Here is a 72,089-nt window from a genome sequence, read left to right on the forward strand (position 1 = left end):
TGGTCTTCCTGTCCCCATTCTCCCTATTAAAACTCTCTTCCCCTGTCCCCAGACTTCAGTGATGTTGCAGTACTTAGTGCTGCTGAGCGCCTTTCCCTCCTGGTGCGCTCAGGGCTGGTTAACACCAATTGAACTCAGTACCAACCAAGCAAAGCCCCCCACATTTTCCTTTATGTAGATATTGTCACAGTAACCCGTTTAACCGATGGAGGCATCAAGGCACAGTGAAGGTACTAACAGCCCAAGAACACACCGCCAAGGAGGGCGGATCAAGTTCAAATCACTTTTAAGGCCACACACACACTAGGCTATTTGCCACTCTTCTCTTCTGCCTCCAGTTCCCTGAAGGATCCAGGCTGGGTCTTGGGCTCCTCTTTCCTCCTCAACAGCTCTCCCTCTTTCCCTAATTCATTTATTTGTGTATTTATTTCCCAAATCTCAGTGCCCAACCTGCTTCCCACGTATGGGAAGTTTCCAAAGGCCTCCAGCCACCTCCTGCTGCCTCATCTCAGAATACAATAAGAACCTGTGGTTCCCGGGGCTCTGAGCTCCTGAGTTGGCAGCTCGGAGAGAGAATTCCTCTCAGCCCTCCCTGCAGGGTAGCTTCTTGCCTGTGCCCTGTCTTGGATCACGAGTGTCTTCTTAGTGACCCTTTCTGCTACATGCACAATAAATGAAGATGAAACTCTGTCCCAGATCATATGCCTCCCTACAAGGCTACTTCTGCTCAGGAAACTATTAGGCATTCTGCCCTTGCCTCATTTTTTCTTCTTCTTTTTTTTTTTTTTTTTGGTACTGGGGATTGAACCCAGGGGTGCTTAACCGCTGAGTCACATCCCCAGCCCTATAATTGATTTAGAGATAGGGTCTCACTAATTTGCTTAGGGCCTTGCTAAGTTGCGGAGGCTGGCTCTGATCTCATGATCCTCCAGCCTCAGCCTCCCGAGCCTCTGGTTTTACAGGCGTGCACTATCACGGTGCCCAGCACCCTTGCCTCATTCGTGATCTCTGTCCCCCACAGCCCACCTCTCTGGGTAGGACAGCTTCCAACTGTCTCAGATTCTTCCCAGCTTCCTCATTCCAACTGCCCAACTGCCCAACTGCCCAACTGCCATCCCAGCCTTGACCTTTCTCTACCTGACCAACCACATCGGGGCTCTGCCTCTCTCCTCCTGATTTTTAAATGTTGATTCTAATAACATGAAGTCATTCAGAAAAATCCCCAAACACACGTACCCTGAATACAGCTGAGGGTCACCCATTCACTCCCTGTGGGCTAGAGACTAATAACTGGACCTGGGAAGGGGCGTCTTGATGGAAGGGTACTGTTGGGTTCTGCTCTCGATGGTCCCAGCGATCGCTCCCTCCTAGTTTTCATGCCTTTGTGTGGCTTCAAGGTCAGTCTGTGTGACCATGGAATATGGCAGAAGTGAAGATATGTCATTTCTGAGGATCGTTTATAAGAGCTATTGGACCTAGTGGCCCATCCCCACCCCAAAAAAAGCTCACTGGGAGGGAAGGGCGCTGCTATGCTGCAGGGACACTCAGATGGTCCGTGAGGTGGGGCCTTCTGTGAAAAGCCATGTCACGTGGGTGACCCACCTTGGTGGCAGATCCTTCAGAAGACTGCAGCCCAAACCACCCACCCAGGCAGGCTGCTCTCGGCTTCTCGGCCTTCAAAAGCTATGGGATAATAAGTGTCTGTTACTTGATCTGAGGGTGATCTGTTATCTGGCAATAGATGACTATTATAGAAAATGGGATCCGTTCCCATTCATGCCAGCACTGAATGTATCTCTTTTGAGCTACAACGGGTCAGGTGCCTCCTGGGAAGGCAACAGTAAACAAATTCTTTGCCATCCTGCACCTTTTCACCCTGGCTGGAGGAGGCAGATCATTACGAGAAAGAATGAGATGCCAGGTGGTCCTGCTCACGACCTGCGTGGGGAGCGAGTAGGTAACCCTGGGAGGTGTAGGCCGGGTGAAATAAAGACTAGGAATAATATTAAGAAATAAGCACAAAAGGCGAGAATTATATATATTAAAAGCTTGATGGGTAGAAGAGATCTAACAAGGAGAAAAGCCCACGAGTGCTTTATTTATAGTGGAACACACCAAAGGGACTCAGTAGGGAGTTTTTCAGGAAAACAGGATAAGAGTGGGGAAAACAGGTTGTTTGGTGGTTGGCAGGTCACGCCCATCTCCGGGCGGCTGCCTTTGAACCTAGGGCTGTGAGCTAAGTGAGGCAGGGCACCAGCATGCTCTCGGGCTTCCTGCCTTATAATGGATTAAACAAATCCATAGCTCCTATACGGCTTCCAACAAGGTGGCATTAAGTGCTATGGAGAAAACTCAATGCGAGGGAGAAACCAAGTCATGTATCACATGGGAAAGAGATGCTGCTGCTCCATGCAGGCTGGTGGGGAGAGCCTTCTCTGTCAAAGTGCTGTTTGAGCAGAGACCTGAAGAAGATGGACAGGCACACACAGAGAAGAGCACAGAAGGCCAAGTAACTGCGGACACAACTTGTGGCGTGGCATATACTTGCTCTGAGGATAGGTTGTTTCATGTCTGGTGGAGACTGCTGTCACAGCCTCCTCTCTTCCTGCCAGTGTCTTGCCTATTAGAACTTTCAATCTTTATTTCTACCGAAACCTCACAAGGATTCTTTGTTTCATACAGAATAAAAACTGAAATTCTTCTTCTTTTTTTTTTTTTTTTTGGTACTGGGGATTGAACCTAGGAATGCTTAATCACCGAACCACATCCCTAGCCCTTCTTATATTTTATTTAGAGGCAAGGTCTCTCTAAGTTGCTTAGGGCCTCTCTAAGTTGCTTAGGGCCTCACTAAGTTGCTGAGGCTGGCTTTGAACTCACGATCCTCCCGCCTCAGCCTCCCAAGCTGCTGGGATTATAAGTGTGTGCCCAGCTGAAATTCTTCTCTTGACCTGTTACATAAGCCCTAGAAAAACTGGCTCTCAGTTACTTCCTTGATCCTTTCAGCCCGTCATATTAACTCTCTCACTTGCTCTACCCCAGTTACGTGGGTCTCCTTACTCCTACAACTTGCCAGCAAACTCCTGCCAGGGACCTTTGCTCTAGCTGTGCTTTCTGCCTGGAATAGTTTTTCCTCCTTATTTTCTGAATGTCTTTTGTTTGAATCTCATCGTCTCAATGAGGCCTACCTTGACCACACTATTGAATTCTAAAATCTGCCTCCCACTCTGGGTCCAAGCTCATTATGCTTGATCTATTTTTCCTTTTCTCCATAGCACTAACCTCTCCCAATTCTAAACAACTTATTATATTTTTAATGTGTATTTCCACCCATTAGAATGTATGTGCAAAAACTGAGAATATCCTTTTTTAATTTCCTGGTGTTTCCCAAGTACCTGTGCTCCAGGCACACAGTGGACACTCTATCCGTATTGGTTAAATAAGAGAATTAGAGAATGATTGAATGTGTGTTCCCATTTTCCCATTGATTGATTTGTTACATGGAGCAAGAAACTTCTCTAGTCTTGTTTCTTCAGAAGAGTATGAGAGTGGTACATGTACACAATGGAATATTACTCAGCCATATAGAAGAATGAAATTATGGTATTTGCCGGTAAATGCATAGAATTGGAGACTATCACGCTAAGTGAAATAAGCCAAATCCCCAAAAAACAAAGTCCAAATGTTCTCTCCGATAAGCAAATGCTGACTTACAATAGCTAAAGGGGTAGGGGGCTGGGGGGGAGGGAAGGGAGGGGGAATGGGAATGGGAAAGATAGTAGAATGAATTGGGCATAAGTTTCCTATGTTGATATATGAATATGTGATCAGTGTAACTCCACATCACGTACAACCCACAAGAACGGGAAGTTTTACCCCATGTATGTACGATATGTCGGATACTTTCTACTGTCATGTATAACTAAAAAGAAAAAACAAATTTAAAAAATTCTTACTTTATTAAAAAAAAATTGGTATACCTCCACCAACACATACACCTAGAGCCTGGTTTTTCAATTTCCATTGTCATCTAAATCCATGTCTTTGGTATTCTAAGTGGTCACTCTGCTTTCAGAGAGCAATTCTCCAATCCATTATCTTTAGCATAAAGAATTATGGGCTGGGGTTGTGGCTCAGTGGTAGAGTGCTTGCATAGCATGCTTAGGCACTGGCTTCAAACCCCAGCACCACATTAAAAAAACAAACAAACAAGCAAAAAACTAAATAAACAAAATAAAAGTACTGTGTCCATCTACAACTAAAAATATTTTTTAAAAAATAATTATTGTGTAACTGTCTTGCTGACAACTTCGATTTGTTTTCTATTGTACTCTCAAAAACACTATAATCTCCTCCTCATGGGTTACAAGAACTTGCATGACTTAAACCTTTGCACACTCTTCCTTGCTCACCACACACCAGATACACTGGCTTTCTCTCAGATCTTTAAACCTTTCAAGATCTCCTGCGACATCTCAGGACTTTGGACATGTGCTTCCCTCACCTACACCTCCCTCAGTTACAGGATTCTGCTTCTTTATAGAGAAGTCTTCTCAGCCTCTATACTACTATTGTTTTTTCTGTTGTTGCTGTTAAAATATCTCATAGCCCTTTCTAACTTTAATCCACTGCAATGACTGAAAGTTATAAACACACATTCATTCGTATGATTATTGCCTTTAAATATGTATCCCCCAGTGATCTTGAAGCTTCAAAAAAGCAGAATCTGTGCTTTGTTTGTGTCTGTATAGTTTTGGGGATATAATCAGAAGTCAATTATTTGTTGAATAAACAAATGAATAGATGAATTAAAAGGAAATAAAATGACGATGTCTTTACTTGTGATATTACAGTGCCTAGCAAATAAATATAGCCAAATTATATTGTTATATTATATATTGTGTAACAATGAATGCCGTCAGTATCATCAGTATGTACAATTACAATGCACCAATAAAAATGTTGGAAAGGAGAGAGAGAGAGAGAGAGAGAGAGAGAGAGAGAGGGAATGAGCTTGCTCCCTTCAAGTTGTTCTGGGTAACAGCATCCTGCAAAATCCACCCGGATGATGGACAAAAGATATGGACAATGAGATCTCAACCCCAGGATTTTGACCATTCGTCCCTTCATATTGCACTAGGGGGACAAAACTCACAGACAAACATCTCTTGCTGTAGGAACAGTCAATTGACTTGGTCGTGTACTACACCCCTCCATAATGCCCCACTGTGTAAAGCTTGGGGTGCGGATATACAGACCAGCAAAGGAACTGGGGACTCATTAAGAAGCACCTTTGAAGGATGTGGATAGTCCAATGACAACTGTGAAAATCAAACACAGAAAGCCATAATGATATTCTTCTATTGGTTGTATATCCACATAGAAAAGTATACTATATGTGAGAACCAATCACAAATTCCATTAAAGTGGCTAACTCTGGGGTTAATGGTGTCAGGCAGGGGTGCTTGAAGTTGTAGGCCATCGTTGTATCTGCAATGTTTATTTCCCAGGGAAAGAGAGTTCTGAAACAAATATTTCAAAATATCTGTCAACGTTGTTAAATCCAATGGACAGCCTTCTGGTTTTATGCCTGCTCTCTATTTGACATGATTTAAACTTGAAAGAGCTATTTTTAAGTGCCTACCACAGAAAGGTCCACCCTAGCACCTGCTCAGATCATAGCTGAGGCAGGTGGTCTCCATCACGTGGGAAACCCGGGATCAGGTCAGAATTGTGATCACTAGAAAACAAAGGTGGTGCTCTGGTTGCTGCATCCCAGTCTTTGTTTTCCCCTCCTGGCCTGCTTTGTTTGGGAGAACAGGACATTGAGGTGAATCTCTGAGATCTGTACCTGTCCATCCCAGTTAATAAAAAATGGCCATAAAACCCAGAATTTGAAAAAATCTCTGATTTTACTAACTCACAAATATTGACTTCTTTGGGTGCTGAGGTAGATAACTAGTGAGAGCCTTAATGCCCTCCAACCGCATGGCATTGTCCAGCAGCTTCTTTTTATTGAGCAGTTACTATGGGGGCCAAGCTCTGGGTTAAGCACTTTATAAACACTAATTTCTGTACTGCAAATTGTACCTTAAAATATACTTACATGAGTGGCTGGGGTTGTGGCTCAGTGGTAGAGCACTTGCCTAGCATGTGTGAAGCATTGGGTTCAATTCTCAGGACCATACATAAATATATAAATAAAATAAAGGTCCCATCAACGTCTAAAAAGTTTTGAAAACATATATACTTACATGATTTATTCTAGGACTTTGAAAGTTTTCTTTTAAAAAAAAATATTGTCACAGCCAGGCACAGTTGTACACTCCTGTAACCCCAGGAGCTTGGGAGGCTGAGGCAGGAGAATGGTGAGATCAAAGCCAGCCTCTGCAACTTAGAGAGGCCCCAAGCAACTTAGAGAAATCCTGTGTCAAAATAAAAAGACCTGGGAATGTGGCTTAGTGGTTAAGCACCCCTGGGTTCAATCCCTGGTATGCCCCTCTCCCCCAAAAGAGTCATCTTTCATCATGATTATAAAACACACACACACACACACACACACACACACACTTTTTATTGGTATATCACAATGATTGAAGAACCCCACTGTGCAGAGCTCAGCTCCTATTGTCTCACTTGGGGAGACAGCAGGATGGAGCAGAAATAACCAGGCACTCAGAAGTTCCCAATCAGACCATCTAAGAGAGTGTTGCTTTTTATTAAAAAAAAAAAAAAAAACTTATAAGATGAGGGTGGCTCCAATCAGAACTGAGCAGCTTTTTTTATTTTTTATTTTTTTATGCCCCAGGTTGAGACCTGAATATTTCTTCCCCTTCATCCTCTGCACTGGACGTTGGGTACAGCCTCTGTCACCATGCAAGTCCTTCTTTTTAAACCTACCTCTCCACTGCACCCCCACTTTCCCTTTGACCTTTCTCCTCTACCCTGCTGCCTCCCCGGTTCCAGCGATCCTCCTGCCTCGGCCTTCCTAGAGGCAGGGACTATGGGTGTGGGCTACCCAGCCTGGCTATCTAATAACTATTATTCATCCTCCTCTTGATCATCATCATCCAACCAAGTCGATACTTCAAACTGCACATACAGGTGTCAAAACCTGAACCCTGGACAGTTCGCTGCATTTTCCATTACCTTTCTATTAAATACTAAACCACACTGATATTTGTTTTCTTTTTGGTGCTGGGGATTGAACCCATGGCCTCTGACATAAACTCTACCACTAAGACACCCCCTCAGCCCCCATCCCCGTAAATGCAGCCAATAAAACATTGTCCTCAGCTTGTGTGAGCAACACTGTCATTTCAAGGTATTAGATCCATTATCTCCGACTCCTTGCAGAGACCAGGTCTCTGCGTTCCATCTGGAAGCGCGACTCTCCTGCTGCTCTGGGGGCGCCCTGGAGCAGCCACAGAGCGAGACCTGGTCCCTGGGACCTGGAGAGGCGCCTCAAAAGCGAACCTGGAGCCGGAGCCCTGCTCGGGCTTGAATCCTGGCTCCCGGTCACCGCCACCCTTCTCCCTGGGTCCCTCCCAAATATCAAGTCGGGCCCCCTTGTCTCTGCCTACTCCTGTGCCCTCCTGTTCCTCACCTTAGCCTAGGGCGAAGAGTGACCCCCGATGCCCCGAAGGTGGAGCAGCGCCACGGGGCGTGGGGGCCTCGGGGCTACCCCTCTGCGCTGGGCACTTGGAGCTCCGCGGCCGCGGGCAGGAGCCACCACGCCATGCAAAGAGCCCGCGCGGAAAATCGCCGGGGCTTGTCCACGCAGGCGAGGTCACCCTCTCGTTCCCTCCGAAAAGCGACCCTAGGAGGAAATACAGAGGCCGGGAGTTGCTCAAGGCAGGGGTACCGGGGGTCGTCATCTTGGCCTCTGAGCTGGGAGAGAGGTCCCACCCCACGCCCGCCGCGCACACGTGGGCGGAAAGCCAAGCGCAGGGAGGAAACTGTTCCCTGGAAATCAGATTACTAGGACCCAGGTTTTCTTTGGATGCTAAGATCATTGAAGTTGCAAGGTTCCGTCCTTATTTAGCGACGCAGCGGGGTTAACCGGAGCTTCAAGGACTGGGACATTGCCAGAGAGGGAGCACACCCTGGTGGTCAGTGCGAAGGTGGCAGCAGTTATCAACCTGAACTTCACAGGAAGGGGCGAGACCAGACTCCAGCCACTCCAGACACCCTTTGGCTGTCAGGGACACTCCCCCATCCAGACCCCACCCCTCTTTCTACCCCCAGCTCCATCTGGCACTAGGAGGGGACTCCAGAGCATATACATGGACACGTTGGCCTCCACGTTAAAACTCTGTCCACACCGTCCTCAGAGCCTAGGATGGCGCATCTGAGGGTCCCTTTAATCTTGGGATAATGTGATTAAAAGAGGGTAGCTCCTGGCAGTGGAGTTCCTGCCATGTGGACGGGGAATCCGAGTCCTAATTGGCCAGTAGAAGGGTGTCACAGGCCGAGGGAGGACAGCCCTTTGCATCCATGATGGTGGGGTCTCTCGGTGGGGACTGAGGACAGCGTTGTCTCTTTTCATATTTCTGCCTCTGTCATCTGCACTCAATCCCACCTACTGGTGAGACTGAGGCAGGAAGATCCCAAGTTCCAGGCCAGCCTGGGCAATGTAAGGACACCCTGTCTTAAAAACTAAAAAGGGCTGGGGATGTGCGAGGCCCTGGGTTCCATCCCCCCACCTCCCTAGGGGTGGGGGAAATAAAAAAAGAAGAATCCACTGCCTCTCCACCCACTTCTTGTGATCCAGGTCACCAGGTCTAGTGGCCCCTGCCAGGACTGAGCTTCCTTGCTGGACATGTTACCTCTCCTGTCTCGGGTGCCTGCTGGATGCTCCTGTCTTGCTCAGCCCTTGTCTCTAACCAGGTGCCTTTCCTCTAGGTCTTTGCCTGCTAACCTCCTGCCTCCTGGACAGGACTGGATTCAATTAGCCCCTGGGGGGAAGCCTTCCCCAGGCCCCATTCCTACCTCCTCGGAGTTCACACAGTGCTTTTAGGACAACATGACTAGTGAGCTGGCTGCAGCTTGGGCAGCTGGGACTTGGTAGGCCCTGGAGTAGCCATCAGTAATATTAAATTTCACCATTTGGGAGTCGAGAAACAGACTCACTTGATATTTACTTCAAGGGCCTGAGGTTGTGTGATGGGGAGTTTGCATCGCCCTGCCATTTAAGATTCTCCTACTTGTGGAATTAGAAAATATATCCACGGATCTTGTTTCTAAGCAAGGTAGGGCCAAGGCCACTCACCCTTTTCTTTGTGAGTTTGTGAGTTTGCACTGAAGCTTTACAACTAAGATGCTCAAAGCTCTCTCACCCCTCCCCTTGCTTTAAGTTCCTTTGTTTAGGAAGCCTGCTGGCTCCACTCCCTGGTTTTAGGGAGAATTTTTTCCCTTTTGAGAGTTTGCCTGGGCTCTCCCCTGACCCCTCTTTCACTTCCTGCAGGGTCAGTGGATTCAGCCCTGGGGAGATTCCAATTACAGCTCTGCCCTCTGTCCTGGGGCAAGTGATGAAAGTCTTGAGCTCCCAGTCTGACTTGCTAGAGTGGGTGGCCCTCTTTAGAATTGTTTGCTATGTTTCCCCTCCCCTGTTTTCCACCCACAGTGTGACTGAACATAATCAGATTCGGCTGCATGAATGTTCTTACAGTTATAAATTTCCTCCTTAGGCAGAAGATTGAAAGCAGTGCAAGTTAACTAGAGATAGAGATGGGATGGGGGCAGCCAAGTATGGTTGTCTAGGTTGGGCAACATACAAGTGCTCTTTGTCTAAGAGGGCACAATTCACCTTTATCTGAGTATTTTATACAATTATTATGTTTACAGAAAAGATGGATTTTTTTTTTAACAACTGGCAGATGGCAGTGAAGTGTCTTGTTTTAAGAGGCTTAGTGTTTTTTTTTTTTATTTTGCTTCTGCTCACAAAGGAAAATCAAGTCAATAATCAAAATCAACAACAGATCTAAAATAAATTCTACCTCTAAACAGGAAACTACTTTTTGTAAATCATCTGTTGATAGATAAGTACATATTACAAATTAAAAAAAAAATCACTGTTGTTATTAATGTACTGGCTAATTTAGCATTCCATACAATTGTATTCCATTTCACATCATTTCACTGTTTGCTGTACCCAAAAAGTATTGCTGAATTCTCACTTGAATACGAATTACCATCAAATTACATATGCTTAAATAATCTGCAAACTAAATCTTGTGACCATAAATCAGAGATTACCACTTAATGATCTGATAATTAGGTAATAGAAATTGCTTGTTGTGGATATCCTGTTAAAACTATTGATACCATTTAGAAATATACATGAGAGAAGATTATTCAGGAAAATAGCACAGTGATAGAAAGTGTCTTCCTTTGGCAAAAGCTTATATAATGGCACATTGACATCAAACAACACTGCACTTTAAAAAATTTTTTTAGTTGTTGATGGACCTTTATTTTATCCATTTATTTATATGAGGTGCTGAGACTCGAACCCAGTGACTCACACATGCGAGACAAGCCCTCTACCACTGAGCCACAACCCCAGCCCCAACACTGCACTTTTTTAAAAGAATGAAACACAAAACCCAATAGTTGGAACTGCAGCAGAGGCAATGAATGAATAAATATTGAGCAAAGGTTAGAGATGCTGCATATTACTCTCGATTGTTTTAGACACAACCCCTGATAAAGCCACAGAGAACAGATAAAGCTGTGAGGACTGCGGCTCTCTAAAGAGAAAACAGCACCACATACCAAAAAAAAAAAAAAAAAAAAAAAAAAACTCCTGAATAAAGAGAAAACATTTCACTTGTGGATGTTTGGGTCCCTTAGAGGAGAAGACAAAAGAAAGCATGGAAACTGTCGCGGGCCAACCACGGGGGCTGTGTGTGTGAGCTGTGAGCATTTTGAGCGCATGGGAGGACTGGGCTGGTGTCACTGCACTATCTGGGCTGTGCCTTGTACCTGTTCTTTTTGCTGGCTCCGCCTTTTGATCCCACACAGCACCTGAAATGGGTGTGAACTTCCAAGACGTCAGTCAATCTGCTGATCACAAGACCTCAGGAAGCTAGACTCGGACCCCCTGAAACCTGACCCCTTGCCTCATGTGGGTAGCACCTTCTGAAGGGTCTTCCCCTCAATCAAAAGGGATTCAGACCATGCTCCTGGCTCTCTTTTGTCTGCTCCCCTTGTGGGAGCTGTGGCTGAGGAGCCGACACCGAACCCAAAGAACAAGGTATTTTCTGTGTCTGTGTTTTAAGTCAGCCCAAATTCACCTGGAGTGACCCTGGGTTCAAACCCCAGCACCAATAAATAAGTAATCAAATCTAAAGGAGAGTCACGTACAGGAATGCCACCAGAAAACACAAGATATCTCAACAGAAGAGCCTAAAGAATATTCTAGGGCATTGTGTACGTTTTGTTTTGCATTTTTACATTTGGTATTGGATGATGCAGCACAAAATCTAGTTTGACAAGACTGAATTTTTTATTATCATCCAAGAAATTATATAACTATCCCTTTTGCCTCAACCAAACATTGGCATACATTGAAAAGGCATTTACGGAACATAAAATTTGAAATCATTGTTGAATATGGGATGAGAAAATTGAGTAGAGGCCATCTTACTGCTAAAACTTAATTAGAGGGAGGATGAGATGCGTGTTGATGATGGGAACAAAAACGTGGATTCTAAAATACAAGTATGTACACTTCTGCAAATATCTTCTTTAGAATGCATTGCTATGGGAGGCAATGGTGCACACCTGTAAACCCAGTGACTCAGGAGGCTGAGGCAGAAGGATCACGAGTTCAAACCCAGCATCAGCAACTTAGGCTCTAAGCAACTCAGTGAGACCCTGCCTCAAAATAAGAATAAAAAGGGTTTGGGATGTGTAGCTCAGTGATAAAGTGGCCTGAATTCAATCCCTAGTACCAAAAAAGAAAAAAAAAGAAAAAGTATTGTTCAGTATTGATTAGGATGGATTACAAAATTGTTATGAGCAAAATAGATAGGAACATAACGTCAATGTGTATCATTCCATTGAATGTATATGGTGAGTTTAGAAACTCAAGAAAAATTATATTTACAAAAAGATATTATTGCTGCTAAACAAATTGCAGAGTTTGTTGACACTGATCCCAACTTCTCCAATATAAAAACACCAGAAGGAGAAAAAAGATTCATTTAAAATGTTATTTCCACAATCATTCCACCTATGATCCAAAGTCTGTACCTGTTTATTTTTTTTTCTATTTTGTCAATACTATTTATTTATTTACAGATACTAATGAATGAACCCAGGGCCTTGTGCATACTAGGAAAGCTCTGCACCACTGAGCTACATCACCAGCCAATCATATTATCTTTAAAGGGAATGTTTATTTATTGATTGAGATGGGGTCTCACGATGTTGCCCAGGCTGATCTCCAGCTCCTGCAAATCAGGTGAGCCTCCAGCCTCAGTCTCCTGGGTAGCTGCAACTATCATCTTGGGCCACATCACCGGTTTTAAAGGAAACGTTTCTGTTGCTGAAAAAACACCATGACCTTTCCAGGGTCTTATATCAGTACTTCTCAAATGTCTAAATGCCTATAGAGCACGGAGGATCTTATTAAAATGCAAAATCTGATTCAGTAATCTGCATGGGGACTCAAGATTCTGCAATCTAACAAGTTCTTGGTGATGTTCTGATGCTGGGACCAGGATCTGGATAGCTCATGGTTTTGAAGAATTGCTGTGGATATGAAATCAAAGTCCAGATAAAAATGTACCATTGAGGAGCTTGGGTGGTAGCTCCCTGGTAGAATACTTGCCTAACAAAGCATGCTCCAGGCCCTGAAATCTATCCCTAGAACTGCAAAAAAGGGAAAATAAATACAAGTCCAGTTGAAATTGGCTGATAAGTAGGCTAAAGTGTATCATTTGTCAATGTATGTTGTTTAAAAAGCTGTCTTTTTAATATCAGGGGCTGGAGATATAGCTCAGTAATAGAGCACTTGCCTAGTATGTGTGAGGTACTGGGTTTGATCTTTAGCACCACGATAAAAAAAATTAATAAATAAAGGTATTGTGTACATCTACAACTAAAAAATATTTTTAAAAATCTAATATCCTCATACAAAATATCACAATGTTTTTGTGGTAATTATTTACCATATCCATTTGCAAATAACATCGTGTCTTTCAAGCGGCAACTAATTTTGCCCATGATCTATCAGTGGAGAGTGTGGCTTATCAAAATTAAATGCAGTAGCTCTCTCTGTTCCCTGGTTACTATGAAATGAGCAGCTTCCCTCCACCATGCCCTTCAACCGTGATGTTCTGCCTCACCTGAGGCCCAGTGCAGTGGAATCAGCCACCCATGGATTGAGACCTCTGAAATTGTAGGGAAATCAAGACTCAAATATTCAAATAGCCAAGCTACCCAATTCAAAGGCAGATTGGAGGTAGACCTGAAGATTTCAGAGAAGACTCAGAGATCCCTAATTTAGTCATTATTCCGGAACAGAGAGCAAGATGTGGAAGAACAAGACCCAACAAACATCACGCTCTGCCAATCAGGGAGGAGAGATGTGCTGGACCAGTCTCCAGTTATTCCCAGGGCTCAGCAAGTCTCAGTGCATGGTGGATGCTTGGCAGCATGTACTGAATAGAATGTGGATGTGTTAATGTGGAGATCAACATTACATTTTTTTTTTAACATTCTAAGCAGGCCTTACCTATTGATATCCATAAGGACATTTAACTACAAAAATAAAGACTTCACTGGGTGCAGTGGTGCACACCTGTAATTCTAGCAGCTCAGGAGGCTGAGACAGGAGGATTGCGAGTTCAAAGCTAGCCTCAGCAATGGCGAGGCGCTAAGCAATTTAGTGAGACCCTGTCTCTAATAAAATACAAAATAGGGCTGGGGATGTTCAATTCCCCCCACCAAAAAAAAAAAAAAAAATTTAAATGTAGACTTCAAAAAAAAAAAAACAAAACAAAACTTAATAGCTTTCTGCCATTCCTCAATGTGCCTCCTTTTTAAAGGACTGAGAACTTAGATGCAGAAATGTTTCAGGTGGATGCTATGATGCACCCACACTACGCAGAGCAAATGAGACATTTTCTGTTATTCGTCCCAGTTATATTTTATTTATTTGGTTTGTACTTTGCCTCTTCCTAAAGGGATTTGATATTCCATATGAAATTATGTGGGAGACCAACCTCGCACATGACTGAGTTAACTCCCCTGCTGGGCGATGTGGCGTCAGGCACCCATGTTGCTAGACTGCCCCGCTCTTCTAGGGTTCCAGGGACTGTGTCTTGCTACAGCCCCATGGTGGAGCTATGCTCACTGTTCCTTTGTAATATAACCCCTTGCCCTGTTTAGGATAGAATCTTCCATGGAAGTGCCTTGTGTGTGTGTCTTCCTCTCTTACTGTGCCCTTGGGTGTGGCCTACCCAGGTGTCAGTCAACCTGCTGACAGTGGACATCATGAAGATAGACTCAGCCCCCTGAAACCTGACCCCTTGCCTCATTTGAATAGCTTCTCCTCAATAAAAGGGGTCAGCGCATGCTCTCTCTCTCTCTCTTCCTGTGGACCCTTAAGGTCAGAGGAGCCGTCACAGCGACCCCAAAGAAAAAGGTATTGTGTCTCTCGTGTGGTTATTTCGTGCAGCCCAGTTAGCCCAGTTTAACTGGAGTGACCCCTGAGGCTTTTAGTTGTGAACAGAAACCCGGCAAAAATTACGTTGATATAAAAGTTACAATTAAAAAAGAATAAAACAGCAATCACTTAAAAGGGAGCGAGGAGGACAGGCTTCCTGCTGCCCAAAGGAACCCTTTGCTATAGCACGGTCGCGGATTTTGCCTCCACTCTGTTTCCTAATAGTCAAGGCAAAGGTCAAAGAGGGTGGATATAATTTTTGTTGTTGGTTTAAAAAAAAAAAAAAAAGTCACATTCATGTGGAGTGAAAACTTTTCCAAGAACCAAAATCTAAAAGGAATTTTCATATAGATTCTCGTGTAATTGGTTTCAGAGCAGATGATGGTTTCAGAGGAATGTCCCGGAGTATCCAACCACACCCTGCCCCTCTTCTTTGCTTCCCATGGGGGAGGAAGGCATTGAACCAAGAACCTGGGAGAGGTTGATTGCCAGGGAGCTAGTTGTGTCCTTTAAAAGTGTCTATGCATTTTTTTTTTAATTATAAAGGAACTCATTTGGATAAATTAAGAAACAAAATATAATAAAATAAAACTCATTTGTAACTTTGTCATCACAGTTAATAGTTTGATATATTGCCCACAATGAATAAATACATGAGTCCAAGCATACTAATTTAAATTTATATGATACTCAGATGTGTGAATGTACAAATATGAACACATATAGTGTTTATAAGCCTTTAGAATTGATTTATTTACATAGATATAGTTTCTATTTGTCTTTCCCTTAGTAATAAATCATGACCATTTCCCCATGAAAATTATTTTAATGGCTAATAAGTCTTCATGTGAATAAGCCATAATTCAACTGTTTCTTGGTTGCTGGGAAATTTATAGAGTATTTTATTTTATTAAAGATATTACTTTGATATTTATGGCAAATATTTTCATAGTCTATGATTTGCCTTTTAGCTTATTTTTTCAGTGTTGGAAGCAGTAGTCTGTCTTTAGTCTTCTGCATCGTGATTTTGCTCTTTGCTTTTTGCCTATAATGTCTTTCTCCTTAGATTCAGTTATTTGTTCAGGTTCAAAAAGCTGAAACTTGGATGTTCATTGTTCTTACTAAAGCACAGACTTCAGCAAGTAATTATTTTTAATTAGAAAAAGATAATAGTCACAGCCAGAGGATATAAATTAAAATAGTGAGGAGGAAAAAATATGACCAAAAGGACAAAGTACCAAGTCTTCCTAAGAAGACTGTTCCCATTATGTTCTCTTCCTTGCTCACACCCTTGGAAATACCCACCCTCGACACAATTCTGAGTGTGCAGCTACCTTTCCTTCTAGTCCTTTCATACTCTCTTCTCTTACATCTCCTTATATCCACTAAGATTATTTAATCTGGTATCTTGAGATCTATTTGGTTTCAAATTAGTCTGACTCTTAATACTATTTATCAACAGTTTGACTTTCCTACCGATTGGAAATGATATTTGCTAATGTTCTATTACTACACTCAGTTTGTTACAATTCTCTCCCTCCCTCCCTCCCAGTATTTATTACCAAAATTGTTCGTAGCTTTCTCTTTACCTCTTACATTTTGTCAAAAATTCGACATTGCCAATATACTGATTTTATTAAACGTTTTAAAAACAGTATTACAGATGGGCCCCCTGGTGCACGCCTGTAATTCCAGAGACTCAGGAGGTTCACGCAAGAGGATGGCAAGTTCAAGGTCAGTCTCAGTAACTTAAGGAGACCCTGTCTCAAACAAACAAAGAAAACAAAAAGATCTGGGGATATAACTCAGTGGTAAAGCACCTGGGTTCAATCCCCAGTGCCCCCTAAAAATAGCATTACACACTTATTAATACTCTCAGTGTTCATAGAACATGAAGAGTATCTTTGTTCCTTGACACTTGAAGAATGTCACTTATGCAAGTTGTATCCCAGAGCCTGCCTTGTAGGCCGTTCCTCAGATTTAAAAATTAACAACTATAGCTAGGGGCCTAGGGGCCTATTAAGATATTTCACTTCTATTGAGTCTAGCTTGATTATATTTTCTAACAAAACTAACCATTACAGACAATATTTATAATTTTATATTTTAAAATATTTGCATAAAAATTTATGTGTATTCTCTTATATCAAATATTCTCTTATAATTAAAAGATCCTGTGTCTGTGTCTTGGTTATATGTGCATTCTCATTAGTTTAAAAAAATAAATACATCAAGGGCTGGGATTGTAGCTCAGTGGTAGAACACTTAACTAGCATGTGTGAAGCACTGGGTTCGACCCTCAGCACCACATAAAAACAAATAAAATAAAAATACTGTGTCCAACTACAACTTAAAATATTTTAAAATAAATAATACCTCAAAATCACGGTAAGCCCACAATCAATTAAAATTAGACATCTTAAATATGTTTAAACCAATGGGAAGTCCATAAACAACTAGAAAAGTTTGCCCATCTGATGATCATGTCTATAAAACATGAGCTATCAAACAAATAAGCTTTAAAACCATCAAAAAGAATCTTACTTTCTTGAAGACAGAAGTCTGTTTTACGCCAAATTATTATATCTGAGTGACTGTAAGCTTCTAATAATGAATCATTTTTAATTTTCCATTGTTTTATAATGAGTCATTTATATAACTTATGTAGAACAAGTGTCTAATAATTGCTATTGAGGAATCTAACTTTTTTAACGTGAGGAAGGGTTTGCTAGTCAGTCACCTTTCTGTGGCTATGACAAAAATACCTGAGGAAAACGACTTGAGGAAAGATTTATTTTGGCTCACGGTTTCAGTCCTTGGCCTAAAGTTGCCACTACATCCCAAGAGAACCACCAGCTGGGGACCAAGTTCTCAACACATGAACCTTTGGGAGGCATTCCAGGTCCAAACTATGGCAAAGAGGTAGCTCTACCAAATGTGAACCAAAGCCCATGTGGGCTGCTGGTAGCTCTGGTTTCGGTGGTATATTTAATAAAGAATCAAATGACCCAAGAAACCCATTTGCTTATCTCAGGCTCCTGGCATCCTGAAAAATCCTGATTCCTGTATTTGATGAAAAGGAACAAAATATAGTCTGATCCAGGAGGAGACTTTCCTGAGCCTGGTAAGGATACGTATAGGGTACTAAGGAAAACAGGAATCTTGGCTGTGGGTCTATCTCCTGCAAATCCAGGAAAACGGACCCCGTACACCTCCCAGAAAAAGAGGAGCTGTGGCCCTGCCTGGCCCAGAACCCTAGAATTGGAAGCTTGCCTTGAACCTGCGGCAGGCCAGCTCTGAAGTGTCTAGATCTCCAGTCACTCAAGTGCTCCTTCCCCTGCTCCTCCCTGCCTCTTCCCCTTCTCCTCTGTCTCTACACCTGTTCTCTGGGTGGCTCAATTCATGGGAGAGAATCCACTAGGCTAACAAGGCCGCTCTTGCTCCTGCTGTACAAATCTCTCTTCACTGGGACCCCAGGCGTCCTTCTGCTTAGAAGGGGCAGCCGGCAGGAGTGAGCCAGGGGCTGACCAGGTAGCGAGCCTTTTGAAAAATAGTCCTTTCCTTCAAAAGCACTCTGGAAAGAAGTCATCTTTACAAAGAGCATTTATTTTGCTGACTGTAAAAGTAACGCCTGTTGGTTTTTGAAAATACAGAAAAAGGTAAAGAAGACACATAAAATAATCACTGTTCACTTGGGGGTATATTTTCTTCTGCTTAATTATGTATAGGTGTGGATTGTCTCTGTGCATATTTAAAAACACATAAATTTGGGATTATATTATGTATTCCTCTTTCAACTATGTTGTGAAATTTTCCCTCTGTCTTAAAATGATTCTTCAAAACCACCCCTGCTTAATGAGCTCCCTCCTATTCCAACAAGAGACGGGCTATTGTCAGCCGAATCACGAGGATAGGACAGATGTCGATTTGAACCAGATTCCATCTATATGAATTTTCAAGTACAGGAGGGGCGGCTGTGGGGACAGCTCGGTTCGTTGGTGCTTTGGGGTTTTACCCCCAGGCCTGATTGCAAAAATAACTGGCTTCTGTGCCCAGGTCTCCTCTGGCAGCGGGGACGCCGTCCACCAACAAAGGGGGAAGGCCTGGCACGGGGAAGGGGCTGGTGGCAAAGGGTTACAGGATTAGAGAGCTAAGCTGCAGGGCCGCACCTGGAGACAGCCCCACGAGCTGAATTTACAACAGGGGCCTGGGAGTCGTATAAATGACTGATGCTTCCTGATGCTCTTTTCCAAGCGAGCTGCAAAAATTGGCAGGGGCCCTTCAGTGTGCTGTCGATGTGTCTGGAATTCAAATAATTTGATTCCGAGATACAATGACAACGGGAAGCAAGGCGTTACCTTGAGAGAATGATGCAGAGACGGCTGCAACCCATATTCATGGAAGAGAAGCACTCGGGGCTCTTTGCCATTCGTGGTCCACTTGGAAATCTCCATCATGCCTCGCTGCCGATGCCCTTACTCAAGGGCATTAAATTAAAAAGTAATTCTTTTTTTTTTTTTCCTTTTTCCCTCACCCAGTCAGTGAAGAATGGGGAAAATAAAATAAAAACCTTGACTGAAACTGATATGTCTCTTTAAAAAAATGATGCTGACATTAGACACAGCTCAGGAGAGTACAATTTGAATACCGGCTTGGCATGGCAGCAAGCCGCAGCCCTCGCTTTCTCCTCTTTTAGATTTGTCTTTGTTGGCTGCGCACGTTAATATTTTTCCAAGGTGTAATAGCTGGGAGGATTCCATCAGTAATAACAGGAGATCTGGTGAGCTGCTTCTGTTATCCTTGGAATCACAGGGCATTCTGCTTGGGCTGGTTGTCATTTCCATTAGAGGAACTGATAAGCAGATTCTGACTTTATTATTTGCCCAAATGGAGTGCTCTTGTTTGTAGAATGCTCAGTTTTTCTGAATCACTTTAGTTTTAAAGCCTTTTCTTTTCTTTTTTTTAATGGCATTGCATTCTGAAGAAAAACCCTGGACAGGGACCATTATTATCTATTTGTTAGGATTTCAGGCTTCCCAGCGTGGCTTTCTCTGTCCATCTAGAAAAGGAAAGTGCTGGTCTTTCCCCAACTTGCTGATTCTGTTATCTCATGTGACCATTTATCACCCATGGAGGCCTTGGCAAGTTCCCAGGTAGGTTGACTCCATCTTTCCCACAAAAATCACAAGTCATTTATTGATCAAATTATGCTATGTGCATGTATGAATATATCACAATGAATTTCGCTATTATATACAATCATAAAGTACCAATAAAAATTTTTAAAGGTGAATTTAGCAAATTTAACCTTGGAGGTTTTTTTTTTTTTTCTTAACCTAATGATTCTCAGAATATGAACACCTAAAAATCATTTCAACCAATTAATCAAGTCTCAGTATCTGTGGGGATGGTGGCTCCAGGATCCTTCTTAGACACCCAAGTCCTTGGATGCTCAAGTCCCTTATATAAAATGGCACAGTATGCAAGGCATGGTAGCACATTCCAGTAATCCCAGCAACTCAGGAGGCTGAGGTGGAAAGATCGCAAGTTCAAGGCCAGCCTTGACCACTTTGAGGTCTCACCTCAAAATAAATAATAGAAAGGGATGAAGATGTATCTCAGTGGGAAAGCCCCCCTAGGTTCATTCCCCAGTATCACAAAAGCAAAACAAACAACAACAAAAAAACCCACATATGTATTTGCATATAACTAATGCACATCCCACATGTTTAAAATTATCTCTAGATTACTTATCATACCTGATTCAATGTAATAACATATCAATAGTTCTTATACTATATTAGGGAGAAAAACAGGAAAGTTTGTACATGTTCAGTACAGACCCAGAGTTTTTTGCTTTGTTTTTGGTTTGGGTACTGGGGATTGAACTCAGGGGCACTCCACCACTGAGCCACATCCCAGCCCTATTTTGTATTTTATTTAGAGACAGGGTCTCACTGAGTTGATTAGCATCTTGATTTTGCTGAGGCTGGCTTTGAACTCATGATTCTCCTGCCTCAGCCTCCCAAGCCACTGGGATTACAGGGGTGCGCCACCGCTCCCTGTAGGTTTTTAAGAAATATTTTCGATTAGTTGGTTGAATTTGTGCATGCAGAACCCAGGACAGAGGCACAAAAATACCCAGCATTCACTGGGCAGCAGATATGGTTCCAATTCTTCATCTCTCTCACAACCACACTGTGAGGTACGTGGGTGTGTAGGGATTGTTATTCTAATTTTATAATTGTGAGAAATAATTTATACAATGCCTTGTTTCTGCTACAGAGGTACCTTGACAGACTGTCAAAAAGGGATGAATAGATAAAAATTCATCAACAACATACTCCCAGATCCAGTCTTTCTACTTTCATGAATTTAGGGAATTTAGAGAACTTATGACATCAGGTTAATGCTCAAGATAAATTCAGCAATAGAATTCATTCAATCTCATAAAACTTGCCCAGGAATTTGGTCAGAGATCCATACTGAGATGTTCTAATTATCTTAGAGGTGTTTTGCTACAGAGTTAGAATTACAGCCAACCAGCATGGAGAACACTAGTCCTTACCAACCAGCAATTGTTTCATTTGCAGCTATTGTTCCTGGAGCAGAGCAACCCAACTGGTGTGCTGGGGAGCCCGGCTAAGCCTGGAAAGGGTTACGTTGGGTCCTATATGGTCAATACCCCGGGAAAGGCTGCTGGGCCATAGGAAGCTTCCCCCTTTACTGCAGGGGTTCTGTTGGGGCTGGGGTATGGAAACAATTGGGAAACACAAGTACAGAATGTCTTCTTTTTACTTGTTCTTAACTGGGAATGAGAATTCAACCAAAATGTCTATTTCAATTGAAGGACAATATTCCTCATGGGCACACAAATGAGAAAATCATTCATAAAACAAGTCTCTCAAAAATAATTCAGAATTATGCCTGTTCTAATCTTGAAGAGCTCCTTTAAGAAAATCATATTTTGGTGATGGTCTCTCTCTCTCTCTCTCTCTCTCTCTCTCTCTCTCTCTGTCTCCCTCTCCCTCCCCCCCGCCGTGTGTGTATTTTTAAAGTGACACATAGGTCAGCCCTCTGGCATTTATTGCCGCCCTCTTGCCTTATTACTAGGCCAGGATGGCCTACAAGTGGTGCCAGGGGAGTCCACTCAGCCAGGCCTCCTTCATTCCACACAATCTAGAGAGTCAGGTCCTCATGCTTGCAGTTAGCCACAGACACGCCATCTTATTGGCATCCCAGAGATACTAACCAACCGATGAGAGATTAAATTATAACCCAGAATGCAATTTTAACATTCTAAATTCAAATGATTCAGGGAACTGGATATTCCTGGGTCCACTCTCCCTGGAAGCAACCCACAAGGGAAGGCAGCCATAAGAGAAGGTAGCTGAGTGAGTTGAGGAGGCTGTTGAATAAGAACAAAGGCAGAAGACTTAGAAATTGCTCTGAGTTGATGACTGGATTATCTGACGTTGTATAAGGTAATTATATATGTGTGTGTGTGTGTGTGTGTGTGTACATACATATACATATAATTTGTTTATAATTTAATAATAATCTGTAAAATTCTGTTATTACTCTTACATTATACCTGAGGAGGAGACTAAGACTAGAGAATTAAATTACCCAGTATCACACAGCCTTTATGCATGAGAGTATTATGGTTCAAAGATCAGAAAAGTGTGTATTTACATATTCTAGTTCTATCAGTAAGAAATCATATCTAACATTTTAAAATAAGTTTTATTGAGATTTGATTTACATATGACAAAATTCACCCTTTTTTTTTTTACACAGAGCTACGGATTGAATCCAGGGCCTCACTCCTGCTAGGCCCTCAGCCCAAACTTCACCCATTTTAAGTATTCAACATGTCTTAACAAATTTGCAATCATGTACCCATGACCACAGTCATAATAGAGAACAATATCACTCTGCCCTCATTTCCACATCCTAGCAACCATTGCCTTGGTTTTTGATCATATGGCAGTCCCTTTCCTTGAGTTTGTATAAATGGAAACACACTGTATGTAGTTTTTGTGTCTGGGTTCTAGCTTAGTGCAAAGCTTTTGAGGTCCATTTATGTTTTGTACATCAGTAGGGTTCTTCTTTTTTATTGCTGAGTAGTTTTCCATTTGTATATCTTCTTTGGTGAAGTTATCTGTTCAAATCGTTGAGTTGCCTTCTAATGAATTGTAAGAATTCTTTATGTATTCAGTATGCAAGTCCTTTATTGGATACATATTTTGCAAATATTTTCTCCTTGTGTATACCATTTAGAGAAAGTTTGTGCTTACTTCTTCCTAGTGAGACAGGGAAGTCACTGACCCAATGCAAATTTTTATTATAATACCTTGGACCAGGAGTAGTGGTCATTCCTGGACCCTGTGTTATAGATCCAGAACCTGTACAAGTGGTGGCCTGAGGTTTGGAGTTCTCAGGGGAGACTTTGGTCTCATCCAGCATCCAGGCAGAGATCACAGACTTCCTTGGCATCTCTGTCTGCCTATGGAACTTTTAGTCCACCCTTTAACTGTGGATACGGTCCTTTTCCATCTCTATTTTACGTAGGGTTCTCAGTCCGGACCTCCTGTATACAGCAATCCTCAGCTCTTATCCCTGCATGAAAATGCAGAGTAGTGGTCAGAGGAGAATCTCAGCAAGTTTTCTGAAGTCTGCTCTGGACCTTATAGTTTGTATATTTGTTTTATCTGCCAATCAATTTTGCATTTAAAATATCTTTGAACTTACAGGCGGTGTTTTATTTTATCAGCTATTGTAGGCCTCTGTCTTGCTCAAATGAAACATTCTCCAGTTTAGATTTTATTTTGTCTTTGTATACAGCTGGCCTGACTCATTGCACCTTCCCCATCTTCAGTTGTGCTGGGTTGGTTCCTCTCTGGTCATCTTCTTTTCATATCAGCCATGACGGGTGGCTTCCCAAGATTCACATTCTTGTCTAATGATCCCAATTGGCCAGCAGTTACTATGATCTTGCCTCCTCAATCACCAAATAATGCAGGAAAGATTGTGTCTTATTCAAATGGACTTTTTCTTTTCTCAGTTAGCTCATTCCTTCTGATCACATTAAGCAATCAAAACTTTAGAGAACAAGCAAATTGTTTTGTAAGAGATACTCTAAAGCAATATTTCTTCAATGAAACATTATGCCCAGGATGGTTTAAAAGCTTCTAGTAGTAGTGATGATTAAAAAAAAAAAATTTTTTTTTTAGTGCCTATTAAGTCATCTTAGCTACCTCTGAAAGATATCTGAAATCATTTTTCTCCATCTCCATTGCAAATACCTAGTCCAATCTACCACCATCCCTCACCTAAATTACATAATAGCCTACACCCATTCTGTCTAAAGTCCTGCAAGCACACAGCAGCTCAAGTGATGCCGCAGTCGGGCTGGCTGGGCAAAATAACCGGGGGGTGACGAATAACTTGTGTACATTGATGCAGCAGGAATAGGAGCCGTTTATTGTAGGATCTGAGCGATATTTATACATTTTACACAGCTTATCTAATTAGCATAAAATAGATACAGCAGTCAACCAATAAGGAATCTCCACACTTAATGGCTCACTTTTGTTACTTCACAAACCACTCCCTCTGGCATTTGGCCAGGCACCATCCAGACTTGTTTACAGACTTTAACATTTCTCTGGCAAAATAATAGGTGCCAATCTGACTTGTTTACAGACCTTAACAAAGTGATGTTTTAAAACTCTTTTGTCAGAGTATGTATGTCACTCTCTCTGTATCCCACACCTGTAATCCCTGCAGCTCAGTAGGCCGAGGCAGGAGGATTGTGAGTTCAAAGCCAGGCTCAGCAATTTAGCAAGGCCCTAAGCAACTTAGCCAGATCCTATCTTGAAATAAAATATTAAAAAGTCTGGGGATGTGACTCAATGGTTAAGTGCCCCTAGGTTCAATCCCTGGTACCAAAAAGGAACAGAAGAAAGAAAAAAATCATAAAGGCTCAGCACTTCAGTTAGAATAAAATCTGAGATCATCTGCAGATTTAGAAGATTCTGTGGAATTTGGACTCATGGACCTCCTTTTCTTTCTGGATACTTTGGACTTCTTGGTGTTCTTTGAACTCTCCAAACTTGTTTTTGGATTATGACCTCTTTAAATTATGGCCGTGTCTATTATCCTCTGTTCTTAAGTGGCTGTATGGCTGGATCCTTCCTGGCATTTGGTCCTAGCTCAAAGCCACTTCCACACAGAGGCCTTCCCCAACCAGCCCTTCCCAAGTGGAAACATCCCTCCACACTCCTTTGATGTCTATCACATGGTCCTCTCTTACCCTCTTAATTTCATTTGCCATTATCGGAAATGAACATGTTCACTTATTTGGGTACTGATTTATTTTGTCTCCTCCCTCTGGAAGGTAAGTGCTGTGACAACAGGGACTCTGTCTTGCTCACCCCTGGGTCTCCATCACCAAGAACAGTGCCTGACCCACGGGAAATGCTCAATTCATATTTATTGAATGCATGCATGAATGCCAGGAGATATTCTCATTGCTTTGGGTAGATTTACCCATAATTTTTACAATAATATGGTAAAGTAAGTATTGTTGTCATCCCCATTTTACAGATAAGAAGACTGTTCATAACTAGACCATGGTCCATTGGTCTCCCGAGCCCATTCATCTACACTACAGCCTCTGCCATTTTGTCAGGTAACATTAAATGTCATTAAAAAAAAAGTTCCACATTATATATATATAATTTTTTATTTTTTATTTTTTAGGTGTAGGTGGACACAACACAATGCCTTTATTTTTATGTGGTGCTGAGGATCGAACCCGGGACCCACCCGTGCTAGGCGAGCGCTCTACTGCTGAGCCACAATCTCAGCCCCAGAATTTGAATTCTTTCTCCTTGGAGAAATAATCTCCAGCAGGCAGAGGAAACATCTCTCATTATTTCATATGAAATGAAATTGGGTTTAAATTAATCAATGAAGCTAGCGGCCATATAGTGTGTCTGGAGTGAGATGGCTGGATTGGATAAGGTTCAGCCTTTCCCCCAGCCTCAATTTATCTCTTCTATAAAATTAGGAAAGAAGTATCTTCTGCTTAGGGTTTTGATAAAGACCATAATATTCATAGGATGGTGCATTTGCATGTCAAATGCTTAATAAACATTGATTGTGATAATGCTGCCAAGAATCAGAATTTTATTGCTGGAAAACTCTTAAGAGACAGTTTACCACTGATCGAGAGCTTAGACTGGGTAATCTCCAAAGCCTTTTTACCTCTCCACTAAGACTGCATGATTCCGATCATTGCTTTTCAATCTCTCTGTGGGTGGGACCCATTTTTTTAAAAAAATTTCAATCCACCATGGACTGAACTTTTGTATAACGCCACAAAAATTGGATGACTAGAACCACACAACTTTTAAAAAGCCACTCAAAATAAAAGCCCCAAATGGTTATCATTAGATGCAACAGACATGAAATTACTTCTTCAAATTGCCATAAAAGTTCCTAAATGTGTTTTAATTATAGCTCGTTGCATAAGAAATTACCCCCAAAACTCAGTGACTTAAAACAACAATTATCTATCTTACACAATTTCTGTGGGTTAGAAATTCAGGAGCAGTTACGTTAACTGATTCTGGGAGTTTCTTGTGAGAGCGTATCAAGATACAAGCCTGAAGGCCTGGAGTGGAGGATCTGCTTCCAGGTGGCTCATTTACATGATTGGCAAATGAGTGCTGGCTGTTGGCAAGAGGCCTGGGTTCCTCCTTCACCCACAGGGACCTCCCCACAGGGCTGTTTGTGTGTCTTCATAGTGTGGCAGCTGGTTTCTTCCAGAACAGTGATCCAAAGACAGCAAGTTAGAAGTTGGACCGTCTTTTCTAACCTACCCTCAGAAATCACATTTCATCAACTGTTCAGTATCCCACAGGTTAGACACAGGAGCCCTACTTGACATAGGTGGAGGAGGCAGCAATCACTGGAGACATCTTAACGAAGGGCTACCACAAATGCTCCTGACTTCCACATTTACCTGTCTGTCACCCAATTTCTGAGTACCAAAAATTCCTAGAGATAATGGAAGTTCCTTGTTTTGCAAATGAGGAAACTAGAATCTGATGAAAGACATGTCCCTAAATAGTTGCAAAATCTGGACTCTTGATTTCAGCGTCCTCTCACGTAGCCTTCATATCTGTTTTTCCGACTGTATAAAGAATGAGGAGCTTTCGCTTCCAGCAGCTCACTAAGCAATCGGAATGATTGGGGTGGGGTGGGACACCGACATGCTGAGATACTGCTGTTGTGGGTTCTCTTGGGATCACCACAAAGCCATCTTCAAGGTGGCCATCAAATAGGACTATTCAGTGAGCCAAGTTCAAAAGTGTCACAATGTGACAATGGAAATTGATTTAAGCTTCAAAGATTCTTATTAACTTAGAGAAATGATGATTTTCCAGAAGAATTAATACATAGCCATTGGTAGAGAACAGAAGAGACTTTAGGGCTTTGAAGCATCTTTTCACTCAGTTTCACTCAGTTCTTAGATGTACATATAAAGTGTGCTAGTTTAGATTCCTGTCCCAATAATACGCACATTTCATGGCCGAGTGATTAAATCTTGATGCTAATCACAAAGGAAATGTGGACATTTTTGTAAGCTCATTGAATGAGGTTGAGAAATAACCTGCTTTATACTAAGCAAATCCTCCTGAACACATTGCTCACATTATGCAGGTGTGTGCAGAGGGGTTACTTGCTTGGGATAGAGTCTCTATTTATATGGTCGACAGTACATTAAAATTGTGACAAATGAATGTGGTGTATCACTCAATTCTGGACTATATTTTTCTTCTCCTTCATCTCCCTTGTTCTCCTAATTGAATCAAAAACCCTAAACAAGAAAAAGTGAAGAATCCTTAGTTTAAAAACAACTTTGTTTGGAAATAGTTTCAAACGTAGAAAGGTTACAAGGTTACAAGAATAACAGACATGTCTTTTCTTAGATTTGCTTTTTTTTTTTTTTTGGTTATAGGGATTGAACTCAGGGGCACTCCACCACTTAGCCACATCTCCAGTCCTATTTTGTATTTTATTTAGAAATGGTATCACAGAGTTGCTTAGCACCTCATTTTTGCTGAGGCTGGCTTTGAACTCGTGATACTCCTGTCTCAGCCTCCTGAACCACTGGGATTATAAGTGTGTGCCACTGCACCCGGATAGATTGACCTTTTGTTAATTTTTTAAGTACTGGGGTTTGAACCCAAGCACATTCTGCCACTGACCTACATCCCCATCGCTTTTGAGATAGGGTCTTGCTAGGTTCCTGAAGTTCTCACTAAATTGCTGAGACTGGCCTCAAGCTTTCCATCCTCCTGCCTCAGCCTCCCCCAAGCTGCTAGGATAGTGGGCGTATGCCTCAGCATCTGGCTCATCTCCCCTATTATAGAATCACCAGGCTTCCCTCTTACCTGTTCATCCCATGAAAATGTATTCTTCTTTTCCCATATGTGTAACTTTGGCCTAATGCCGTCGGTGATGGTAAAGAACTAGGTGCTTTACAAAGATGAACTCCTGGAATCCACATAACAGCCTCCTGTGACAATTCCTATTTATTGTCATCACTGAGAAAAATTGAAGCCCAGACAGGTTAAGGAGCTTGCCTGAGGTCCCACAGCTAATAAGGGACAGAAGTGCCTCAACCAAGGCTCTTAACCCTGTGCTCTGCTAGTTTGAGAAAAGGCCTTCTTCCCAAATGAAGTTTTAAAGTACAGAACAAAACTTAAAAGAAAACAAGGCATATTAGGCAATAAATGCTACAGAAGTTTCTGAGCATCTGAAATCATTTCAACATATACCCTGTGTCAGGCAGGGCTAGGGTCGAGAGAAACAGGGACAAATGAGAGAGTGACTTTCATGGAATTTGGGGTTTAGCAACAATCTCTCTCTCTCTCTCTCTCTCTCTCTCTCTCTCTCTCTCTCTCTCTCTCTCTCTCTCAGAAATGGAATCTTCCTGCGTTGTCTGGCTGACCTTGAACTTCTGAATTCCCATAGTCCTCCTGGCTCAGTTTCCCAAGTTTCTGGGATTAGAAGCTCGTGCCACCGCACTTGGCTTAGCTGCAATTTCTTTTTATTTGGGTGGGGCTACTGGGGATTGAACCCAAGGGTGCTTCACTACTGAACTACATTGTCCAGCCCCCACCCCCCTTTTTTTTAAATAGGTTCCTGCTAAGTTGCTGAGGGCCTCACTAAATTGCTGAGGCTGGCCTTGAACTTGTGATCCTCCTGTCTCAGCCTCCTGAGTCGCTGGGATTACACCGCACCCCACTGGCTGCAATTTCTTAGTGAAATCAGGAAACAACTTACACAAACACAAGTGGAGGAAGGGGCATTGCTCAGGATGGTGTAGATTGCTGGGCCTCAGGCGAGAGAACTTGATCCTGTGGATACACAGTTCAGCCCTGGAGCTGCTCTACTTCTAGCCTCTATCCTATCAATTAGGAGACTCCCTAGGCACTGCAGTCTGAGACCCACCAGGTGAGTAGTTGCAAATGGGGTCATCGAAGAGGAGGGGCTTGAACTGAGAGTCCAAGGTGAGGTGAAGTCAGAAATCAGCAGTGTGCACTCAGACCCATGTCTTTGTCTGTAAAGGAACTGAGTTTACATGTCACCCTGCCAGAAAGTGACAAAATCATGATTTTTTTTTTTTTTTTTTTTTTAGCAGTGTTGAGGATCGAACCCAGGACCTGATGCATGACAGGAAGCGCTCTATCACTGAGTGACAGTGGTAGCTTAGTTCCAGAAGAGGAATTGAAACCCCTCACCCAGTTGATGGCCTCAGCCCCTCCCCAGCCAATGCCCAAACCACCACCCATAAACTCTGGGCTTACCTGCAGACTTGCTCTGCCTACTTAAGGCCTCTGATCTTTGCCCATCCTACTCCCAGGTCTAGGGCCATTTCAAATGCCACCTCCTCTTTACTTCAGACAGCTGCCCTTGGGCTAATTTCCCCTCCTCTGTGTTTCCATAGCAGTTTCTACATATCTTCATTACTGTGCTTTGTTTCCAGTTCTGGCCAAACTAAACTCAAATAGCCTCCAATAATCTGGGGCGAAAAGTCTTGGTTTTCCTTTTTCTGTGGATGAGAAAGTACCTGTGGGGTGAGGTGAGCTAGTGGAGGCAGCAGCGCGCAGGGCAGAGTGCCCTGGGTTAAGCCAGCTGCTGCTTATTGACCTCAGGAAAGTGACTTCACCTGTCCAGGCTTGGGTTTCCTCAACTGTGACTGCTCCATTGACAACAAGCAGCAATCGACACAGAGGGCTATTATGTGGATTCAAGGAGTTAATAGTTACAAAGTGACCTAGAAGATGCCTGGAATTCGGGAAGTGCTGTGTAAATGTTTCTGAAGTGTTCGTCATTGAAGTTCAAGTCCAAGACTTTGGATGTAATGCTCTTCCCAAGTGCTTTACTTTAACTTTGTAGGACTTCCAAGTTTTCCTGAGAAGTCTGATTCTTATTAGAGGCAGCAACGAAAGGAAGCTGGTTTGAGCAGAAGACACTAATGAAGTGGGAGAAAGAGAAATGTTGCTGCAAACTGCTGAATCAAGGTGTGGACCTGGGGAGGGAACAGGTGCCTGGCTCCCGAGACACCAGGTCTAGGGTGCACAGTACACAACCAAGCACTGACCACCAGAGGGGACTCCAGGAGATGGTTCCCTCTTTATAAATCTCTGAATGCCTTTCCTTGCAGGTCAGTTGTGGGTTAGACATTTTGGCACCTGGGCAACTTGCTGCAAAGACTCTGCCGGAGCGTTCGTGATTCTGCAAAATGGTGCTGCTGACAACTGCCAAGTGTCATGTTCCTGCTTTGCTAAGGATGGCGAAGTGTTGCTACAATAGGAGTTAAAAATAAAGCTTACATTTCCAAGGCAAGAAACTTAATACTACTTATAAGATCATTGCATAGATAAAATCAGTAATTATTATTACTAACATTGATATGATTAAAAATGATGAATTGAATTGCAATTGATCTGGTAGACAAAGCCCAAGATGAACATTAGCTGAGTGATAAAGCATATGTACGTTTTCGGTTTAGGGCTCATGGGTAAACAGTGTTTGACAACATATGGAAAAGTTATTCACTGATTAATCTGCTTGTCAAATACTGAATATTAGAATGCACAATCCTCCTACCTGGGGGATGATTTAAAACAGCCATTCTCAAATTGTTTTTAACATTTTTTAGTTGTTGATAGACCTTTATTTTATTCATTTATTTATATGTGGTGCTGAGAACCGAACCCAGTGCCTCACACATGTCAGGCAAGTGCTCTACCACTGAGCCACAACCCCAGAGCCCCCTCTTCTCAAAACACAAATTACTGAGGCCCATCCCCAGAGTTTCTGATTCAGGGTGTTAAGGTGAAGCCCATGAATCTGTGAATCTTTTTAGCAAGTTCCCAGGTGATGCTGATACTGCTGGTTCAGGGACCGCAGTTGGAGAACCGCTGAGTTGGAGCAAATGTCCCCTCGCCGGCAGCACATCCCCACCACCTGTGCTGGGATGCGATCTAATTGGATTTGTTTTAAATAGGCCACCTTAAGCAGTCAAATTTCCCAACCACTTTTAGTGTGTTACAGGCCAAAAGAGACATTACTTCATTATTTCTCCTCTAGAAGGAAAAGAAAAAAGAAAAAAGCCTTAGTGATAGAGCCTTTAAAGGACTCAGTTAATTAGCTGTAGCCCTAGCTGCATGTTTCTGACATCTTGATAATTAAACACATTTGGACTTCTTGTTGTTTGCCAATCTTTTCATGAAATAATTGAAAAGCACATTCTTGGTGGAGGCTTCTCCTTCACCAGGATGCTCTGGGGCCAGTGTGCTGAGAGGTGAAGACCAGCAGGTGGCGCTTGGAGTCAGTTCATGGTGGCAGCCAGGATGGAATGAAGGCTAAGCAGCCAAGATGCCTGCTTTAAATCCTCCAAGTAAGGTCCCCTTAACCGCTTGTCATAAAATACCCTGAGACACACGTCTTGGAAAATCGAAGTGTCAAGCTCAGCATCTTTGCCACATTTCAAACTAGGTAATTACCTTCTCTCCCAAAGGGAATCTGTTTTATGTATTTGTGTGCTTTCTAGGTTACAAGTTCCCCAAAGGCAATGATCTTGCTGCCTTCCTCTCCCTCCATACAATGCTGAAGCGAAATGCACATTTTACAATAACAATTTAATTATTCTACATCCCTCTGAGCTGCGTGATGACCTGTTATATAATTGCCAGTAATATAGAAACCTATATAAACCTCATATACACCCTTGCAATAAATTGAGGTTTTTATTTGACCTAGAAGTAAAAGGCTTATTTACTCCTCCTTTATAACAGAAAGAGCAGACCATTTTCCCGCCATCCCAGATTGTAAGTCATTATCAAATAAACAATATCGCATTTTGGTCGGTCATTTTTATTGTCTGCAGAAGTGTTTTTTTTTCTTTATTACACACAACAAATACTTTGATAAAATCTAAGATAATAAAATAGTTGAACAACTTTGATTTTTCTTAGATTTACATTTGTATAGAAACAATCTGTGGAACGCCTCACCTTAAAATGAAGGTGTCTAAAAACAGTGATTCATCAGCATTGCTTTAAATAACGGGTTAAAAGTTGTGGTCTCTATTCCCAACTGAAATGTGTCTCCATGCAGTTTCCCTTGGGTCCAAAGCTTAAGGCCTTGAGAGGGTGGCCAAGGACAAAAAGATGGCCACTCTCCTCTCTGTCCTTTCCCTGTGTAGAGGAGAGTGATTGGAACAGGGTTGTTACAAAAGCCAGGGACAAATGAAATCAATTGCACATCTCTTGTTTGCAAACAACAAAGTCATAAAGAGTCTTTATACAGCAACTCTCATCTATAGACAGGAAATCCCATCATGATGGCACAGTGCCTGCTTGCCCCCAAATGTTCCATTCTTCCTCTAATCATGTCAGTTACTATGGATAGGCTGTGGCCATCAGTTCTCTCTAAGGACTGCTCCTTTGGTCTCACTGAAGTCTTGGCCCTTGGATTATTTCAATCAGATGCTACAGCTTGGTGCCCAGTAAGGGTTCACCATCCCCCAAGAAATGCCTTGCCCTACCCTCAAATCCCCAAAGTGCCTAAGAGTGAAGACCCCCATGGAGACAGTGTCTTTAGTGAATACCTCCCCAAAGATGCCTGGGGACTCTGGCCTATATCATCCCGTTGATCTTAGTCCACTCGTAGATGTCCTGTTCGCACACGATGTCGGAGTTGATGAGGAGATATCTGTCCCCAACACAGAAGTGCTTCTGACACGCGGCGCATTTGAAACACTCCAGGTGGTACACTTTATCCTTCACCCGCATGGTCATCTCATAGGCACGGATCCGCTTGTCACAGGATGCGCACAGACCATCTTGGCCAAAAAGCCTGTGACAAAAAGAAAGAAAAACTAAGATTCAGGGCAGAGGCAATACCAGGAGAAGGGGCTGAGCAATGCAATGGGTTCCATCACGAAGGTTAAACTCCCAGGAAGCCAGGAAGCTAGGGAAAGCTGGACCAGTCTTTTGCAGGATGCAAAGAGTAGGCTGAGTAACACTGTGGCATTTCCTTTGGTGTTACTCCTTCCTCCTCTGAGCCTGCTCCCTGCCTTTAGCAACCACTCGCCACACCTCTGGGCTGTCCAGGCTACCACTGTGGAAGAGTGTCCCCTCCCAGGGGAACTTGCGCTGTAGAAGAGGAGCTGAAAATAAGAGCCTTGGGCTCCTTTGAGAAGCGACCAGAAGTCTTTCTGACCGCCACTATTTTACCCACAGGGAGGTGGGCCTTGAATTCCCCACAAGTTGCCAAGCCCACTGCCCCGGCTGCCAGGGGAGAATTAATTGTGCCTCAGAGACCTAGAGAACTAACAGCATCTCTCTACAATGAACAGAAGGTCTTAATTCATGGTCCTTGCCACCCGCTTGGCATGAATCTCTGGGGACACCTCTCTTCTAACATCTAAATCAGGACTCTCCCTAGCCTCAGCAGTTTAACCACTTATTTCAAGCAATATTCAGTATCAGGGTGGGAGATGTGACTTGGGAGAGGTCAGTGTGATGCTTCTCAAAGTACTGGTCCCAGGAACCAGCAGTCAGCTTTGCCCAGAACTTAAATACACATTCTCAGCCCTGTACCCCAACCTGACAGAAATGCTGGGGAGAAGGTTCAGCAGTCTGTGTATTAATGAGCCCTTTCAGAGAACTCTGATGCAGGCTCAAGTTTGAGAATAAGCCTTCTGAAATAGAATAACACAAGCCTGGGATCAGAAGACCCAGACTCCAGAACCAGCCCTGAGTGCCTAAGTGACTCTGGTCTGGCCTTCGATTTTTCTGAGCCTCAGTGAATTGGCAGCAGTCTTAGTATCTTCCTCACTCCTGGCTATCAGAAGCATCATAAGGGCACATCAGGGTACCAAGAATCCAGGGCTAAGCCAACACCAGCTATATTTGCACACATCCCAGGTGTGATCCCAGCCATGCCTGACTGTTGCACATCAATTTTCACACATGGCTAGTAACATAGCTTGTTGGCAGGTAGTTTCCACCTAAGACCTTTAGGACCATTTTAGGTAGATGCTTATTCTTAGGGGAAGTTTTTATTAACTTAAGAAAATTAGAGAATCCATTGGTTCATTCTTAGAATTTGCAGGGAGGTGAGGGCAATTGCCAATATTTGGGCAAAATGAGTGACTGGCCTCAGAAGAGGTGGTCGGTGGGTAGAGAACTCACTGTCAGCACCAGGGCCAGTTCAGTTCTCCCAGATTCCAGCTTTCCACTGGGTGATCCGAGTATTTTCAAAGCACCGCCTGGGAGCAAACTCATTAGTGGGGGAGAACATTTTATCCCACCGTAGCAGATGGTGGAGCTGTAGGTAACCGTAGCATTGGAGGTCACCGAGTGGAACGAGTTCTGGTTTCCTGACTGTTCAGTAAGTAAAGCTGGAGCCTAAGCAAAACATACAGCCCAGAGAACAGTGTGCTAGGATCTGAGTCCAACTGCCTGAGGTGCAGGAACCTTAAGGAAGGAGGGAGCTTATTAGAGGGCAGTCAGGGGGTAAATTACAGCACATCAGGCAGCTAATGAAGGGAAAAACAAAGAACAAATATTTGGGAAACAAGTTCAGGCCCCAGCATCACGTCTAGCCAGGTGACTTCAGCAAATGACATCCCCTGCTCACACTTCTCTGTCTTCGGCTATAAAGCAAAGGGCCCTGTAGCCCCTTCCAACTCAGGTACTCTGAGAGTCTAATAGTGGTAAAACTAAACCAGGATACTTAACTGCAGCATTAACCTCAGGAACAAAGAATTGGTGTCTCAGGCTGGGTATCCCAGGAGCAGACCCTGTGGTGAGGATTTATGTGCAAATGATTCACTAAGGCTGCCCCAGGGGAGAGGTGGCAGAGGGGGAGGAAACCAAGCTGTTGCAGTCTCAGGAAGAGCCCTTGGAGGTAGCTCTGGCCCAATGCTCAGGGAACTCTGCAATGTAAGTCACAAGTCACATTTCCAAGTCTCCCTGGTCCTAGGCAAGGCTGCGGGGCTCTGGGACTCCTGCAGTGTGTGTCTCTGGCTTAGGCCCACAGGGGTCTAGTGGGGAACTGCACACTCCTGCTCTAATAGATACTGTTTAGATGCAGGTGCTAGCTGCTGAAAGTATACCTACTGGGGACAAAGGGGTGCTGCACACAAAGAATCGAATCCAGGGATCTGGGTTGGGCACCAACTAATGGCTGCAGTTATGTTCCCAGCAACACAACAGCAGCAGGGTTTAAGTTCTTTATGGGGGTCTCATGAGTGTTTGAGGCTAACTGTCTGAAAAGGACTGTATCAGGTGAGTCAGCCATTGGAAATTCCCACAGGGAGATTATTCTAGGGTAAAGAGGGACTGAACCCCATTAGAGGACCCACTGAGTCATTCCTCCAACTTCCCTTGTTAAATTCAAGATACCGCCAGATATGCTAATGATGCTAGCAAACAAGTCCCTAGCTAAAGGACCATCCCTGCAGCAAAAATCATTTTTCTCCTCCGTCAAGAGGTGTCACATCTTAAGCTTTCTGCTGCCCATTTTAATAACAATAATATAAATATTAAAGGATGGAGGCGACGCCTGCACTAACGCAGAGTTAATTAACATGTTGCCTGGGAATGTAGCGGGGAGAAGAATTATTTCATGTCACCAAGACACAAGTTAATTAACATTGGGTTCTCCCAGACTATTTTTTCCTCTCCTTTTTGAAAATGGAAAAGATTAACAAGCCCAGGCAGCACTGATTTTATTCTTGAATGTTATATAAAACCGTGGAGATAGGGAGAAACCCGGCTCTTTTGACCTTACTGTATCTGCACTTCATTTAATAAGATTCAAATGATTCGACAGGGATGTAGTCAGGGGTCCAGTGGGAATCATTTACCCAGTCTGCTTTCTGACTGATTTGGCAGACTGGGACTGAGCAAAACCAGGTCTGTATTTATTGAGTTCTATTTTCTTGTGACTTAAAAAAAAGAAAAGAAAAATGAACAAAATGATAATCATGATCATTGGGGGGAAAAAAAAAACCTATTTTTTCAGAACAGCTAAATTTACAAGAACTTTATCTGGGAATTTTTTTGGGGGAGGGAGCTAATTCTATCAGTTTTTGAGTAAATACCTGCAGCATTCCCCCTGCCCTTCACATGTACAATTTTTTTAGGGCAGATTATGGATGAGGCTGCCCTAGTAGTAGCTTCCATGGGCTGGATGGGCCTAATGTTTTAGGGCTGCATGCTCTGCAGACCCTCTGCCACAGGAAGATGGCCAAGAACTGACAGCTACACAGTTGATCAGATCTGACAGCAGACGGCACAGAATTACCTCTGTGCCCTAATATGGCACAGCTAATATAGAAGTATGAGATACTAGAACATTCCAGGCAAAGGTATTCATCGAGAGCTGGAAAATTCCCATGACCAATAGTATGACCCAGGGCAGAAAAGATGTCCTCAGCTCCCATCCCACTCTGTGTTGTAAACTTCCTAGTCTACTCTTCCATTCTTTCATCTTCTTGTCCATTAGATTGGAAACTACTTCATGAAACTGTCATGAGGGCAAATTATAGAGGCAGCTAATGTCTACTTGACATGCACACACTTAGCCAAGTCCTCCACATGTATTATTCCATCTGCGCCTCCCCACTTCCTTGGAAGCAGGTACTATTACTAGCTCCATTTTGCATTAAGGAAACTGAGGATTCCAGAAGCTTGCCCAAGGTTATGGAGCTAGGAGATAATGGTGCTGGAACTCAACCTCCCCTGACACGGGGGCCTTTGCCTTTATGTGCGTTGAATGTCGCCTTCCTACCACAAGAGTTGATGCTTGGAGCTCCATGGTGAGAATATGCTATTATTAAATTTTTCATCACATAATATTGGAATCATACAAAAGATTTTTTATAACCTATATATGTTTTGAAGTATTAAAATGAGCTGAGAACCCCAAACTTCTCTACAGCGTCCCCCCAATTCCTACGGCACTCCCTTATGTCCCTCCCCAATCCCATCCCCTATCTGCCTCCAGAGAGAACCACTGTTCTGACTTCTGAGTTTACTCTTCTCTTGCCTTTAAAAATATGGCATTTTACCATATTGGAAGGCATCTCTGGGAACATAATCTTGGCTGGAGGAAGAGCTGCTGCTTCTCTGCAGATTCAGCCTCCACTGCCCAACCTCCTGCTGGCAGGCACCTCAGAGCCCAAGTGGGAGCTGGGGCCATACCCCAGACTCAGATGTGCCAGGGCTTGGGAGGGTCGGGGAGGTACCTGAGATAGTCCCTTCGGCAGAGCTTCCGGCCCAGCTTGTAGTAGAGGCGCCGGCCCACCTCACCCAGCCGGCAGCCACAGAGGTCACAGCTGAGGCAGTCCTCATGCCAGTACTGGTCGATGGCCTTCAGGAAGTAGCGGTCCCCGATGTTCTGCTGGCAGCCACCGCATGTCAGCAGGGATGGGGGGATCTGCAGCACCTCATCCACTGGTTCCCTGGAGAGGAGGCCAAGCATTAGGGACAAATTTACCAGGAGGAAGAGGGGCCCTGGGGCTCAGGAATCTCTCTGGGCCAAACACGGAAACTTACTCCATTGCCTCCTGGTAACAGAAGGAGAAGGGACAGGACAGCACACTCCAAGGTCAGATTGCCCAGAGACCCTGGCAGCCTTGAGTTAAGACAGAAGAGAGCTAGACCTCACGTCCTAGATCCTGGAAGTAACCTCAAGGCACCCAGAGGCATCCAAGGTGCCTGCAGGTGGCGCTGGACCCCTACCCACCACCCAGCACCATTGTGGACACCTCTGGCCTCCCTTTTGCTCCTTCCACCTTCTCCTCCTAGTGTCCTATGTCTTCCCAGTCCTCCCTCTTTTTGTTCCTCCCATACCCAGGACCCTAGGCACTGCCTAAGCCCAGAGAAAGCACCTGACACCAAAGGAGTTGCTTGCTGTGGGGACATCGGACTAAAATCTGCAAATCCCCCACTGAAGCCCCACTTCAGTGCACCTTAACCCCCCCCCCCACATCCCCACAACTCACAAAAGCAGAGAGGATGCAGAAAGAAGAAGGCAACTCAAATGATGTTAGGTTGCTTTCTCTTTCCAAGAGAGAAACTTCATCAGGATAAAATAGGAATTCTCATCTTCTTTTAACAGAAATTCTACATCCCATCCTTTCTGAATGAATCCTTGGGGGAAAATCGCAGATATTAAGGCCACAGTCAAACTGATGTAGGACATCAGTTACACTTTCCTTACATGAAAATTTTTACAACAGCAAAACGGATTTGAATAAAGTTGACTTAGGAAAGAAAGTGGGAAGGGGACGAAAACAGTGATCGTAAAGAAAAGAGTGGAAGGCAATTAAACAGCCAAAGGAATCTCAATCCAGGCAATTCCTTCACAATGAGGGTTTTTTTTTTAACAAAGCCATGCGTATGGGCTCCTGTTCACTTTACTTCACTAGAACCTGAACACTTTTGATTTAAATTACTGCCAAAAGAGAAAAGGAGTGGAAGGAATGATTCTAGCACCTGCTGGGAGATAGGAAAAACTTGTTGGTTTATAATAATTAACATGTGCTGCCTGGAATCTTGTTCAAATACAAATCTATTTTTTTTAAGTCTATTATGTTTTTAAAAATGGACCTTCTTCCAATTGTGAAATTCCCAAAGGGACTTTCCTCTTGGGAACCTTGGAACTATAAATCTGTGTCTCCTATTTCTAGCTGGCACTCTTACCAGGTGACCTTGTGTCCTAATTGGCCTGAGCCCACAAAGCTCAGCACCTATTATACTTAGGGACAATAAGACTCAGGGCATCCATGTTTATAGCACTTTTACAACTTCAGGTGACTCTGTCCAGGAATGGATGAAGTACTCCTTACAAATAGTTAATTAAGGATGCTGGAATTAAATCCATGCTTTGCAGACAGAGTACAAGATTGTCTTCTTTTAATAAAAGGAAAAGTGAAGCTGAAGCCAGTTTCTTTTTTTTAAGTATTTTATTTTTTAGTTACAATTGGACACAATACCTTTATTTTATTTATAATTATATGGTACTGAGGATCGAACCCAGGCCTTCAAACATGCTAGGCGAGTGCTCTACTGCTGAGCCCCAGCCCCCTGAAGCCAGTTTCTTTCGGGGGGAGGGGGGAAATCAAGACCTTAAATATTTTTAAAGAATTCACTGAGGTCTTTGTTTTTATAGATTGTACATAAGAACTTTGATTCTGACTTCTAAAAAATAGCAAATACCCTTGGCCATTTCTCCTGCATCAATTTAGAACTGCTTCTCTTCTTTCCACAGCCCAGTCTTACTTTGGGCTTTTAAAGCACTCATGGAGCCACAACCATGCTGGATGCCCTGATGCTACTGCTCACCATCTGTGAAGGAGGAGAATTTGCACTCAACTGATGCAAAACTGCCTTTAAAAATGAACTCCTTGGACTGGGGTTGTGGCTCAGTGGTACAGCACTTGCCTCGCATGTGTGAGGCACTGGGTTTGATTCTCAGCATTTAAATAAATGAATAAAATAAGGGCTCATCAACATCTAAAAAATATTTTTAAAAAATGAACTGCTCTTATTACTCACGGGGTGGCAGAAGAGCCACCAACTGCATGACAGAGGAAATCTCTGTGTTCATGAACACTGGCTGGCTTTCGGTCTATAAACTTCATTTGCATATGCCTCGGGAAGTTTTTATCTGTATTTGGAGGTATGAATGTCATGATTCAAGTTGGCTTCCAGCAAGCATGCAAGAAGCATCTAGCAAGGCATCAAGACCCAGTAAAAATGTAAAGCAAAAAGAGCAACAACAACGGTGATGGGCTGAGACAGAGGACAGACTAAGATACTGGCTCCAGCTATCTTTTTATAATTAATGATAAAGTCCGGGCTGGGGTTGTGGCTCAGGGGTAGAGCGCTTGCCTAGCATGCGTGAGGCACTGAGTTCGAGTTCAGTCCCCAGCACAACATAAAAATAAATGCATTCTGTCCATCTACAACTAAAAAAAATTAATGATAAAGTCACATTATTTTGGGGGGAATGATTGGAGCCAATGACTGAGGGAGATTCACCCTCAAATTAGTATTTGATATCCTCCCAGAGCCTATCCTGGATTTCTGATAAAAATTCTCAATAATCTCCAAGAGAAAGGAGGAAAGATGGGCTGCATCGACTTCTCACCTGGGCACACAGCAGAGGAAGGATGGGATACATGTACCCCCACAGCAAGTATCTGTTGTGTTATGAAGTTAGGATGTTTCCATTTTCTAATCTCAGGGAGAAAAGCACAAACTTTGGAAAGAGCAAACTTCCTTTAGGTAACCAAACCCTCCAGATGTATCTTCTAACAAAAGGATTAGTGACTAAGTCCTGCTGCCTGGAAAAGACACTAGGTACAAATTCCTAGGATCTGCTCCCTGACTGTATGACTATGGTTTTGCCCAGTCTCTGAAAACTCAGGGCTCAGTTGTAATTCTAGGTTTTTATACACACACACACACACACACACACACACACACACATACTTTAAATCCACTGTTTGCATATACTTTTTTTTTTTAAAAAAAAAAAGGAATGTTATTTTTCTCCTGAGAATTGGATTGAGGAAGCTGGGTCTTTGTTAAAAGAAACCTAGCTCCTCATAGAGCTGGTGTCTTAACCTTCAAGACTCAAGAGTAATGTTTATATTCTCATTGGATCCTGGTACTTCCTGTGTTTTATGAGAACATGCTGAGTTTTTATGCTGGCAACTGAGGGTAAAAACCCAGGTAAATAAACACCATAGAAGGCTGAAATTGGGGAGGGGGGTACGTGACTTCAAGCAGGAAAGCACAATTCTTTTAAAGCAGGAAAAGAAAAAAACAAAACAAATGCCTCTTAAAAGCACAAATGGACAAGTCATTAACCAGCTCCTTTGGTCTTGTGTAACAAATCCCTTCAAAGGATTAGATGGGGACTTCAAAGGAATCAAAATTCAAAACCAGACAGCTAATGACTCTTAAAAGGGCATTTGTGTTGAGGAAAAATGATACGTTAAACACCCCTTGCTCCCCATGTTAACACTAGAGAATGGGTTGGGATATAGGTTGGGAATAGGGAATGTTCAACACAAACCAGAGCAGGGGTTCGAAAAATTGCAGCACATGGTCATTAGAGCTCTGGTTTCTCCACCCCGCAATCCTTCGAAAGTGTGACATAAAAGAGAAAAAGAAAAAAACTTGTGAGACTCTACTCTCCAGAAAAAAATACACCTATACTACACAAAATGGTGCGCTAATTTTTAAGGTTCACAGACCCCCATCGGTGGATTCCGGGTGGGGAGCCAGTGCAAATACCCAAATTAATTCCGGATTAGTTGTTCTAGAAGTCTCTGGAGCCCAGAGCAAGCTCCCAGGTGAACAGGTGGACCCTCTCGCGCGCTGGTTACCCACGCTGCTGACAGCCGCTCCACCTGCGGACCCGGAAAGGGGCCGTCGGGGACTCCGGAGGCCTTCACTTGAAATATCCCCCTTTCCAGGACCAAATGGACAAAGAGAAAGGGAGCCAAGAAAGGGCAAGAAGGGAGAAGGACGCAGAATAAAGCCCTGAACACTCTCCGGGCTCCACCTGCGCTCCTCCGAGCTCCCCGGTGCCCGCGCCAGTGCAAACTTTCTGGCCCGCGGTGGCTTTGGGGAACGTCCCAGGTAGCCCACTGGGGGCCCGCAGAGGGACCGGGCCGGATCCGGTTCCTGCCCCCCTTCCGCCCGGTGGGTCTCCGGGTGCCCTCAGAGAGTCACTCGCGAGGAAGGGGGAGCCCCGCGCAAGGCAGAGGGGTCCAAGGACACGGTGCAGGCGCGCACCTGGAGCCCCTCGCGGGCCGCCGGCGCCACCGGGTCGCTCCGGGGCGCGTGGCCGCGGACACCGTGGGTGGCAGGGGCAGGGGCGCCACACTTACTCAGTCGGGTCCAGGCTCTTCCTCTCGATGGCCGAGGACATTGGGGAGGGAGGCGGCGTGCCGGGCGGCGGGGGCGCTCCCTTTGTGGCGCGGGGCTGACCGGCTGCTGGGGCTCGGACCCCCTCGGGTGCTCGGGCGCCGCCGCCGCCGCCGCCGCCGCCGCCGCTCCTGCGCCTCCTCTTGCTCCGGCGCTCCGGCGGCGAGCTCGCCCCTCCGCGCTCAAGGACAGTCACCGCGCTCCCTTCAAACGCCAAAGAGAGAGAGCGAATCACCGGGCTGCGGGCGCGCGGCGGCCGAGACGGGGGCCGGGGAGCGCAGCCTGGCCCCGGGCGGCTGCAGCAGCTGCTGCTACTCAGGACTTAACCTTCCATCCCGGTCCCGCCGCCGCGCCGCCGCCGCCGCCCGGTCCCGCTCGCGCGCTGTCGCCAGCTCCGCGTCGCCCGCGGGGATGATGCGCGCCCGCCCGGCTGCCGGGAGCCCCTCGCACCTTCGGCCAGTGTCGCGGCGCGCTGCTCGCCGCCGAGGGCAGAGAGGGGGCGGCGGCCTGGGGGCGGGGAGGGGACCTAGCCTCTCTCCCCGGGCTTCCTCCTCTCTCGGGAAGGTCTATTTTCGCTCAGCTTCCCTCTGTCTCTGGTTTCATTTCCTTTTTCCTGATCACGATTCAAATACAATAGAAGGAAATCACATTTAAAGAGACAGATGCCCGTCCCCCCTCCCCTTTTTTTTTCTTCCTATTTTTTTTTTTTTTAAACGGGGCTCCTGGGGATTAGCAATACAAACAGCAGCAGCAGCAGGACTGACTTGCCTTCTTAAAGGGGCCAGCGTCGGGGACAGAGTCGCTCAGTGAACACCTATCCTTGGAGAGGAGGCTAGGCTGCCACTAAATCATTCTTCAGGGCTTCCCCTCTTCCGCGTTTCCCTTTTGGTTTAACTAAGGCCGAAAGTATCCACCCGGCATCTCAAGCAATAAAGAATGTGAAATAAGCACCTACAGGAATGCAGGCGTTCCGAGTGGCTGTCGCGCGCGCCCGTCCCGGGTTCGAGGTCCCAGGTCCACGGTCGCGGTGCGCGCGGATGCCCCGGACAGCGCGGCTCTGCTGGCGGCGGGCTTGTAGCTGCGTCTGCGCTCCAGAGAGGCAACTGGAGCTGTGCGAGCAGGGAACGCACGGGCTGGGTACGCCTGAGCAGTGCTGGGGACAGCTAATCCTGTAGGGAGGGTGGCTGGGAGGGACCACGTTGGTCTGGGTCTCCTCTCCATCTGCTGGCGGCAGAATTCCCTCCCTCAGCATCTTTCAAAGAGCGAACTCCTGCGGTTAGACTAACCCCCTGTAAAGTGCCAGTCATACCCGACCAGAGAAAGTGTTTTTCCAAAGATCAAGAACATTAGTTGAGAGATGATTTTGCCCTAAGTCAAAGAAAACGAAGGCAGACCTCATTTGGGCATTCAGGTTTCTCCTTCAAGCTCGAGGCTGAGTTCTAGGAAGAGAAAGGAATGCCGAAGGGGAAAGGAGGAGGCAAATAGGTTGCCTTTCCCTGGAGAAAAACTGGAGTACCTCTGGGCCTCAGAGTTCCGTGAAAATGTCTGCGTTCAGAAATTATTATTCAAGGCCTATTTGTGTATGATGCAAGTCATTGGGCTTGTAAAGAGGAAACGATCAAGTACTTTCAGAATCTGTAGTTTTTATATGAATAGCATGGATCATCACGGTCACAGACATTTTATTCCCATTTGAAGCTTTCTCTTCCCTGTTCAGAGCCAGATCCTCACACATAAGACCTGAAATTACCATTGTCTTTGGATTCTTGTCATTTTCTTGTCTCCCTAAGCTAAGGCTTGGGTCCCTAATTTGTATGATTAAAATGTGTGTGTGTGTGTGTGTGTGTGTGTGCGCGCGTGCAAGTGCCATTTTGTATGCTTATGTCAAAGGAAGCCTCATAGGCACTTTTGGGTTCAAGGTGGACCTTCAGTATGTAAAAATGACAACTTCCTGATCAGACCTTGTTTTCAATTTAAAAAAGAAAATCCCTAGAATTTTTAGCCAACCTAAATTATGTGATAAATATATAAATATGATAAATATGTAATCACTCTACTTTCATTTCTATCAGAAAGGAAAATAAATATATAGGTTGTGATTGACATTCTAATTATAATCAGTCAATGTGATAATTAATACTGGGACTCTGGAACCAGGCTACCTGGGTTTGATTTAGGCTCTTAACTTATCAGCTAATGTGAGCAGGGAAAATCACTGAATCTAAGGAGGTAGTGTTTGGTAAGTGGTTGAGTAATCCAGCTGCTTCTGTTCTAACCTACTTTGAACCACCTGTGTGAACTTGGGCTAACAACAGGATCCTCATCTATAAAATGAGAATGACAGAATTGATTACATGGATTGCTGTAAGGATTAAACAAATTAATGTGTGCAAAGTGTGGCACATAGACTTATAATGGGATCAGGGTAATAATTGTTACAAAATGTATTGCATGGAAAGCAATGGACATATATTAAATTATCATAAATGGCAGTTGCTATGTTTTTTCAAAAAGATCATTGAGATAAAACAAGTTGGAAATTAAATCTAAAGTTTAAATGGAGATTTTAAATAAGAATTTCGGGCTGGGGATGTGGTTCAAGCGGTAGCGTGCTTGACTGGCATGCGTGCGGCCCAGGTTCGATCCTCAGCACCACATACAAACAAAGATGTTGTATCTGCCCAAAACCAAAAATAAATAAATATTAAAATTCTCTCTCTCTCTCTCTCTCTCTCTCTCTCTCTCTCTCTCTTTCCCTCTCTCTTCAAAAAAAGACCTTTTAAATAAATAAATAAATAAGAATTTCTCACTGGAATTTAAACAAACAGCTATTTCCCTGTGTGTGTGTGTGTGTGTGTGTGTGTGTGTGTGTGTGTGTGTTGGGTCTTGTTTGAGACAGGGTCTGACCATGTTGCCCAGGCTGACTTCAAACTCACAATCCCCCAGCCTTGGCCTCCTGAATAACTGGGACTGCAGGCACACACCATTGCCCCCAGAAACATTCCCTGTTTTTAAAAAGCAAATAGAGCAAGATCCCTTTGCCTCATTCCCTACTGCTCCTAAACAAAACGTAAATGCCTTTTCCTTTTTAATGTTCATTAAAATGGAACAACTAGATGCTTTTTGTGCATCTGCTTGCTTTTATTAAACCTGATAAAGTTGTTACTTTTCTTGCAACCATTTTCTATGAGGCTCAAATCAGTTGTTAAAATTAAAGTATCCTTGGGTTCCAAAGGTAACCTCAAAATGGCCAACTTTGGGGCATAAACTTTTCTTTAAATAATATTCTTCTGCTTTGACAAGTGTGTCAAGAAAAAGAGATGACTGCATATGACTTTGGGTCAGTTTCTTATCTTTCACAACTCTTTGGGGAGAACTTCCTGGAGAAGGTGCATATTTGAAATGGTATCTTAAGATTTCAATTTCACACACAGTGGCTGTAAGAAATAACTTCCTACTGGCGGGATTTCATTTCTATTCAACGGGCAATTAAATTGCTCAAATTTAAGTTTAACATTTAGAATCAAGTCTCAAAATGTGTTTTTATTATGAATAATTTTAAAGCAATCATGACCTTATTGTATCCTCCCATAGCAACCAGAGCCTTCTTTATGCAGGAGAGAGAGTTAGTCGCAATGAAGCGATTTGAACATGTAGAGTAGAGGAAATCTGTTCTTGATCCCTACACAATGGGACTGAAATTTAATTCCTTCTCCCTCTCCCCCCACTCCTTGCAAATCTCAAATACCCTGAAATTTAGAAATGTTCCAAGTTTTCCTTCCTGAATAAGAATGTTGGAAGATGACTGAATCAGTGAGCATGATGAATCTGACCCCAAATGGATCATATTTTTTTTCCAGTGGGCATTTTCTATTCTTTCAGCTTATTACATTTACAATTGTTTTCTAGGGAAGAACAGTTTCAAGTGACTAAGACTACATTCCTTTGCTAAAGTGGACTTCTGATAGAAATGTAAATGCAAATGTCATTGGGAAAATGCTAACGATGACAATGTACCTCTTTTTTCCCCAACCATTAGAAGCCAAGTTGAACATATGCCTTGCTAGTGGTGACATTCACAGAAATAAAAATATCTCTAATGTGGCTTCAGCTCCCATGCAAAATTCTTTAAACTATCGGGTTGTCACAGGCATCTGGCTCCCAAGCTCATTCAGAACATTTCAGGGTCAGTTGATGGATGTGTTTGCACAAAATGTTGGTTCTATTAGTAACCTTAGTGATAAATAAAGTCTGGTTTCCTATACAATAGAAAAGGGCCCTGAATAAATCTTCTAAAAAAAAAAAAAAAATCCATATCAACGGAGGGTTAGGAGAATGAGCACAGCTCAGCTATTTACTTGCTGTGTGATTTGGGGGAAGTTACTTCACCTTTCTGAACCTCAGTTGCTCATGGGTCTCCTGGAATAGTAAGACTCAGCAGGGCCAAGATTAGGGTAAACCATGGGGATGCCTACTCACCTCGTAGGAATTTTCCTAGGATTCAATATGATAACGTGTGTAAAAACGCTTTGCACAGCAGTGATGCAATGATAGCTGTTGCCATTACCCCATCTTTCAGAAATGATCACCACTGTATCAGGAAGCAACAATCTCCCAGCCAATCAGGACATCTGCCAGAGAATGTGAAGACTGGGATGTTGAGCTCGTGACATCAGCAAACTTCAGGCTTTGGGAGCTGCATCTTTCAGCCATGAGCTTAGGACTGTGCCCAGTTGGGCCCTGGGTAGGCTGCTGGAATGTCATTGCATTCTGATTTGTCTATCCGATTTTCTCCTTTCTAATCTTTTGCAACTAAAAAAGGGGCAAAACCAAGTGCTCCAAGAACTGTCCCCATGTTGGAAGCCGTGTCACATGTCCACAGCAAGTTCTTTCCAGAGGTAAGACCATAGCATGTCCCAGTGGCAGGAGCCTGAGAATGTGACTTCCTAGCTGTCTCCTTGGAACAGGAGCCCAAAAGCTCCTCCCTCCTGGGCTTCACCCATCCCTGTTCCACCTGCAGCAGCTCTGAATTTATTGACCTTGACCTCTGCACTTTAGTTTCCGTGTCTGTAAAGTGGGAATATGCAGCGTATATATCTCACAGAGCTTTTATAGGATTCTATGAATGAAACTTACTATATGTCGTCAACTTCAGAGAGGAAATTGACATATAGTAAGTTTCTATGAAATATGGAAGCCTCCATGCCATCTTTAATGTAATGTCTTGAAGAGATTCCAGGTGTAAGATAGTTGGACTCCCATTGATAATTCAAACCCTTTGATGGTCGAGGCAAACAAGACATAGAGTCCGCCGTTTCTTCTTCCCCTGTGGCCTCCATTGAACCCTTTTCCACTTCTCTCTTGGGTACTGGACCCTAAGCTTATTTGTTGTTCAAGGTGAGAGTTGGAGTGGAGCTGACTCTGTGCAATCTCTCTCCCTTCTCTGTAGCTAGGTGGAGACAGACACACCTGAGTGACACATCACAGTGTCCGGGATCCTGGACTGAACATTTGAGATCCAAACTCCTAACTGTGGCCCAGGCCCTATTAGCTGGCCTCTCTTATCCTCCTGACCTTTTCTCTCCTCACTTCCTGGTGGAGTCACATGGGCCTTCTTCCTGCTCCTTAAGACAGATGGAGCTGATGTCTGGACGGCCTTTGCCTTTGTACTTTTGCCTGAGATGCTCTTTCTCTACATGATTCCTTAGCTCTCATGTGCTTCATTAAGTCTCTGTCCAGACATCTTATCCTCAGAAGAGCCTTTTAAAATCCCGCTTTTCATCACTCTCTCGTCCCTGGATTTTCTCCCTAGTATCAGCAGGACTTCCTCTTTACTACCTATGCATTTGTAGGTTGTTGTTGTTTTGTTTTGTTGGTGCTGGGGATTGAACCCAGGGCCTTGTGCATGCGAGACAAGTACTCTACCAACTGAGCTATATCCCCGGCCCACATTTGTATGGTTGTATTGTCAGGCTTTGTTTTGGCCTTTCTTCTTGATGAGAATGTAAATTCCGTGATGATAGAAACTCTTCTGATTTGTTTCCAGTTGGGTCTTTAGCACCCAAAATGTGTCTAGCCCATAACTGGCCCTCAATAAATAATCTTTGAGTCAATGAAATTCAAATGGCAGCCCTCCCCCCTGAACAAAGCATGCAGGCACAATGCTAAGGTAAAAGTAGAGAAGGAATCTGAAGGCACCTTTTCCTTCTTGAACATCTCTTTTGAAATAAGAACATAAGCCCAGATATCATTCAGATTTGGGCCTAAGATTGATTTTGTGTGTGTGTGGGGGGGAGCAGTTACTGGGGATTGAACCCAGGGATGCTTAACCACTAGCATCCCCACATCCCCAGCCCTTTTTTATATTTTATCTAGAAACAGGGTCTTGCTGAGTTTCTTAGGTCCTTGCTAAGTTGCTAAGGCTGGCTTCAACCCTGCGATCCTCCTTCCTCAGCCTCCTGAGCTGCTAGGATTACAGGTATGTACCACTGGACCCAGTTAAGATTGATTTTTTTATTTTTTTTTTGACAAAGATCAGGCTGCTAGAAATGCTAAGGCACTGTCAGCAAAGATGGCATTCTGACACAGGACCCTCCTCTGCAGTCCCCCCTTCCACAAAGACTCAGGTGTAGATGACAGTGAATCTACATGCAAAAGTACGGGCTTTGGAGACAGGTTTATGTCTGACTCCTGGCTCTTTGACATGGTTTTAGGCAAATTATGTAACAGCTCTGAGCCTCAGTTTCATTATGTGCAAAATAGGGATAATGATCTCTTTATCACAGGGTTGTAAGAATAAAATGAGATCATGCATGCCAAATGCTTAGCACAGTGATCAACATGGAGTAAGCACTCGATGGTGGCAGCTATTATTAGAATTAATTAAGCAAAGAGAACCTCTGTCAGGAGCAGAGTCGATCAGGGCAGGCTATTCTTGGCTGGAGATATATGTATGATGAATGGTGCCACATGGGAGCTCAGCGCAAGCAGGGTGGGGTCAATGTCCTTGCATGGGGTTCTTGTCTTACCTTTCCTGCTAGGGCCACCCTGGTGGGACAGGGGGTTAAGTTCACAGAAGCCTAGCTCAGCCTCAGGTCAGGGAGGCAACATCAAGAGGAAGTGCCAGGAGCTGGCCCTAGTCACTGACTCTTCAGAGTCAGGAACTCTGGTGTGGGACAGTGAACCCTAGACCATGGGGACCAGGCCACTGCTGGGGAAGCTGAGTTTTCCAGCATTGCTTCATAACTGAGGGCACTGAGCCTGCCAGAAGAAGGTGGCTCTACCCTTTATGATGACATCTGCCTTCTGCCACCTGTCTCCCTGCCTTCCTGAGTACAAACCTCAGTGAGAAGGAGCAGAGCTGGGATCTCCCCCATGGTGCTTTTGAGAAATAACCATCACTGAGGTTAGGTACCCTTCAGCACAAACCAGGGAAAGAGCTGTTGGGCCCTTCTTGCCAGTTTTCTCTGCTTCCCTTCAGGCCCTCTCCTGTGCCTTACTGCTAAACTCTTTGGAGTGCCACTCTCTCCCCTATCAGCACCCAGCTCAAGGATTTGCAAGATCCCTATTGCCTGTGACCATTCATGCGTTGCTTAACCTCTTGAGGGCTCAGTTTTCTCATGTTTCTAGAGGGAGGAGATGGACTAGAAGGTTAGAGCTGAAACTGTCTGTGTGATTCTGTCGTTCTAGCAGTTCAAGACCCAATTCCCCAGGCCTCCATTAAGATGCCCTATAACCCTGCCCACTGCATGGACCCGACTTTCTATCCCGCAAGCCTGGACCCTGAGCCGTGGCATCCAACTTGCCCTGATCTCAGACACTGTGCTTCTGTCTATTTCTGTGTGTGGCCTGCTCTTTTTCAGCTTTGCTCCTCTTTCATGGCCTTGGTGCTAAAATAATAGAATGACGAAGTGAAGCAGCTTTGGTATAAATAAACCTGATTTCTGAGTCTTTACTTTAGAATTTCCTATTTGGGTAATCTGAGGCAAATCTCTGGGCTTCAGTGCCTGCAGTGATAACATAGAGGCAATGATACCTACAGGATTTGGAGTGGTCATTGAGATGTATGCAGGGGCAGAACATAGTGCCTGTCACATAGTAAGTGCTCAGTGAACAGCAATGGTTACTATTGTGGGTGCAAAAGCAATCCTCCCGTCTGTGACTCTTATCCATCAACCTCAACCCAGCTCAAGCTACGTCTTTATCCCTAAGGTTTCCTGTTCCTAAAGCTTCTGGTGATCATCCATTCCTGAACTCTGAGAGCTCTTGGCTGTGGGACCTAGGTAGGCGCCTGGTTAGATTTCTTGCCACTTCAAAAGAGGTCTCTTGCCTTGAGTTCTTGGAGAAGTCATGATTTTTATTTTTTGCTACCTCCCAGGATGCTGACATAAATTTGAAGAGACTCAGTACTTCCTTTTGAATTGAGATGAATATCACACCCATTTCAATATCCATTTCAATATCACACCCATGTTATCAGTTCTCAAATATTCACAGTGACATTCACAAAGTCCTGAAAGTCTCCACATTGGTGAGGAAGGTGTCCCCAGAATCAGGATTGAGGATGGTTCATCACTGTTAGTCATAGACCTGGTAGTTAGAATCATAACACTCCTAGCAGAAAATAGGGGGAAAGCCTCATGACATTGGATTTGGCATTGATTTCTTGGCTATGACCTTAAAGGCACAGGCAACTAAATTAAAAATGGACAAATTGGACTACATCAAAAAAGACCTCTGAGCACCCAGCAGACTGAAAAGGCAACTCCTGAGAGTTAATAAAGAGGTAATACATCTACAAATAAAGAGAAAATGCATCTACAAATGATCTGTCTGGTGAGAGGTGAAGATCCTGAACGTAGAAAGAACTCTTACAACTCAACAGCAGCAACAAAAACAAACAACCCAGTTAAAAAGTGGACCAAGAACTTAAACAGACATTTCTATAAAGAAGAAAAAATACATGGCCAATAGCGATGTTGAAAAGGTGTTCAACATCACTAGCCATTAGAGAAATGGAAATCAAAACCACAATGAGATAACACACCCATCAGGATGGCTATTATTTGAAACAAAACAAAACGAAATGAAAAATAGGGGCTGGGGGTGTAGCTCAGTGGTAGAGCACATGCATGTGGTCTTGGCTTTCATCCCCAACACCAGACCAAACAAAAACCCCCCACAAACAAACCAACAATCAGAAAATAACAGGTGTTGGTGAGGATCTGGAGCGTTGGGAACACTTGTACATTATTGCTGACGGGGATGCAAAAACGGGAGAGCCCCAGTGGAAAACAGCACAGCAGTTTCTCAAAAACTTAATAATAGACTTACCATGTGATCCAGCAATCCAGCTTCTGCATGTATGTCCTAAACAATTGAAAACAGGGACTCGGACAGATGATTTGTACACTGCTGTTCATAGCAGTATTTATCCGTGATAGCCAAAATGTAGAAGCAACCAAGAGTTCATGGAAAGATGAATGGATTAGCAAAGAGTGGCATCTGGGTACAGTGTGACATTATCCACCCTAAAGAGGAGCAAGTTCCAATACATGCTGCATATACAGATGGACCTTGACGACACTGAGCTAAGTCAAAAAGGCCAGGCAGGACAAACACTCTATGATTCCACATTTCTGAGGACCCTAGAGTTCCTGAAGATAATTTCTTAAAGACAGAAAGTAGAATGGTGGTTGCCAGGGCCTGTGGGCAGAGGGGACTCATGGTTGAATGGGTACAGCATTTCCGTTGGCGAAGATAAAAAAAAATGTTCTGGAGATGAATGGTGGTGGTGGTTATACGACAACGTGAATGTGAGTAATGCTGTACTTGGGAATGGTTAAATAGTAAATTTTATGTTGCATATATTTTACCACTTGCACCAAAAATACCTCGCAAGAATTAAAGACCATTCCCCAGGTGCAGCTCTGTCCTAGGTGCAGAATCCCACATGTCAGGAAGCCCACAGCCCTCACAGGCTCTCCAACCTCTGAACAACCCTAGTGCGGTGAGGTCAGTCCCATGAGCTCTGAGACAGTTTTCAGGTCCCCAGTAGCAATCCCTACCCACTTAGGCCTTTGTGAACAGTGTCAGTCCCTCACACCTGCAGAACCTTCTTTGCAGAAGAATGCGGGGCTCCAAATACAGGTAAAAAGTGTGTTGTTTCTTATTATATAAAGCCACATCATTAAAGGAACTCAACACTCTTACATACATCTGCCCTCTCTGAGAATCCAAGAATGAAAAGAAAGTGTAGCAGGCACTGGCTCCATTGTGGGGTCGGGGAGGGAGGATCTTATATGGAGAATATATAATTATATAATTATTATTATTTTGGTACTGGGGATTGAATCCAAGGGCCCAGGGGTGCTCTGCCACTGAGCTATATCTCCAGCCCTTTTTACTTTTTATTTTGAAGCAGGGTCATGGCTAAATTGCTGAGGATCTCACTAAGCTTGCCGGGGCTGGCCAGGAGCCTGTGATCCTCCTGCCTCAGCCTCCCAAGTCTCTAGGATTATGTGTACACCACCACACTCAGCTATTAAAGTAACTTTAATGCCCCTTCAGGCCTCAGCCCATTTCCAAAGGTGGCAGAGCTGCTCGTGGGCCAGCTGAACCTCGTCTCTCATGCTTTCAGGCTACCAGGTCTCCACTCTTATTACAGAAGGCACCTTGGGTCATATATTGCAAAGGATGAGCTATTTTAAAATATTCCATTTGTATTTACTGCATGGCCCTCCATCTGGAAATACCTTTTATCTGGCAACTTTTGCAAAGTGAACTGAATCTTGAAAGAGGTTCTGGCAGGTTTATGCTGGCTTCTCTATCATTCCAATGAGTTATTTCCATCCTGACCTTCGCAAGGGTTGAGCAATCGTGATTTGATATTGGAAACAGGACTGGCATGGAATGGCAGCAAGTCTTCTGGACCCTAAGAGGCATCTTTTTAGCCCTAAAAACACCCACTTGGAGGGCATGAGTCTAGCAGATTGATGTCCACGCTCTCCCTGCGATCGAGCATCATTTCCTTAGAGAAGTCCTCCCCACGGTGCCCCCATGGCTAGGTCAGGACCCACTGTTACAGATCCTGCTCCAAGTTCAAGTCAGATTTTATAATTTTGCATTTCATAATTGATAGATTTTTCCTGGCTTCCCCAACAACTGCTAGCACCTTCTGCTCAGAATTGAAACTGTAGCTCAGTATGGGGCACACGAGAAATATTGAATAAATGAATGAATGAGTTAAACAATGAAATCCATCTTACCTGCCTGCCTCTCCACCTGTGACTTCAAAATCCAGGTTGAAAAAAAAAATCTTCTTTTCAGAAAATGATAGGAACCCTCTGGTTTAGGTAACTAGGAGAAAGGAGAAAGAGAAAGAAAGAAAAAAAAAAAAGACTCCTTATCTTCAGTTGGGGGAATGTTTCCACAGGTCCTTGATAAACTAGGAGAAAATGTCCTCAGGGCTTTCTGATAGGGGACAGTGTCCTTGATAGAGCACTGGGTGGGGCAGGCGGAGCTTTGGCACCAGGCAAAGGGATGGATTCTAACGGTTTTCTTGCTGGTTGAAGGGGCTGCTTCCTGCCCAGCTTTCTCCACCCCACTTCTTGTTCTTCTTCATGTACCAGCCAGCTTATAAATGTGAAGGAGTGGCCCCTTCTCCAAACGTGTTGGGGTGGCCTGTCAGGAGTTGTCCTTATCGCTACTATGTGGCCTTTCAGTTGGATCTCCGCTGGCCTGAGGACAGTTCTGTTTGTCTCTGACATCCCTTTGAGCCTCATCAATCTCTCCAAAAGTTGGAGAGAGCAGCTAGCTTTCTGTTTGATAGGAGAGGAAATTAGACCAAAGCCTTTCAGATCTTAAGTCTGCCTAAACTCAAGAGTCCCAGGGCACCTACTCATTAGATTCTGGCATTCTTGCTTTTTTTAAGAATTTATTTTCAAGAGGAAGGAGGTCTTCCTGAGATAAAATTCAACACACCTAATGAGTGGCATTTGTTGGATTTGCCTTTTGAGTAGTTCAGACAAAAGATATCAGTTATAAGTAGATATGCCTGTGGTTGCAGATAATAGCTACCTTTTATTGAGCACTTATTATGTGCTGGACAATTTTCAATATTTTGTCTTATTTAATCCTGATAATGAACTCCTGGATTGGTGATAGTATTGATTCCAACTTTACAGATAACAAAAACTGAGGGAGAAGTTTAACAACATGCCCAGGGACCTCCAGCTGCACACAGGAGAGATCAAATTTTAGCCTCAGTCTTCTGACTCAATACCTTCACCCTCTTCACCATGCCAATGTCCCCTGAATTTCCTACATTCGAATATTAACAGTACATATTCTTAGGCCCAAGTCTGCCAGATGGAAACTTTCAGGGACATGAGAAGGCCTTTTTCCAGTCTAAAGCAGCCTCCCTTGACCCCAGGTACAAACATACTACTATTTTATCTTCATTGCTATACTTCTCTCTATCTAATGCTTTCTTTTTCCCATATTTTATATTTTCTTATTTATGTATTTGCATGTTATCCTTCTTCTCCACTAAGAAATAAGCTCTATTATTATAGAGAAAAAACATCCAAAATTTTATCTCCTGGACATCGAACACAAGGTAGTGCTTAGTAAGTACTTAATATTCAGTCATTGAATAAATTAGTAGACTCTGTCCAAAGCACCATGTGAAGAATTATGAGTGTGGACCCAGGCTCTGGGGGAAAGAGGATCAGGTAGAATACCCACGTGTCTCCTGAGGCTGTGCAGAGGCACGTGTTGGCACTTAGGCAAAGTATTTTCCATCCTAGAGAAAGAAACTCAATCCTAAGAAAGTTAAGTCCAAGCCGGACACAGTGGCACACATCTGTAATCCCAGCAGCTCAGGAGGCTGAGGCAGGATTGTGAGTTCAAAGCCAGCCTCAGCAACTTAGCAAGGCCCTAAGCAATTTAGTGAGAACCTGTCTCTAAATAAAATATTAAAAGGTCTGAGGATATGGCTCAGTGGTTGTGGCCCTGGATTCAATCCCCAGTACCAAAAAAAAAAAAAGTTCAGTTCCTGATGACACGGTGAGTCAGAGGAGAACAGGGCAAATGCAGCCCTTTCCTTCAAGGACCTTTCTCTCTTACTTAGGAAGTCAAAATGAACGCACACATCACAGGGAACAAATGCACCTGCACAGTGAGATGCTGAGTGGGGTGAGGGGCCCTTGGAGTGGGAGCAGGCCTGGAAGGCCATCTGGAGGAGGTGGCCGTGGCCGTACACACCTGGGAGCGCCTCGTATCAGGCTCATACTGATCTTTGCACAGTGTTTCCTTTGGTCCTTACCACCCCCAATAAAGTAAGTATCGTGACCCTCGTTCTGTGGTTGAGGAAACTGAGCCACACACAGGCTAAGAATCTTGCTTTGGTTCACCAAGCTGTCAGACTAAGGAGGGATGTACAGTCAGTGACTTCTAAACTGGCTCTCTTAACCAAACCAGCAGGGAGAGGTACGTTTGGCAGAAAACAGCCCAAGTAAGGGTATGGGTGTGGGGTTAGGAGTTCGAGGTACAGTACAGGGGTAGTGAGGGATAATTCTGAGACTGAGTCTGACGTTCTTTCTCTTTTCTTTTCTCGCCCTTTTTGCGGGGACCAGATTTGATGACATCAGTCAATGCCCTTTCTGCCTGGCACAGCATAGGAGACAGCAAGGCCTAGACCAGTAACGTTGGTATTGCTGGGTTTATGGTGCACAGAGAGAGTAGCCTGTTCTTGGGGGAAGACAGCAAGCCCAATGTTGCATGAAATCCAGCTCCTGGAATGTGGCCTTAGCCAGGTGCACATACAAATTAGCCTGGTGACAATCTTAAGCAGCAGGCTTGCTTTGGAAAGCCCAGGAGGGGAAGTTTCAGCCACAATGGGAAAGAGGTTTACTATGCCCAAAGGAGTGGTGGGGGGAGGAGAGATTTATCACTTTGGTGGTTTGTCTGGTGGCTACCTTTCTCAGATATGTGACATATGCTGAGTCAAGGGTCCCCTAGGAAGGATGTTTGAGCTCTGGCAGGAGGCACCATGGTGAGTGGTATTCCTTGGGGTGTGATGGGCTGGGCTGTGGTCATTACCTGCCATGGCTGGATGACTCCCTGAGCCAGCCTAACTCTCAAGTCAGATGCAGGCCATGAAGGCACAGGCTGACGTGGGGAAGGCTGTCACAAGATGTGCCAAGGAGGAAGGGTGCTTGGAGCACATTTAGCTATGCATGGGCTGTCAGCCAGGCATCATAACTGGGGTAAAGATAGCTGGGCAACCTGGAAGGATCTAGAAGTACAGGCCACACCCCTTTTGTTTGCCCTGATGGCTGCTCAGGATCATGTAATACTGCTGGTCTGAATATATACCAACGAAGAGTCGTATATTCCAAACTGAGAGGGATGACACCATGAGTGCCATATTGCCCAGGTGTCCTGGCATGGAGTAGGGAAACTGTCCCAGACCCAGACCATCAGCTGCATCAGGCTTAGCCAGGTAGTGTTAACCGGGAGACTCCTAAATCACATTTTTAGGTTTTAAGGCTCCATAATGGCATTTAGGGCTGCCCATTTACAATGACAAGGGACATCTGCATCCCACAGCTGTGAGTGGCTGTCCACATTTTGGCATCTGTGGTAGGAATAGATAGCCTCAGGCGTGCTGTTTTAGAATATTACTGTTGGCGACCAGGCTCTCTTTTGTCTTCTCCAAGGTCCGCATGGTGGTGGGTGTCAGGCCAGGAGTTAATACTTCTGTCCCCTGTGGGATGGTCGCTGGTTTAGCCAGCCTGAAATCCATAACTGATGGGTGTTTTAGGAGACAGTAGTCCCTGCTTTCCAGACTGATAGAAGCAGACTGTCAAGCATTTTGCTCTTCTCTCTACAGCCAGTAGGGTCTTAATAATTTTCTTCCCTTAGTCTGGCGCTAATCCCTTGCAAATGGAGCTCATGTTTTAAAAGGTTAGAGAGCCAGGCACCATGGTGCACCCCTGTAATCCTAGTGGCTTGGGAGGCTGAAGCAGGAGGATCACGACTTCAAAGCCAGACTCAAGCAATTTAGCAAGATCCTAAGCAACTTAGCAAGGCCCTGTCTCAAAATAAAATATAAAAAGGGCTCGGTGGTTAAGCATCACTGGGTTCAATTCCTGGTACCAAAAGGAAAAAAGAAAAAGAAGAGAAAAGAAAGTAGAGGAATGGAGGAGCAGAGGAACTTGAACTGGGAGCAGGCAGTCAGATACAGGAACCCGTCATTTGGAGTCTGGCTTCTACAGTAAACTTGATGAGAGAACTGACCCCGTAATGGGCAGGTGTATGCGTCCACCCTGGCTAGGATACACAAGGTGGCCCAGGGAATCTGGGGCAAAGGCTCATCACATCAATTTGCTATCAGGAGTGCAGGCAGTTTCCGCTGTCATGCTAAGGGGAGTGACATATTGTGTCCAGCTCTGTTTCTCCATGGATATGCAATATGCCTGGGGTAGGAGTAGAAATAGGTGGGAAGGGAAGGTAGCAGGGTCTTGTGGGAGACCTTGACGGCTGCCTCCAGGGGTGTGAATTTCATGAGCCATTAGTCCAGAGAAGACTTTGGGACCAGGAAGGATGTAAGTGGCATTGCACTTGAGTTGGACTGGAGTGGGGAGCAGCAGGAGGCGGTGCTACCATGCAGGAGCTTCAACATTATTCAAAGACTGGAGAAGGAGGTGGGGGGGCAGAGGGGGTGACTGAGTGGGCAAGGACTTGGGGAACCCTGCATGACTGACCAAGCCTTGCCCTCCGGAAACAAGGCTGGTGCAGCCAGCACAGCCCCACGTCTCCTGGGTTGAGCACTTACTCTCTGCCAGGCTTTTCCAAGCACATTAATGCATCATCTCATTTGTTCCTCACGCTAATCCTGGGAGGTACAAATGACCAGCCTTCTGCATGTGTGCCAGCTGAAGAGACCATTCTCCATGCCAATGCCAGGAGGCTTCTTTACAACTTATGTCACATCATCTCACTCTCCTCCATGAAACTCCAAAACTTTCCTTCCAGCCAGAGCAAAAGCTGAAGTTCCACAGGCCCTGCATGTCTGACCCCGACCCTTTCTGTGTCCCCTTCTCCTACATTCTGTCCTTCTGTTTCAGCCACATAGACCCACTGGTCATCCTTCAAATTATCTTTAGGGTTTTTGCTTTGTTCCTTCTCTCTGGGACATTCTTCCCTAGATGCCAGTTGCTCTTGTCTTCCTTCATCACCTGAATAAGACGCTCACAACTCTGGTACCTACCTGTTCCCTGACCCCTCACTGTATCCGCCCGTATTACTTTTCTCCCTCGTGCACATCGCCTTCTGACATACCATATGTTTATTTGCTTATTCATTCCATCTGTCTACCTCTCTCTAGCTTGTGAGCTCTATTTAGGCAAGATCAATGTGTACCTTGTTGACATCTATGTGTCCCCTGTTTCTGGAATGGTTCCTGCCACTTATTACATACCAAAAAAATGCTTGCTGAATGAAAAACTAAAGCAAGAGTTGTCATCCTGATTTGATGGAAGGGGAAAACCAGGCAGGACAGCTTGTGGTTGCCAAAGCCAAGTTCAAGCTCAGAAATTCTGGCCACTGAGTGAACTCTTATCCATTATGGCAGAGTACTCTCAAAGAATTTCAGAGTTTTGTAAATGAGACAAGAGGAGGTTAATCAACATAAATGGGAAAAATTGGATGGGTTTGGATGATGATAGAGGACAGATGACAAATTCACAAGGGACTCTGCTCCTCTGATTCTGGCTGAACATCAGAGTCCAGGGATAGCCATTTGAGCACTTCCTGTGTGCCAGGTGCTATACTGGACACTAAGGATTTAAGAATAAATAAGACTGGCCCCCACCCTTGAGGACCATGACATCTTATGCCTAGATGGTGAAGTGTCAAAGACACACTCATGAATTCATGGTGCAACAGCTAAACACTGCCAGCCAGGAGACGGGCTCAGAGCCAGACTCTGCAGGCCAGGCACTGGCAGGGTAAAGCATTGAACTTTCTGCATTTATTCAACAGAACAGGTGTATTGTGCCAAAGTAGGGACATGAGAGATACAGAAGTAGGTCAGATAATGGACTATACTCAGGAGCTCACCAAAGTGAGGTGCAGACAAATATAATCATGTGCCTCCTCACGATGTTTCAGTCAACAATGGACCACATATACAACCGGGGTCCCATAAGATCATAACAGAAGTGAAAAATTCTTATAGCCTGCAATGTGTTCACATTTTAAGCTGTTTTATTACTAATGAGTCCAAAAGTTTAACATTTTTCAAGTTTATAATGTAAAAATACTACAGTAAATTACGGTTACGTTATATAAGAAAGAAATGTTTAAGTAAAATCATAGCCTAAGTGTACGTACAGCGTTAATAACATCTACAGGGGCTGGGGTTGTGGCTCATTGGTAGAGCGCTCGCCTAGCAAGTGCGAGGCCCCGGGTTCGATCCTCAGCACCACATAAAAATAAATGAGTAGAATAAAGGTATTGTGTCAACTTTAATAATAATAACATCTACAGCAGTGTAGTCACAGCCTGAGCCTTCCTGCTCACTTACTACTCACTCACTGACTCGCCCAGGGCAACTTCCAGTCCAGCAGGCGTCCCTCACAGCAAGTGCCCTATATGACAGCATCATTTTTTTTTTTATCTTTGATGCCATATTTTTACTCTAAGTTTCCTGTGTTTAGATACACAAATACTTCCCATTGCAATACAGTCACCTACAGAATTCAGTACAGTGATGTGCTGTACAGGTTTGTGACAGGCTACCGCTGGCCCATGTGTGTAGCAGGCTGCACCACAGGCTTGGGTAAGTGCTGTCCACACAGTGATGTCCACACAGTGATGTCTACACAATGACGGAACCACCTGATGATGGCATTTATCAGAAACTATCCTTGTCTAAGTGATGTTTGGCTAAACTTTCATTTATTCCTTCATTTGCCAGCTAGGAAATGAGCGCTCATCTTGTGCCAAACACTCCCAGGCTCTGGGTATAAAATGATGATGGATAAAGTAGATAGCATCTCTAATGCAAGGAATTTACAACCTAGGGGCAAATCATTACAATAAGTGATATTATTATTATTATTATTATTATTATTATTATTCCCATTCTTCACAACGATAACTAGCAAGGACGAAGGGCCAGCCACTGTTCAGGCCCTTGCATGATTTCTTTCATTTATTCCTCACAAGGGCTGTGGGTAGCTCTGCACTATGTCACAGATTAGGAAACAGAAGCTGCGTCTCCCTGAAATCCAAAGTGGTTTTCCAGGAGCACAAAAGAGAGCTTCACTCATTTAACCAGATACAATCAGGAAGGTTTCATAGCAAATTTAACTTTCCAGGTGATGCCAAAGGTGGACAGGTTTGTCTAAGCAGAAACATCAGAGCAAGAACCTGAAATATGGAGAAATATGGAAGTATGGTATCTTTTTCAAATGGGAATTATAAGATGTCAGCAAGATATGTCAGACCTAGCACCGTGCCTGGCATAAGGTACAGCTCCCAAATGTGTGTTCCCCTCCACTGGTCCTCTGGAGTGGCTGCACCTTTTTTTTTTTTTTTTTTAAATATTTTTTAGTTGTCAATGGACCTTTATTTATTTATTTATTTATATGCAGTGCTGAGACTCAAACCCAGTGCCTCACACATGCTAGGCAAGCACTCTACCATTGAGCCACAACCCCAGCCCCTGGCTGAACCTCCCTCACAGTGTGTGTGTACACACACACACACACACCCACACACACCCACACACACACATACACACACACACATACACACTGTTTCTAGGGAGATCATGGTAAATACCAGCTTCTCTTTTGGATCCGAATAATTGAGTGGTCTCCCTTTGTGGTTGGTATGGAGGAACAAATTAGATGGGTAAATTAGCAGTTCTTAAAGACATTAGCAACCGCCAGCTAGCACAGCGAGCACCCTGCACTCGGTGGGCCTCTCGGGTCTCAGCCTGTGCTCTTCCTCCCTCTACGAGAGAAGCAGGAGCATCCAGAACACCATGGGGGAGGCTTAAAGGCTTGTGCCCTCTTCAGAATCTTTTTATTTTTAAAGGCAATTTTAATTACCACTTCTTCTGGCTCCTTGAAGAAGAAACGCACTCCCTTGCAATCCCCCATGAGCTAGAGAATGCATGAAGCCTGCTCCCCAGCAGAGGATGCAAGCCTGGTGGGTCTGCCATCAGATGGAGGCTGTCTGCCCCCACGGACACCTTCTGGGCTAATTGCCCTGCTTTGCACCTGTTCCTTCTCGGGAGGCACTGGCACCCCAGCACCTGGTGCCAGAGCCACCTCTTCTCTTTGCCAGGACCCCCGCAGGCACCTGTGGACAGCAAGGTCCACTCTACAGCCCTGGGGAGGGGCATTTCGTTCTCATTTCTTGAGGTCAGGTGCTGTTCTTTGAGGGTGTTGCAGACCCAGAGTTTGGAGGACTGGCCTATGGGGTGGGGGGTGAGATTGTCCATCAGATAGGCTGGAGCCTCTGCCCTTGCACTGGGCATTCTTGTGCCCAAAGCATACTGTGCGGGAATCCCTAAGCCACTGGGGAGATCCGCTCCTGTGCCAGACGGCAAGCTCCACATGGCCCAAATCTAACTCAGTTCTTCCTTCTCTGGCTCAGAGCGTGAAGGACACTCGTGATCCTCAGCTCTGAATAGGCTCCAGGGCATCCTGCAGTTCTCAGGAAACCATCTTTGACTCTGCTCCCATGTTGCTCCCTGTCCCTCCTAGGCCTCCTTCCTCTGGACATCTTCCCTGCACCCCCAGCCAATGTTTACTATTCCCTCTTGCTCAGTGTACCACTCTATTATTTTGGTAAAGAGGAGCCACAGGCTCTTACCAGAAAGTTCAGACACTCACACAGGCCTAGATTGGAATCTTGGTTCAGCCCTTTACTAGCGCGACAAATTTAGATGAGATATACAGTCTCTGGAAACCTCAGCACACTCACTTGTAAAATAGGGACAACGATACCCACTTTGCAAGGTTGAGTGGCTTAAACAAGATAACAGCAGGAGAGTTTGCACAAGGGCCTTTGTTATGTAATACATGCCACATTGTCTTACCCAGTGATAATTTCAGTTTATGGATTTGATCATCTCTTAAGTAGATATTAAATTCTTTTACCTTGACACTTCTTTTGACACCCTTAGGGCTGGAAGCAGTGCAAGAAGTCACTTATAAGTAGTTGCTTCTTTATTAGCTGAATAAAAGGAGACTCCAGGCTTACTTTTTATTTTTTTTATTATTTATTTATTTATTTTTTGCCTTCATCACAAAACTCTTATCAGCTGTTCTCTGGGGTCTGCCTCCTTGATCCTAGACTCTGTGGCTGCTGCAGACATTCCTTTCCTTACGTGCCCCCCAGATCCCCCTGCCCTGCACTGTGAACTCTCTGGGTCCTGAAATCCCAGTTTGCACACGCTCCTTGCCATTCTCCGAAATGATGGGCCTTAGCTTCCTCCCCTGCTTACGTTGTCTGACTGCTGGGCCAGGTCCTATCCTGGGGTGACAGCTCACCCAGCCTCACCCCCAAGTCTCTTCCAATCATTAGGTGCTCACCCGGGTCCAAAGATAACTTTTATAGTCGATCTCTGATGGCACCTCCTACTTTCCAATTAGGAGCCTGTCAACCCCTGGGCCATCACTCTTCCTGCAGCGGCTGACAAGAGAGGCAACCGCTGAGACTACGCTGGGAGAGTTAAGCAAAATTATTTCCATGGTGGTGATGGCATTGAGCACGAGAGTTGGAATCTCTAGTCCAGATTCCTCCTTCTCCAAGGAGGTACCTTATTCCTCTTTAAATCTGCAGCACAAATGTGGCCCCGGGCATGCAGTAGGTATCTAATCAATGAACATACAGAACTTGGAAAGGACAAAGACACATTGTTAGCCAGGAGATCTCCTTTCCCAGTGTCTACATATTTCTTTTTCTTGTATAAGTAAATAAGAACGTTATCTCAGAAGTGATCTTTCACCAACTTTCCTTTCCTTGACTTCTGTAGCTAAAAATAAACTTACATCAGAGAAGAGACAGAGCTGACCCCTTTGTCCTCCCACTTCCATCCCCTCTGCATCCTCAGGTCATGGTGAGGCTCTCTAACATTCAGGGCCATTTTCAGAAACTAGAGCTGTGAAGGAAGTATGACACAATCCAACATTCTCTTATCTGGCAGTGTGGTCTGGTGGTTTGCATGGGGGCTCTGCAAGTCGGAAGTCTGGCTTTCTATTTCTGGGGCTGAAGGGAAACCGGGTAACAACAGTCTTTGCAGATCCACTCACTTGCTTTCTCTTTCTCGGGGTCCGTGTCATGAACGCGCATTGGATGGGCTTACAGGTTAGTCATTCAGGCAAGACAGGAAAGCCACCACCCTGCTCACCCTGCGCAAACCTTGGGTGGGGCTGGGAAGCCTAGTGGTAATGGATGAAAGATAATGCAAAAAAATAGAAATTGAGGATGCTGAGCAGGAGGGTTTGAGGGTCTGACTGCTAGATTCCCTCCAACACTACCATTTCTCCTCCTACTACTAGTGAGTTGGAAATCGTGGGTGGCTCTCGGAGGTGGAGCTCCGGCTGGTTAAGGGGTAACCTGAGTTCCTGGCAAAGGTGGTGGGGATGGAGCTAACCTAGTTTTGCCCCCCGAGGAAATAAATCCAGAAGCGAGGAAATGAACAAGCTCTTTGATCTGAAGTAGAAAAAGGTGCGGGGTGGGGGGGGAAGGGAGAAAAACCAAGAGTGGCCACAAATTTAATGGCATCAAAGAGGGACAAAAAGGAGAAGAGAACATGAAGATCAGATCCTCTGAAGGCCGAGAACTGTAATGACACACTTTCTTTATTGCTGGACCTAGGGCCGTTTATACGGCGGCTTCAGAGAGGCCTCCAGAGGGGTTATCTGCGTCAAACCAGCCTGGCATAGATAGAAACAGAAACCTCCAAGGAATTCGATCGCACCCCAGACTTCAAAGTAGGTAGAGCTTTGAACAGCCTTGAAATCAATAGAAAACTTTCAGCATTTAATCGATCAAATTATTGCACTATAACTACTTGAGATCTTGGGCTTTAACTAGAAAGAACAGGACCAGATGGGGAAAAATAGTCATTTCAACATGCCATTTCCTTCCTCATTTTTACCCCCCAGATCTTGAGGTCTTAATTCCTGCTACTGTAGTTGTTGTTTTCACAACCAGAAAGCTGAGAGACCTTTTTGAGGTTATCTTGAGAGAAAGGTCCTGCAGAAGTTTCAAGCTAAGACTTGGGCCGGGTGATCCGTGGCATTTGCCGTGGGCTAACTATTAATTGTGCAGCATGCAGAATGGCAGACTCCTGTGGGAAAATTGTGTTGTGGTATCCCAGGGTTCGTATCTCAGCAAAGGCTAGCTGGCTCGGTACAATCTGGGGTGCTTGGAAGAAAAAGCAATTTTCTCTGGAAGAGGTGACACCCAGAGAAGGACTCTTGCTTTGTAATCAGAAAAACCTGGATTTGAATTCCATCTCAGTCACTTACTCTCTCTGCCTCTACTTTTTTTTTTTTTTTTAATCAATAAATGGAGATGGTTAGACTCTCTGCTAAGAGAATTTAGTAAGCTAATACAATATATATAATTAGTATCATTTCTCATATGTTGTCAGCTGTGAGGTACTATCCCTCTGTCCCAAGTGTCCTGAGACTAATTTCTTTTTAATTTTTATTTATTTGCTATGCTGGTCTCACTATGCCGCCCAAGCTAGTCTTGAACTCCTGGGTTCAAAAACTAATTTTCAAATACTAAAAAAAAAAAAAAAAAAAAAGTTTCCACTGGACTCCCAGTTTGTGGACATTCATGGAGAGAAGAATTCACTGTTGGCTCTTACTGTTGGCTCTCAAAGTGGCTGAGCCGATTTCAGGATAGTGACTGTGCCCCGTGATGTCCTCCTATTAAATAGAGCCCAGCGGTGTTAAGCAAGGACCCCATGCTGCACGTCCAGACAGCAGGCAAGAGCTTGCCTCCTTTTCTTTCCAGTGTGTTTCCATCTTTATTGACAGACAAGGTAGCTTTAGCTGGGTCTAGACATGTCTGAACTACGCTAGATGCCCACGGGGCACCCTCTACACCCCAGCAACTAATTACTGCAGGATCGAGGGACTTTTCAGAGGACAACTTGTCCTAAGGAAAAGCAAAGTTGAAGGGGGCATTTGTCTCATTTGAGGACAACAAGTAAGAACAGAGGGAGGGCAGAAATGTTTCTGAGAACAGCTCTGAGGCCCCTGTGGAGTCCTAGAGCAAGTAGCTATAATAAGAGGGAGTGAAAATTGAATCAAAGGCTTTTCACTGAAATGTCCAGGGAACAGCAAGGCCCCGGCATCGGGGCTGGCTATCGGACTGTGAACAAAGATGATGACACTAGTGGCTTCAGAAGATGGTGCCCCCGAGGGTCAGGTTCAGTTGCTGTGGTTTTGGGCAACAGCACCCAATTCTAAGGTCATCCCTAATTCACTAACAAGTTCATTCATTTTTTTCAACACATTTTTCGACTACCTGTTATGTGTCCAGTTGGACGTCAGTGCTTTTGGGGAAGAAATCATTGTCCTTGATACATGTGAGTTTCCATGAAGCATTCCTGGGGATTTTTTCCTCCAAACCCATGGGAGGAGGGGGAGGATGTGATGTGGGGTCTGGAGTCCCCCCAGACCAGGAGCCAGGGAACAGTGAACTCCTGCCTGGTTACTATCTCTGCCAGACTATTGTTATCTGCTGGCTTGTGTGGTTTAGGGCTGACCCGTGTTGCTGGTCTGTAAAATGAATTGGCTCCATTATGTTGACTCCTAAGATCTATGTTTTATTTCAACTTCTACAGATTGGAACTCCAAGTCCTTATAATAAGCAATAATGAATTATGAACCAGGCATTTTAAAAAGCAGCTGATATTACCTTGTGGTCCTGCTCTGGATTATCAGCTTCTGGAATGGTCCCCATCCCTCATTCCTTGCTTTTAACCCTCTTTGTGGTGGGATCAAGTGCTTCCTCCATTCAGCCTCTTGCTGCCATACGGATTCACAGGCTCAGAAATAACAGCTAATCTGGATTTCAAAGCAAATTCTTCTAGTCTTTAAGTATTGGCAAATAATTTAAAAATCTTTCAAATTACTTAAGCATCCTTCCCCTACTAAAGACTGCCCATCCAATCGAATCCTGCTCACCCTCCCAGGTCTAAATCAAACAACAACCCCCATATTCTCTAGGGGGACACCGTTTGCTTCAAGAGTCCTCAGAGATGCACATTGACCTGTCATACCACTTTTAGCACCAATTTGAGCCGGGTATTGCCGCCTTGCCTCTCCTGCTCAGGTGTGGGAGAGCAGGGAGCTGTTTTGCTCATCTCTATATCTCTAGGACCTGTGTAAGAAAATTGCATCTCTGAAGGGAAAACCTCAATACCGTCATTGAGCACGGCCCTTGTGTAACAGTATTTCAATTCTATTAATTGCTTCTAATAATTTCATTTTTTAATCATTTAATATTTTTCATTATAATGCCTTGGATACAGTGTGCCTGGTGCCCTTCTGAGTCCTGCTAGGTGGGTCCTGTTTTCTCCAACAGAGGTCCAGGGATGGGCAGTCAACTGCCATGGCTGAGCCAGGAGATGGCAGAGTGACTTGGACAGAGATCCTTGTGACTCTGGAGCCCAGATGCTGGTTGCCTCTCCCTTGAGGGAGTGGACAGTAGGGATGGTGACATGGCCCTGTTTGCTTACTCTGATCAGGACAAGGTGCGCAGTTAGGCAGTGGGTTCTGAGCAGCTGTCCCTTGGGACAGACACCCAGGGGCAGGTCAAGGCTGGAGAGAGGGCGTGTCCCTGGGAGGCTTCTGCAGACTTCACCTCCAGCTGGTGGCCCTTCACTTCTTATAACTGCACTGCAGAAAGGCCCCTTTGCCTCTCTGGCTGGGGACACGTTTCCCCAGATTTCTCCTTTGCCTGGGTTTCAGATCACATGCTCATCTCTGTCCACAGAGGCACCATTTCCACAGTAGGGCTAGGAGAGTTTGTCTTTTTTATGATGACATTAAACAAAAAGCCTTTTTCCTTCCCACAAGGAGCTTTTAGCTCGAATGTCGTAACTAACGCTAGATGTCTTGTTACAAAGCTCTTCCTGCCTGGGGAGAAATATTTTGCACTCAAAACTCATTAAAATGAGTGGGGGAAACTGGGGGAAAGCAAGCCCCAGTTATTGAGCACAGCCTGTCCACCTGTATCTCCCTGCCGCACAGGGTTCTGGGGGCAGCGCTGAGGGGCCACAGCAGTGGCTGTCAAAGGGCAGGCCTCTGACCTCCCACCACGGTTGCCTGGTCTGTCTCTTTTTCTGCCCTTGTCCTCCTTCCTCTTCAAATTCTCATTTTCTTATTTCCCATTTTCTCTCATCTCCTCATAGGCCTTAAATCTCTCAGGCATTGCATGGCCCCGCTGGGGGTACTCAGCCCAGAAAATATTTTGATGTGGTTTCTGAGCTCCAGCTGACCACGTCAGAGGCCCCCTCCCAACGGCAAGTGACTTCTCTGTTAAAGGCTGTGAGGTCTAGATTCTAGAGTAAGCTCAAAAGGTCAGAATCGGGAACCAACACCTGCACTTAAAAAGGGAAAGGCCCACATTTAAAGAGCCAGGTTGACCCAGAGAGATCTCCTTTCTCTCCAGTCCTGCCCTGCCCAGTTTCAGGCCTCCTACATTAGTTATTCTAACGTTGGCATCCTGATTCTGAGCCCCTATATTCCTGGACTGACTTTGTCCCAGTTTGTGACATTGGTTAAAACTAATCTTTAGGTTAAGACCAGCCTGAAACCAGTTGCCAACTCCAGGAGGTGCCTCTGCTTTGGTTTGGGATTTTCCATCTGGGATGTCTTGGCTGTTAAAAGCCTTTATATGGTATAAACTTCTGCTCCTAAAGTTTTAGGAGCACTGTAATGGGGAGGTTAAGATTGAACCAGGCCAGGAGCGGTGGTGGTGCACGCCTGTAATCCCAGCAGCTCCAGAAGCTGAGGAAGGAGGATTGCAAATCCAAAGCCAGCCTCAACAATTCAGCGAGACCCTAAGTAACTCAATGAGACCCTGTCTCTAAATAAAATATTAAAAAGAGCAGGGGATGTGGCTGACTGGTTAAGCACCACTGGGTTCAATCCCTGTTACCAAAAAAAAAAAAAAAAAAAGATTAAACCCAGGTGAATTCTACCACCCAGCTACATACCCAACCCTTTTTTATTTTTTCTTTTGAGACAGGGTCTCACTGAATTGCCCAGACTGGCCTCAAACTTGCAATCCTCCTGCCTCAACCTCCCAAGTGGCTGGAATTACAGGTGTGTGCCACCATGCCCAAGATAATATCAGCTGTTATCATTATTTTTAGAAACATTTTTATTACTTTCTAAATAAGAAACAATTTTTTTCCTTTTTCCCGAGACCTGAAAGTTTTTAAAAGATGCTTTTCATGGAAAACCTACCACTGAAGGATTCCGAATTTCCCTTAGATGGATGGGTCTTACCCATGTAGGTAGCATTAGAGAAATAGTTCATGGCTGCCTCCCTGGGCCCCTGGGAAGCCCACAGTTCTGCTTGCTTCCACCTGGCTCAGGTGTTTTCTGAACCAAAATGGTACAGCACAACGCTGTACCTGAACTCAGCACCTGCTTACTTCTGGTACTTCGTGTGATTTGCCTCCATCCTTCCCCTTTTGGTCCTTGAGAGTCCCTGGGGAGCCAACCCTTCCCCTTACCCTCAGTCCCTGTTCTCTGGATGGAGTTCCCACATCCCCACAGAGATGGCCATGTGACCATGTCTGGCCAATCACAGCCTTGTGTCTCCCTGGTCCCTGGAATCAGTTCAGAGAAGAACAGTCACCTCAAGTAGCTGATGTGGCTGCAGACATCTTGTCACCATGTGGTGCCAAGATTGAAGGATGAAAAAGAACGGAGTCAAGAGGAGAGGCAGGGTTGGAGGGGAAGGGAGGGGGCATGGGTTTATCAATGATAGTGGAATGTGATGATCACTGTTATCCAAAGTACAGGTATGAAGACACGAATTGGTGTGGATATACTATGTGTACAACCAGAGATATGAAAAATTGTGCTATGTGTAGTAAGAATTGTAATGCATTCTGCTGTCATATATATAAAAGAGGAGAAGCAGAGGAAGATCAGGTCCCTGGAGCCAGTGTTGTATATTGATAAATTCCCTATTAGCTTTATGAGCTTGGTTTGAGTTTTCTGTGACTCTTTTAACCAAAAACATCCCAATGAAGGTTGAAGCAGTGGAAGAGAGTCTATTTCCAGACCTCATTTACTCATTAATAGAGAGCAAGTCCCTGGGGTACTATGAGGCCATGATACCATGGGTCCAGGGTCTCGGTGGGTACTCTGGCAAGGCTGTGTTTGCAGAGCAGTGACCAGGGATGCAGAAAAATGTGGTCTTCCTGATGTCTTTTATCCTTATATTCTGCTCTAATATTTCATTCTCCTATCGAAGGAGTTCATGTGACTACCACCATTTTGGAGGACATAGTGAACAATTACACTTTACTTTCAAAAAGTATCTTTCATCTTCCTCTCTTTCTTGGCCTGGAAGAATCACCATGGAGAAAGTGTCCATAGGATCCTACTGGGAGAAGGCAAGCCCCCGGGGCCAGGCATAATGAGGACTCCAGCTCCTTTGAGCTTGTTCATCTATGACAAATAGAAGTAGTCACAGCTGTTAAGTAGGTGATTATTCCTCATCTCTTCCTTCCTACCCGCATAAAATTGAAGACCTAGTTGTTATATATAGTTAAATTAGTAAAACTAGTGAAACAACAAACTCAACATGTATAATGACTCAGCATAATTGAAGCGTCCCTCTTGTCCCCATAATGGTGCTTACCGAGTTGCCCACAGTTGGCAGGGTGGGCTTCTTCTGCACCGTGGCTCAGATCCAAGATGATAGAGGCTCTGCCATCTTCAGTGTGGCGGTCCCCTCCTTTCCAGTCAGTTGAGTGGGGAAAGGAGCCATTGTGGGGGCCAAACTTCAAGAAGATGCATGTGACTTCCAATCTCATTCCATTGGATTCAGATGGTGAACTCAGAATTGGATTCAGAATTCAGATAGTGGCCATAGCTGAATGGATTGCCCAGGAAGAAGAGAAAAACATGGATTTGGTGATTAACTAGGAGTCTCTTCTATGCCAGATGGTGTTTCTTTTCTGAATCTGACTGGCACTTTGAGCTTACGATTTCTTTTTTGTTTTTTTTTCTTGAAGAATGCTAGCTAGATTCGGGGTGATAAGGCCCACCCTATAGAAGCCAATTATTTCCTTTTTGTGCATTCAGGTGAATACTCAATACAGATTGGTTGAATGGATAAGTAAATCCAAAAAGATAAAAAAGAAATGGAGCTTGTTAAAGGGAATATATTGTTTATCAGATCGAGCAGTTTCAGTTGTAAATAACAACTAGAAATCTACCTTTCTTTGAATTTTTCCATAACCGGTTATCTTCTTTCATCATCTTTTTTTTTTTCCTTTGTGGGAGGGGGGAACTATGCCACTAAATTACATCCCCAGTCCTTTTTAACTTTTTGTTTGTTTGTTTAAATTTCGAGACTGGGTCTTGCTAATTTGCAGAGGTTGGCCTTGAACTTGGTATCCTCCTGCCTCATCCTCTCAAGTCACTGGAATTACAGGTATGCACCACCACATCCTAGTTTTATAGATACATAAATATTATAGAAAAAGAGTTGTAGAAACATGTACAGATGCTCTTTCCCATTAAACTCATCTATTACCAACTACCTCTGCACTGGGGCATTCCTTTGCGTGTCTAAGGAAACAGTGCCCTTTACCTCTTACCTATGCCTCCAGCATAAAAGAGCCCTGAGCACTTATTAGAGTCTCCTGTAAGGCTGCTCGGGCTAGAATATTGACAATCACATGACCCCGCTGTACCACTCCTCTGTATTTATCCACAAGAATAAGCCCGCATACTGTAGAGATGCATGCATACCCATGTTTATCGCAGCTCGATTCACAATAGCCAAGTTATAGAACCAGCCTAGGTGTCCATCACTAGATGAGTGGATAAAGAAAATATGGTATAGACACACAAGGGAGTTTTATTCAGCCATAAAGAAGAATGAAATTATGTCCTTTGCAGGAAAATGGATGGAACTGAGGAACATAATTTTGAGTGTAATAACTCAGACTCAGAAAAGTATTCTGCTTTTTCTCGTATGTGGAAACTAGAAGAAAAAAATGGTGAAAAGTAGAAGCCATGGGCTGGGGATATAGCTCAGTTGGTAGAGTGCTTGCCTAGCATGCACAAGACCCTGGGTTCAATTCCCAGCACCACAAAAAAAAAAAAAAAAGTAGAAGCCATGAAATTAGAAGGGAGAACATCAGGGTAGAGGATGGGGATGAGGTGGGGAAGGAGGAAGGGTGACTGAGGTAAGGGAGAGTAAAATTAATGAAATTCTGATTCATATATATATATATATAATATATATATATATATATATATATATATATATGTATATATATATTTCTATGTGCCACAATGAAGCCCATCATTATGCATATGCACCAATAAAAAAATAAATGTCTTTCTGTTTTTATTGGTATATTATAGTTGTACATAATGATGGAAAAAATAAATTTAAAGACATTTTTAAAAGAAGTGTGTTTAATTTCCCAATTAAAAAAAAAATAAAATCTTCATTTTAATAATAATTTTAATAGCATAATTTCTCCTTGCGACATTGGCATCTTAACTTCTTATTTTAAAACACTTGCTTTTTGATGGGCTGAGGTTGTAGCCCAG

At 44.2% G+C, this 72,089-nt stretch overlaps 1 protein-coding gene across 1 annotated transcript; it reads right to left on the reverse strand.

Annotated features, from left to right (window-relative positions):
* Positions 1–32,132: 32,132 nt before the first annotated feature.
* Positions 32,133–42,921, reverse strand: Lmo2 (LIM domain only 2). The gene is made up of 4 exons (XM_076847032.2): positions 42,550–42,921; positions 42,186–42,426; positions 37,524–37,739; positions 32,133–33,121 (listed from the first exon to the last, which is right to left on the reverse strand). The coding sequence occupies exons 1-4, from the start codon at positions 42,554–42,556 to the stop codon at positions 32,902–32,904; spliced, it is 684 nt and encodes a 227-aa protein (XP_076703147.2). The 5' UTR covers positions 42,557–42,921; the 3' UTR covers positions 32,133–32,901.
* Positions 42,922–72,089: the final 29,168 nt, after the last annotated feature.

Source organism: Callospermophilus lateralis, chromosome 2 (genome assembly GCF_048772815.1).
Source record: "Callospermophilus lateralis isolate mCalLat2 chromosome 2, mCalLat2.hap1, whole genome shotgun sequence".
Classification (NCBI taxonomy): domain Eukaryota; kingdom Metazoa; phylum Chordata; class Mammalia; order Rodentia; family Sciuridae; genus Callospermophilus; species Callospermophilus lateralis.

Coding starts and splice junctions, on each gene's coding strand:
- Lmo2 (XM_076847032.2), bottom strand. Junction 37,740..42,185: donor AAGAGCCTGGACCCGACTGA/GTAAGTGTGGCG, acceptor CCTCCTCTCCAG/GGAACCAGTGGATGAGGTGC. Junction 33,122..37,523: donor TGCCGAAGGGACTATCTCAG/GTACCTCCCCGA, acceptor TTTTTGTCACAG/GCTTTTTGGCCAAGATGGTC.